At 40.1% G+C, this 53,547-nt stretch overlaps 2 protein-coding genes across 6 annotated transcripts; one reads left to right on the top strand and one right to left on the bottom strand.

The window, feature by feature from the left end:
* Positions 1-27,676: 27,676 nt before the first annotated feature.
* On the top strand, positions 27,677-32,885 carry LOC114323925 (sulfite exporter TauE/SafE family protein 3). 5 transcript variants are annotated; one of them, XM_082909120.1, is made up of 13 exons: positions 27,677-27,943; positions 28,128-28,458; positions 28,831-28,990; positions 29,574-29,774; positions 29,852-29,916; positions 29,993-30,020; positions 30,132-30,223; positions 30,294-30,380; positions 30,493-30,543; positions 30,654-30,872; positions 31,203-31,296; positions 32,374-32,514; positions 32,658-32,885. In XM_082909120.1, exons 2-13 carry the CDS (start codon positions 28,234-28,236, stop codon positions 32,738-32,740), a joined length of 1,446 nt encoding a protein of 481 aa, XP_082765246.1. In that variant the 5' UTR covers positions 27,677-27,943; positions 28,128-28,233; the 3' UTR covers positions 32,741-32,885. The 5 variants fall into 5 exon arrangements, with proteins under 5 accessions (XP_082765246.1, XP_082765250.1, XP_082765249.1 ...); XM_082909123.1 differs by having other exon boundaries at positions 27,811-27,943; positions 28,188-28,458; XM_082909122.1 differs by having other exon boundaries at positions 27,815-28,015.
* A 1,719-nt stretch (positions 32,886-34,604) lies between these two features.
* On the bottom strand, positions 34,605-38,063 carry LOC114323922 (uncharacterized). The gene is made up of 3 exons (XM_028271616.2): positions 36,596-38,063; positions 35,394-35,579; positions 34,605-35,195 (listed from the first exon to the last, which is right to left on the bottom strand). Exons 1-3 carry the CDS (start codon positions 37,058-37,060, stop codon positions 34,914-34,916), a joined length of 933 nt encoding a protein of 310 aa, XP_028127417.1. The 5' UTR covers positions 37,061-38,063; the 3' UTR covers positions 34,605-34,913.
* Positions 38,064-53,547: the final 15,484 nt, after the last annotated feature.

Raw genomic sequence — 53,547 nt, 5'->3', positions numbered from 1 at the left:
AAGGAGAAAAGGTTACAATCACAAGCATGTACCTTACTGGTGATGCTAAACTTTGGTGGCGTACACGTGTCGAAGATGATGCTCGGCCAGAGATCTTAGCTTGGGAGACTCTTGAAAAGGAAATGAAGGAAAAATTCTTTTCTTGCAACACATCTTGGGTTGCAAGAGACGCCTTGAAATGGTTGAAGCATTCCGGATCGGTGAGGGACTATATGAAAGAATTCAGTTCTTTGATACTGGACATGAAGAACATGTTGGAGGAAGATAAACTCTTCAACTTTATGTCTGAGTTGCAGAATTGGGCCCAGTTAGAACTTCGAAGACTCGGTGTCAAAGACTTACCCTCTGCCATAGCTGCGGCAGATAGGTTGCTTGACTACAAGTTAAGCAAGGAACCCACGAATGAAACCAACAAACGGGAGAGAAGAAGTCTGGTTTCAAGAAGGAAAAGGAGGGTTCGAAGTATAAGCAAAAAGGGGATTCTTCTCAGACCAATGATGGGAAATCTAACAAAGGGTGTTTCATCTGTGATGGACCCCATAGAGTGAAAGACTGTTCCATGCGTGAGAAACTTAACGCTATGGTCGTGGAAGATGGCAAAGGGGAGTCAGATTCTGAGGGGCCGACTAAGGTAAACTCCTTACAATTACTCAATGCAATTCATGCGGACAAAGCCCCTACTACTGGTCTAATGTACATCAATGTGAAATTAGTAGGTACTGACATTGCGGCAATGGTAGACACCGATGCCACGCACAACTTCCTGTTAGAAAAAGTTGTACAGAACCTCGGATTACAAGTTACCCAAAGCACCAGTCGAGTCAAGGCAATGAACTTAGTGGCTCAATTGATGCAAGGAATGGCTTCCAAAGTATCGATCACAGTTGGAGATTGGACTGGACGGGTTAACTTGATGGTGGTTCCTTTGGATGATTTCAATGTCATCTTAGGAAATGATTTCTTTGTGACTGCAAAAGTGGCTTTGATGCCATATTTGGATGGGATGTGCTGGCCATTTCGGAAAAGACATGCTAACGGATGTGCTAGCCATTTCGGATTCTTGGAAAGACAAGTTTCAGGAAGTTGTGGATGAACTATCCCTTCTGAAGAAGGTTGTTTGTGGGCATATGATTTCGGAAAAGACTCCTTCGAAAATCAAAGTTCCAGACCCTAAAGCTTTTAGCAGAAATTGGAGTGCGAAGGAACTTGAGAATTTTCTGTGGGACATGGAACAGTACTTCAAGGCTGCTCATGTGCCAGAAGGAGAAAATGTTACAATCACAAGCATGTACCTTACTGGTGATGCTAAACTTTGGTGGCGTACACGTGTTGGAGATGATGCTCGGCCAGAGATCTTAACTTAGGAGACTCTTAAGAAGGAAATGAAGGAAAAATTCCTTCCTTGCAACACATCTTGGGTTGCAAGAGACGCCTTGAAACGGTTGAAGCATTCCGGATCGGTGAGGGACTATGTGAAAGAATTCAGTTCTTTGTTGCTGGACATGAAGAACATGTCGGAGGAAGATAAACTCTTCAATTTTATGTCTGAGTTGCAGAATTGGGCCCAGTTAGAACTTCGAAGACTCGGTGTCAAAGACTTACCCTCTGCCATGGCTGCGGCAGATGGGTTGCTTGACTACAAGTTAAGCAAGGAACCCACGAATGAAACCAGCAAACGGGAGAGAAGAAGTCTGGTTTCAAGAAGGAAAAGGAGGGTTCCAAGTATAAGCAAAAAGGGGATTCTTCTCAAACCAATGATGGGAAATCTAACAAAGGGTGTTTCATCTGTGATGGACCCCATAGAGTGAAAGACTGTGCCAAGCGTGAGAAACTTAACGCTATGGTCGCGGAAGATGGCAAAGGGGAGTCAGATTCTGAGGGGCCGACTAGGGTAAACTCCTTACACTTACTCAATGCAATTCATGCGGACAAAACCCCTACTACTGGTCTAATGTACATCAATATGAAATTGGTAGGTACTGACATTGCGGCAATGGTAGACACCGATGCCACTTACAACTTCCTGTTAGAAAAAGTTTTACATACCCTCGAATTGCAAGTTACCCAAAGCACCAGTCGAATCAAGGCAATGAACTTAGTGGCTCAATCGGTGCAAGGAATGGCTTCCAAAGTATCGATCATAGTTGGAGATTGGACTGGGCGGGTTAACTTGATGGTGGTTCCTTTGGATGATTTCAATGTCATCTTAGGAAATGATTTCTTTCTGACTGCAAAAGTGGCTTTGATGCCATATTTGGGTGGGATATTTATTTCGGATGAAGACAAGCCTTGCTTTGTCGCTGGTTGCAGTAAATCAGACAAAGGCAAGGACGCAAAGAGGAAGACGGAGACCCTCTCAGCCATTCAAGTGCACAACGGTTTGAAAAAAGGCGTAGAGACTTTTCTTGTTGCCTTGGTGGAAATCAAACCTGATCTATTAGTAGAAGTGCCGGATGAAGTGGCAGAAGTGTTAAGGGAATTTGAGGATGTGATGCCTTCGGAGTTGCCAAAGTCCCTTCCTCCTCGGCGTGCCACTGATCACAAAATAGAGTTGATTCCGGGTGCTAAGCCTCTAGCAAAGGCACCTTACAGAATGTCCCCAATGGAACTTACAGAGTTGTGGAGACAATTGACGGACTTATTGGATGCTGGACTGGTTCAGCCATCCAAGGCCCCTTACGGTGCCCCAGTGCTTTTTCAAAAGAAGCAAGATGGAAGTTTGCGCATGTGTGTGGATTATCGGGCTCTCAACAAAGTGATTATAAAGAACAAGTACCCAGTCCCTTTGGTGGCAGACCTATTCGATCAATTGTGCAAGGCCACTTACTTCACAAAATTGGATTTACGTGCTGGCTATTGGCAAGTCTGAGTGGCTGAAGGGGATAAGTCAAAGACCACATGTGTTACGAGGTATGGGTCTTTTGAGTTCCTAGTAATGTTGTTTGGGTTAACTAATGCCCCGGCTACATTCTGTAATCTTATGAATGATGTATTCAATGATTATGTCGATCAGTTTGTTGTTGTTTATTTGGATGATATTGTAATATATAGTGAGTCCCTAGAGGATCACTTGTCTCACCTTCGGATGGTGTTCACTCAGTTACGAGAACAACAGTTGTATGTCAAGAAGGAAAAATGTGAGTTTTCCCAGCGGGAGATTAAGTTCTTAGGGCATGTAATCTGCAAAGGCCACGTAAAGATGGACAATAAAAAAGTGCAAGCAATCATAGATTGGCAAGCACCAAGCAAAGTGACTGAGTTGCGCTCCTTTTTGGGTTTGGCCAACTATTATAGAAAATTCATTGAGGGATACTCAAAGAAGGCAGCACCTCTCACAGATTTGCTCAAGAAAGACAGACCCTGGAAGTGGGATGAAAATTGTCAGGCGGCCTTTGACAAATTGAAAGTGGCAGTTGCAAGTGAACTTGTTTTGCAGCTACCTGATTTTGAACTTCCATTTGAATTACATACTGATGCCTCTGATAAGGCTATTGGCGGTGTTTTGGTGCAAGAGGGGCACCCGGTTGCGTTCGAAAGTCGGAAGTTGAATGATGCGGAGAAGAAGTATTCTGCCCATGAAAAGGAAATGACAGCGGTTGTGCATTGTCTTCAGATTTGGAGAGTCTACCCTATTGGGAACAAAATTCATGGAATTGACGAACAATGTGGCAAATACTTTCTTCAAAACACAAAAGAAGTTGTCTCCAAGACAGGCCAGATGGCAGGAATTCCTTAAGGATTATAACTTCGAATGGTGACACAAACCTGGGCTCCACAACTAGGTTGCTGATGCTTTGAGTCGGAAGGAAATTGGGGACTATGTTGCTGTGATATCAAACATTGAAACTCAATTGTTGGAAAGGATTCGAGTAAGTGCTGCAATTGATTCCAAATATCAAAGGCTAGTTCAGCAAGTGAAAGATGGCACTGTGCGTCGCTATTGGTTGGAAAACGATCTACTCCACAGCAAAGGAGATAGATTATATGTCCGTAGTGTTGGTGAGCTAAGGCTAGAGTTGCTCAGAGAAACTCATGATCCGCAATGGGCGGGTCACCCCGAACAACAACGCAAGATGGCTTTACTGTCTCGTTCCTATTGTTGGCCAAAAATGGAGGAAGTTGTAGAAGCCTATGTCAAAACTTGCCTAATGTGCCAACTGAACAAGACAGAGAAAGAAAGCAGCTGGACTGCTGCAACCGTTACCTATTCCAACAAAGCCATGGGTGTCTGTTTCCATGGACTTCATATCCGGGTTTCCAAAGGTGAACGGTATGCGTTCTGTTATGGTTGTTGTTGATTGTTTCTCTAAATATGCTATGTTTATCCCTGCCCCTCATGCTTGTCCCGCTGATGTTGCAACAGACCTATTTTATAAGTATGTGGTGAAATACTTTGGTTTGCCCGAGGATATTATTAGTGACAGGGATACCTGATTTACGGGACGGTTTTGGACGGTGTTATTTAACTTGATGGGATCCGAATTAAAGTTTTCTACAGCAAATCATTCTCAGACAGATGGACAGACCGAGAGAATAAATGCTTTGCTAGAAGAATACCTTCAACATAATGTGACTGCAAGTAAGAGGAATTGGATTGAACTGTTGGATAGTGCCCAGTTTTGTTATAATCTGCATTGGTCATCTGCCACAAGCATGAGTCCATTTGAATTAGCCACGGGGCAACAACCCCTCACTCCGCATGAAGTGGCACGGACTGGCTCAGGGGGTAGATGTCCTGCAACATACTGGTTTACAAGAGCTAAACAAGACATGCTGGATGAAGCACAAGACAGTTTGGCTAAGGCAAGCAAGCGGATGAAAAAGTATGCTGACAAAGGGCGAAGACCCTTGGAATTCAAAGTGGGAGACAAGATGCTGCTAAAGCTTACTCCACAAATTTGGAAGAAGATAAGTAGTAAGACAGCGCACCGAGGCTTAATTCCGAAGTATGATGGACCCTTTGAAATTCTAAAACGTGTGGGAAATGTTGCTTACAGGCTGAAATTGCCTGACCGGCTGAAGATACACCCAACAATCCATGTTAGTTTCCTGAAACCTTATCATGAGGATCAGGCTAACTTAACACGGACGCAAGCTCGACGTTCCGCTCCGGTGATCAGAAAACAGTTTGACAAAGAAGTGGAACGGATTCTGGACCACAAGACAGAGGGACAGAGTAAGAAAAATCAAAGAACTCATTACTTGGTTAAGTGGAAGGGTTCTCCTGATGCGGATGCGAGTTGGGAAAAGGATGTAACTCTATGGTAGTTTGAGAAGCAAATTTTAGACTACTTAAAGGCCTTACCGACGAGGACGTCGGCTTCTTCTGGTGGGGGTGGTTTGTTAGCACCTTAAGACTTAGACACACAGCTTGGCATGGGGTGACACCTTGCACCTATGTCAAGGTCCAAGTCAGGCATGAGGGAGGCATGCCTAAGTCAAGGTAACAATGTGGCAATGGCAATGCCACTAGACCCAAAGGCGAGTAATGTTTCATGTGGGCAAATGAACGACTATACTTAACCTGAATGCTGCTGGCAGCATAGACTTGTTGGGTCAAACAGATTAGTGGGCAAGACATGGCAGACCAAGACTTACAATTTCATGGATTAAACTCAGGAGGGTTCAAAAGGCTGAAATGGATAGGCAGTTCATAGTAGTTCCTTGGCATGATGCAAAGCTGACAAACAGGCAATTTATAGCAGTTATGCTTGCAGAAAGTCAAGACAAAGGCTGCTAGAATTAAGGGACTGGTCCAAGACAGTTCCAGGCAGTTTCCAGCAGTTACAATCTGCAGCAGCCTTGTTGGTTTGAATTTGCCCTAGCAGTTAGGGGTGTCAACTGCTCATAATTGATTTGTAAAATGCCTATAAATGTTAAGGCATAGTGGGATTTAGACAGATCATGTTATCTGTACGAATACTCATGTATCCTTGTATTATTTGGTGATAATAAAGGTTGGGAACGGTTCCTGTAATCTATTTGTGTATGCTTGCTTGCTTACAAAACTTATAGTGGGTAATTCGTGCATGCTTGGCTTAGACTAAGTGCTGCAACTTAGTGTCATTACAGGCTAGAAATTGAAAACGAAAATTGACCCTGTAACAATTGGTTAAGGAAATTTATAAGTGGATTATACAACCGGATTAACAAAGCTGGAGAAGGATAGGGATTGAAAAAATAGTGAGGGGATTAAGTGCTATTTTATTATTATTATTTTTTTTTACCCAAGTGCAATCTGTTATTTGTAAAAAAAAATTATATTTGTTTTGAAAAAATTTGAATATAGAATTTTTTTAAAATTTTATATAAAAATAATTTAACAATCCCATCACTAATCATCACTACTGCTATCATCAAAATAAACGCACTTTTACGTAATCCCCTCACTAACAATCTCTACATTAACAATTTTTTCATTAACCATCACTTCACTAACAATTTTATGCAACCTAATCTGCTAAACAAACGTGACTTAATCTCCTCACTCAATCTCACCATACTCTTAATTCCCTCCATCCTATGGAGCCAAACAAGCGTGGCCTAAAGACTATATCTAATCCTTTACATTTTTTTTCATCAAATTTAAATTTAATGACAAAGTATCATTCTTTTTATTAAATGTTCAAAATCAAGGGAGTCTTTTTTATTATTATTATTATTATTTTTTTATCAAATAGAGAACTCATCAAATACTTCATCAAAGTTGAATTTGATGAAAGATTAAAAAAAATAATAAAGTATTGGAGAAGGAAAATTTGGGGATAAAATAAATGGTTTAATGTCATATCAAATTAAATTAAAAAAGTTGGTGAGGAAATGAACGTTACAAAATCGCACTTTAACAATTGATGTGAAACAATAACCAATCAAAAAGCATTGAATGATTTTAGATAAATTATAAATACATTTTTTTTAGATTTATTTAAAATATAATTTGTCTCTTAATTTTGAAATTATATAACATTCTTTTAAATTTCTAATTTCATCACGAATGACCGATTTTATTAATAAATTATCAAATCAATTAACAGTTTTAATAATATCATAAATCTATTTCAATAATAATTGAAAAAATTACATTTCAACGGAGCAGTAGCAAAAAAATTATATTTTTATGATGGCGTAACTCTCCTGTGTGCATGGTGCGAATTTATTCCTATGTTTGGTGCAACTCTTCCTGTGTGTCAGAGTTGCACCAACTTTTTTTCCCCATTTATAGTGTAATTATTTTGTGATCGTCTCATGTATTTGCAATTTCTCCTTAATAATTCAGATAATTTTATTATTGTATAGAAAAATAGTTAGAAATTTTATTTTTCAGTTAATGCTGTTAAATAAAATTTTTTGACAAGGAAATATTTGTAATTTTTCAACTTGTAAAGGATAATCCGTATCTTAAATAAATCTCAAAAGGCGTATTTGTAATTACCCAATGATTTTTTACTTTGTACAGAACATTTGTTGATTTTAGATTGTGTACCATATGCATCTTATTAAGTATTTTTGTGGGAAATATTATATATTTTTGTAGTAAATGTTACATATTTTTTTGGTATGAGTTACATATTTTTTTTGGTAGAAGTTAAAATAATTTGTGATTCAGAAATAAAGTTATGAATTTTATGGTAATGTAGCACATTTTTTTAATAATATTACATATTTTTTTATTCAAATATTTTCTAACATATAAAATATCACAGAATACATAACATTATTACAAAAATGCATAATTTCATTTCTGAATTACAAATTATCATAATTACTTTAAAAAAAATATGGATGAAGCACCAATAAATCCCAAGTAATGATCTTATGAACTGTTTGGTCCTTCTTTTTTTTCTTATAGATCCAAAGGTCTCATTCTAGTGTGAATTACATAAAGGGTCAAGTATAAACGCGCATGTGTTTTGTGTTGAAGAACAAATGTGAGTTTTCTCATAATGTTAAAATTACTAAACGTAACACTTCAAAAAAAAAAAACTCTTCAGTGTACTTTTTCCAAACGTAACATTTCAATGTAACACTCCAAAAACGTAATACTCAAATGTAACGCACTAAAAAACTCATTATTGTACTTTTCTCAAACCTAACCACGTAACATTTCAAAAAAAATCTCCTTAGTGTACTTTTCTCAAACGTAACATTCCAATATAACACACTAAAAAAATATTTAATGTACTTTTCTCAAATGTAACAGTGTAACATTCCAAAAAAAACTCCTCAATATAATTTTTTTTTTTAAACATAACACTCCAATCAATGCAACACACAAAAACTCTTTAATGTGTTTTTTTTCAAATGTAACACTCCAATGTTATACATTAAAAAACTCCTTAGTGTACTTTTGTCAAACGTAACAACGTAATATTCCAAAAAAACTCGTTGGTGTATTTTTTTTTTCAAATGTAACACTTCAATTAATGTAACACACAAAAACTCCTTAGTATATTTTTTTTCTAAACGTAACACTTTAATGTTACACTCTAATATAACACCAGAAAATCACATTAATAGAAATGTAGATTTTTACACTCAACAACTAACATTTTAGTCACCAATCCCTCTCAAAAAGAACCTTTCATGCCTCACATTTCCATTCTCCTCTCAAAAACGAATCAAAAAATTGAAAAAATGAATTACAAAAGGATATTCACTTAAATTCAGATGACACCAAATTAAATAAATATAACTTTTCAAAACAAAAAGGACTAATTAGTTCATTAGAAAACTCTAAAGAGTAAATGAATCAATATTTCCTCATACAAAATTCATGGATAAATTTTTTAAAAAAATATAGCATTTATCATAAAAATATACTAACATACATAAAAAAAAAACTAAAAAACAAAAGTATACAACTAGTTGCATGGTACACCTTTGTAGGGTAGGGACCAAGCGGTACTGCTGGCCTATTTTGGAGGTAAGAAAAAACATAAGCAGTGTTGGGTAGAGTTTTAAAATTATGATTTGAGAATAAAGTTATATTTTGAATTTGTAAGTTTTAAAATTATGATTTGAGTGTGAAAAATTTGTTTGGTTATGAATTTTGAAAAAAGTTTTGAAAAAAGTTTTAAATTAAGTTTGAATTGAGTGATGTGACATATGATATTTGATACAAAAACTTACAACTCGTAACCAAACACACAGCTGTTGGCTACATATTTTGTATAAAGCCAATCACAGTTCAACACGTAGTAGGTTGAGGGTAATACAGGAAGACAATTCAAACCTTCGATCATGATCGTCTACGTGGTAGTTAGTATTGGTTCTTACCAGATCTGCGTCACACTGGATCAGCAAAGAGGTGCGAAGTGATGTGGCTTCAACGGTTACTCACATTCAAATTCAAAATCAGGAAGGAAGCCTAACTGCAAGTAATGGCATAGTGGAGCTAACTATAAGGCAACATGATCAGTGATCATGGAGGAGTGATTCGATGGTTAGAAGTGCAGTTCGATGGTCATCCTTGACAAGTATAAATAGCAGAGAAGGCCCCAGAAAAAGACCCAGACTCAGATCCAAAAAACCAGCTTTATCTACTTTATTTCCTTTTCAGTTTTACATTTCTTGTTCTTTGTATTTCTGTACTTTAAAATTCCTGCACTGCACTTTGTTCATACGAGTAGTTTCAAGTAAATTGTTACTGTAAACTTCTACGAGGCTGAATTGGATCATTGTAAGTCTTTCGTTTTACTTAATGAAATACTGCAATTGTTCTTCATTTAATCATTGTCAGTTTATTCCTCCTAAGTAAAGCCACCAGTAAAAGTCCTCTTCATTGAGGCTAAAAAAACTAAAACACAATTGTTTGATAATTGGTTGGCAATTAAATTTCTGTAAGGACTGATTGATCCTTACTGGAACGCTCACAATTACAAAAATAACCTTCGAAAGCCAAAAAAGCCAACATATATTTTTGGCACGCCCGGTGGGACAAATTCAAATGGCTAAACGTAGGAGACAAGAAGAAAATGAACGCTTAGAAGAAGGCGTCGAAGGAAAGGTAGAAATACCTAATCCAGAAGATAATGTGATAACAAATCCTGTGGAAACACCCATTTTATTAGAGCCTATGGTTGAACAGACCAGCACTTCAGAACAAGTACCACATGTTCATAATATTGGACGAGGCCAAGGAATTGGACTATCCACTGTTCCATCTACTCAGCCAATGAATCCATGGGGTGGTCTAGTACATGCCATGGGATAGCAGTTAATGAATACAATAGAAAGGTGGGCAACATCCTTTTTGGATCGAATGAATACCCACCAACCAACAAACACAAGACACATGGAGGAAATTTCAAATGTTCCTCAGCAAAGATTGGCTAGAGATAAACAGCCTATGCAAATTAATGGACATTCTAATGGTCAAACTAGTAATCAAAACTATGAAAGACCATCACCTCAGTCTTGGTATGAACCTATTTTGAGGCCTATAGCAAGTCAAAATGTCTCATTACTTAACAGTGAAGCCGTGCAAATTGGTGGATCTGGCCCAGTACAAGAAAATGGCATAAGGATGGTTTCAAATCCCATGTTCGAAGTCATACCTGGCATGAGGGGATTCACTAACCCTTTATTCGAATTTATACTCGGGGGGTTGGAAGGTTTTCCTGCAACTAGAAGAGACACAACACCTGTTCCAGCACCTTTCGCAGGTCCTTTTGCAGGACAGGCTCAAAGAGGTTATCCATACCCTCAACAGCAGCCAGCACCACAGGGACAACCAGTCCCAAACATACCACCCTATGGACCAAGAGGACCCTAGGCACAAGGTTGTCCACTAAATCCTGTGTTTGTTCCTCCAGTAGTGGTTCAACAGACACAAAATATGGTCCCTAGGGACCATATTGTTGACATTGTTAGAGAGATGTGTGGACCAATGGCTCGGGGGGTTCAAACTCCTGTGTACAGGAAGCCATATCCAGAAAGGGTAGATAGGGTACATGAATACCCAAGGGGGTTTAGGATACCCGACTTCTCCTTTTTTATGGGAATGGAAAGCAGTCAACGATTGAACATATTGCTAGGTTCGCTGCTCAATGTGGTGAATTCACTAACAATGACTATATGAAGTTAAGATTGTTCCCAAACTCTCTAACTGGGATAGCATTTGTATGGTATATTAACCTTACACCTGGCTCTCTCCAAACTTGGCAACAAATGGAAGAGGCATTTCATGCCCAATTCTTCCAAACAGAGCCAGAGGTTTCCATAGCAGACTTGGCAAGATTGAGTCAAAGGCCTAATGAGAAAGCTACTCAGTTTATTGCCAGATTTAAAAGAGCACGAAATAAATGTAGGATTATCTTACCAGAGCCTGAATTTGTAAGATTGGCTCAAAATGGTCTAGAGTTTAGGCTTTGAAAGAAGTTTGACTCAACTGAGTTTAGAGACTTAGTGGAATTAACTTATAAGGTGTCTAGGTATGAAGCATTATTAGAAGAAGAACAAGATCGAAGTAATGCATCATACAAGACGTATTATAGAGATCCTAATTATGAGATCGATGTAGCAGAGATTGTAGAAAAAGAACTTGTGATCTGTGAAGAATTAATTCATAAAGACACAACAATTGACCAGCAGTTTAAAAAGAAAGACATTCATAAGAAATACTCTTTTGACTTAACAAAGGCAGATGACATTTTTGATCGTTTGCTTGCTGCAGATTTCCTAAAGTTACCAAAATGAGTCAAAATTCCATCTCCAGAGGTACTTAAAGGAAAAGTGTATTGTAAATGGCATAATTCTTGGTCTCACTCAACTAAAAACTGCAATATTTTTCGAGACAAGATCCAAGAGCAAGTTCGAAATGGGAGTTTAAAATTCCCAACTAAAGCAGAAAAGGCCATGGGGATTGATACTAATCCATTCCCAGAAATTGGAAAGGTGGCAGCCAATGTTATCACGATAGACTTCCAGAACTTGTCTTTGAAAGAATTGGAAGAAGTCAATGTGCAGATACATGTTGCCAGCTAGACAACTGTCAAGAAAGACACGGGAAATCTACCAGCTATTGGACAAGGTTTCTCAGACCAGAGGGAAGACTCTGATGAAGAAACATTGGATGACAATTCTTTAGAAGCAGCTGTCATGCAAAGAATGTGTCCCAGATGCAGGCTAAGCTACAAGTGGTTGAAAGGGCTTCCAATTGATGGAAAGCAATATTACAAGGATGTGCAGAGGCGTCCTAAACCAACCAACGCTTATAATAAAAGGCCATATCCAACTAGCATTAGGCAGCAACCATTAATGGTTGAGCCAACAGCCGCTAGAATGCATTCTAAAGGCAAAAGGCCTTTATATGAGTCCAGACCACCTAATTATTACAAAATGGAGAACAGTCATCCTGAAAGGAGACCAGAGAAGGGTTCGGTTTATAGGATCATAGCCAGAGATTGGTCTCATAGACCAGCCTCACGCAAGACGGAAAGTGGCCACCTTCATCAAAGGCCTGAGTTAGGTCCAAAACAGGGAGTCAGGGCCAAACAGTGGCTTTCACAGCCAGCTTCAAAAATGGTTTCGAAGGAAGAAAGAAACAGTTCAACAGCTGGGTCAGTAGGTTCGTGGATACCTGGAGTTCCAGATTGGTTTGTCATGCAGAACAAACCTAAGGAGATGTCTACCCAAAGAAATGTTGTTGGGAACCTAGGTAGGATGGTCAAACCTCCTTTGGTGGCTCCAAACAATTGGGTATTGCTTAAGCATCCGAAAACCAAAGAACCAAATATGGTCCCAGTGATTTCTAGGTCCCAAAGAAGGAAGATCCAACGAAGGTACACTTAGTACTAAAAGGATCTGAAAGAAGGTGGAGAAAGTTCTTCATTGGTTTAGTTAAAGAGCCAGGCAGAAGGAGAAGAAGATTCAAAGTTAGACCATAATCTGAAATCAACTCTTCCAGACAAAAGGAGTTATAGCGGGGAGCAGTTGGCCAAAGTTCATTCCGAACTAAAGGCCAAGGAAAAATCCATCTTGGTAGGATTGGAAAAAGCTTTGATGAAAAGTGATAGTGAGATAGAAGATGAAGTCATCCCAGGCCAAACGAAGGGGATGGTTGATGAAGAAATGTTTGAAGCCTTCATGGCTGAACATACATTTTTGGTCGAAAAACCAATAGAAACAGACCATTCGAAGGAAATTACTAATACAGAAGTGCCAGAATGCAGCATGGAAGACGCTTCTGAAGTAATTGAACAAGTTGACCAAGAGGGAAAGCATGTACAGCCAATCGTCCAATTTGGCTCGTTCCCTCCGGTGTCAGTGAATATGGTGCTTATATTACCACAGGAGTTTCAAGCTGAAAATGAAAACCAAGGTTAGAAGGTTGACCCAATTCCAGTCTCCAGTGAAGACTCACTAATAAGTACGGTGCAAGACAAATCCAAAGTAGCCACACCAATGGAAACTGAAGACGAGAGTGAGGAAGAGGTAAGTATTAACCTCTCATACCCTTTTGAGTATCCCACGACCACATCATGTCAAACCCTTGTATATCAAGGCCTTCTTCGATGGAATATAGATGAATCGGGTGCTGGTGGATAACGGGGCAGTAATAAACCTGCTTCCAAAATTTTCCTTGAACAAACTAGGAAAGAAGAACCCCAAACTAATCCCAACCAGTACAGCCATTGCTGGTTTCGCTGGAGACAAACAGATGGCCCAAGGTATTTTGCCTATCAACCTGAGTGTGGGAACTAGGGATTGCATGACAGCATTCTTCGTTATCGACAGTAATGCTAAGTATAATGCTTTAATTGGAAGAGATTGGATTCACACCAACAAATGTGTGCCTTCTTCTTTACATCTAAAAATCATGATGGCCTTGTGCAATTGAGAGACGGAGGAAATCAATGCAGATCCTCAACCCTTCATAGCTTGTGCAGATTTCGCAGAGGCCAAATTATATACTGAAGGAGTGGCACCACTCAGTATACTGAGAAAACCTGATGGATCAGTCGACGTGGCATCTGATGAAGAATTTGCACACCTAAAGCACTTAGTCCAGGAGAGTGCTGATGAAGAGTTTGTTGTTAAAGATGACAATGATGCCTGGTTGTAGGCAAAGAGATGAAACCCAAGAAGCCAGGTCTTTGGCTCTAATTAAGTTCTCGGTATTGAATGCAAAATCAATAGTCTAGAAAATGCAAGAGCAAGAGAAAGAAGCCATGATGATTGGTTGTAAGAAGGAACAGCAACAGGTCAGATGCTTGGCCTTGGATAAATACTGTGCTTTAGATATTGAAATAAAAATCCAAGAGATACAGGAGGAGGATGCCTTGTGGACAGACTTTGTCTATGATGAGGAGGGTAAGGATGTCAAACCAAAGAAACTGGGAGCAGAACAAAGGAAGAAGATTGCTTCGAAGTCAGAAGGAATCAAAGAAGGGGCATCAGTAAGTTCTCATATACAAGACCCCTTGGAAGAAGTAAATCTAGGGGAACATTCTATACAACAGCCCACCTATATAAGTGCTTGGTTGAATGCTCTTGACAGGGACCAGTTGCTGGTTATTTTGAAGAAATATAAAGATTGTTTTGCATGGTCTTATAATGAACTACCAGGATTAGATAGATCATTAGTGGAACATAGGCTTTCTATGAGGCCTAATTTCAAGCCATACAAGCAAAAACCAAAAAGAATGACTCCAGAAGTGATCCAGAAAGTTAAGGAGGAAATTTTTAGACTCCTCAAGGCAGGCTTTATTAGGACAGCCAGGTAGGTTGAATGGCTATCCAATATTGTGCCTGTAGTTAACAAGAATGGTAAAATGAGGGTATGCATCAATTTCAGAAACTTGAATCTAGCAACTCCAAAATATGAGTATCTTATGCCTATAGTGGATTTGTTGGTAAACAGTTCAGCGGGGCATCAAGTTTTATCAATGATGGATGGGTATTCTGGTTATAACCAAATCTGTATTGCAGATGAGGATATCCACAAGACAACATTAAGATGTCCTGGGAATATTGACACCTTCGAATGAGTCAAAATGCCATTTGGCCTGAAGAATGCTGGAGCTACATATCAGAGTGCTATGAACACTATCTTTCATGACCTCATTGGAGGGTATTTAGAGTGTTATATTGATGATATTGTGGTAAAATCCCAATCCATGGAGGAACATTTGTTTCACTTAGAAGCAGATTTCGAAAGAATGAGAAAGTAAGTTGAAACTCAATCTTCTTAAATGTGCTTTTGGCGTATCATCTGGAAACTTCTTGGGCTATGTAGTACACAAGAAAAGAATACAAATTGACCAGAATAAAGCCAAAGTCATCATTGAAGCCAGCCCTTCATCAAGTAAGAAAGAATTACAAAAGTTTCTTGGACAGGTTAATTTCCTTCGAAGATTCATTTCTAATACTGCAGGGAAAATTAAAGTATTTTCTTCCTTGTTAAGGCTAAAAGATGAAGAGGAGTTTGTGTGGACAGCAAAACATCAAACTGCTTTCGAAAGAATCAAAGCCTACTTGGCCAACCCTCCAATGCTGATGCCACCAAAGGGTGATAAGCTCTTGAAATTGTACATAGCTGCAGCAGAGGATTCATTGAGAGCTTTCTTAGACCAAGACAATGAAGAAGGCCAGGAGCATGCTGTTTATTACCTTAGTAGGTTTCTAAATTCTTGTGAATGTAAATACTCAGCTGTAGAAAAGTTGTGCCTTGCATTGTATTTTGCTGTAATGAAATTAAGATACTATCTTTTGCCTACAACTGTCTTGGTAATTGCAACCATAGATTTGGTTAAATATATGTTATCTGGACCCATGTTGAGGGGAAGAATTGACAAATGGATACTAGCTTTATCAGAATTTCATCTAGAATATGTTCCCCAAAAGGCAGTAAAAGGACAAGTTTTAGCTAATTTTTTGACAGACCATCCATGTCAAATAGAAAGCGAAGAGATAATGGAACTCGGTATGGCTAGTGTTGAACCATGGCAAATGTGGTTCGATGGATCAAAAGCCAATGGTCTAATTGGAATTGCTGTAGTAATTAAGTCACCATAAGGAGTAGAAACCATGCATGGTTTCAGAGTGGATGAAATTACTTGTTCCAACAATCAAGCTGAATATGAAGCCTTAATAATGGGACTGGAAATACTTATTGGATTACAAGCTCATGCAGTTGACATATTTGGAGATTCTCAATTGGTAGTTAACCAAGTGAAAGGGATTTTCAAATGTCAAAGTATAAGCATGTTGTCATACTATGTTGTTGCATTACATCTGCTTTCTCAATTTCAGATAGCAAATGTAACTCATGTCCCAAGATTCTTGAATAATAAAGCTAATGATGTGGCTTAAAAAGTTTCGAATTTCAAGAGAATGGATAATACTCAAAGGGACATAAGCCAAACAACATATCAAAAATTAATACCACCTTTAAATAAAATGAATGTGGTCCTGGAAATCAATCATAATGACTTACAAGAACAAGATTGGAGGCATCCAATAATGCAGTATCTTGCTGGCCCATCTTTGAAGGCCAGCAGAAAAATTAAATTGCAGTCTATGTAATACATGATGTATGGTAATGCTCTTTACAAAAGGGGGAGGGGGAGATGGGTTATTGTTGGAATGTTTAGGCCCAAAGGAAGCATTGACAGCTATGGTTGAGGTTTATGAAGGCATCTGTGGTGCTCATCAGCCCGGTGTGAAGATGAGATGGCTACTTTAAAGGCATTCCTACTATTGGCCAACTATCCTTAAAGACTACATAGAATATGCAAGAGGTTGCCAGGCATGCCAAAAGCATGGCACAATAAGGCACGTGCCCATAACTGACCTACATGCAGTTGTGAAACCTTGGCCATTTAGAGGATAGGCCATGGATATGATGGGAAAAATACACTCACCCTCTTCGAAACATCATTGTTTCATCTTAGTGGCCACTGATTACTTCACTAAGTGGGTCGAAGCTAAGCCATACAAGGCTGTAGACCAGACTGAAGTCAATGGATTCATTAAGGAATTAATCCATAGATTTGGTATCCCACAGACTATAACTGTTGATAATGGGACTGTATTTGATGGGAAGATGGTAAAGTCTTTTGTGGCAGAGTTTGGAATTAGCCTTGTTAATTCCACCCCCTATTATGCACAAGCCAATGGTCAAGCTGAATCATCCAATAAGTCTCTAAAAAAAAGAATACAGAAAGTTGTGGAAGACAATCCTAGGGATTGGCATAACTTATTGTTGGATGTATTGTGGGCTTATAGAACTTCTCCAAGGTCAAGCACAAGAATCACTCTTTATGCCTTAGTATATGGGCATGATGCAGTGCTACCTGTGGAAATTAATGTTAAGTCCTTGAGGGTGAGATGCTAAGACTAGTTAGATTTGAGCAATACCATCAGAGTATGTGCTTGGAGTTAGAATGTATAGATGAAACTAGAATTCTGGCATTAAATAGCATTTTTTTCCAAAAGAAGAAAGCAGCCAAAAACTATAATAAGAAAGACAAACACATTGGCTTTGATGAAAGTGATTTGGTAGGGATTAAAAGCCATAAATTTGGCAAATGGTCACCTAACTGGGAAGGACCATATCAAGTTCATAGAGTCCTGCCTTTTGGAGCATACCATTTGAGGAATTTGAATGGATATGTATATCCCAAAAAGATTAGTGGCAGATGTTTGAAGCCTTATTATCCAACCATGTGGGAAACACAAGGAATAGAATAAGTGCTAAATAAAAGAACATGAGAACACTTCAATGAAAATAAAAATTTATTTCATAAAGAGTCAAATACATGTAGCCATAGATTGGCCTAGAAGTCAGTACAGTGTTTAAATTGTTCTTTTACAATAGATGCTCTATTATTGAGGGATGGAAACAATTGAATATCTATTGTCATCTCTTGCCTTCGATCAGCTAACTCCTGATCAATGATTTGCAGCTTGGTAGTAGTTCGATACAAAGCTTGGTTAACTGCTAATAATGTTTCCTCAAGTTGAGCCTTCTTTCTCCAATAGTTGAGCTCGAAATTGGGAGACAGAGGAATGTTGTTCCTTCAATTCTGATACCTCAGTATGTACTTTGGAAACAAAGCTCTGATCCCTCACCAATTTCTCCTCCGTAACCTTGGCAGCACGGCAAATGTTGATGTAAAAATTAATGGTGGCTTGAGACAGCCATGCCGGATTGCTCAACAACCTTGCAACACTGGAGGAAGCCATCTTTAATTATAGGCCTTTGTAGACTTCAAAAGGAATCCTCGAAAAAGATGCCAGCAGCTCCAGAAAGTTGTCCAAGTCTATCGAAGGCAAGGAAGTCTTACCACTAGAGGAAGATCTCTCAAAAATTTTTAGCAGAGAATCAGCTAGAACTAATGGCTCAGTCTCATTGCTAGTTAGTGGAGAGGTGGAAGGTATGTCAAAAAGACTAGCTAGTCTAGCCTAAAAAATGTCCACCTCATCCATTGACATGGAAGGTGCAGAAAGAGCTCTAGTAGAATAATGAAATGACTGCCTAGGAATCGGGGAAGAAGATGGAGTATCCTTAGCAGTCTCTATGATTTTTGCTACCAGTTGGTCAAGAGAAGAAGGACTGGAGCTAGGCAGAGATAATGGACCATGAGTTGGAGAGCTACCAGTACCTTCTCTACAAGAATCAGCTACCATCAAAGATGAAGTGTCAGCTGGAATTTCCTTAGTAGGGAGAGGAGAAGCAAGGCTCAAAAGAGAATCAAATTGAGTAAAATCAAAAGACAAATGAGGGAGATATGGAGTTACGCCAGAAAAAAAAGGAGCAGGAATACTTGGCCTCAAGGAGGGTATGAAAAATATAGGGCAAGGAAGTGGGAGAATTATTTGAATGGGCTCCACATCTTGAGGTTGTTCAACTTCGACTGAAACTAATGGAGTCTTTATTGAAAGAATAGGCAAAGTAGTGGTTGCTGCAAAAGAAGAAATACAAAACAATGTCAAGCCTCAGCATTGAGAACTTGAGAAAGATGAATAGAAGTACGAAGGAGCTTACTGGTTTCAGAAGTAATGGCTATGATTGGGAAGTTGCGAAGAGTATAGTGTCCAGCAGCTTGCTGTTTTCTAGTAACCTCTTTCTGGAGTGCATCGGCGGCGGCGGCTTCATCCCTGAGCATTTGTTGTTGTTTCCTCTTCTTAGCCCTTTGGAATACAATAAGCTCTTTGGAATGCTCTGCTTGCACTGTTTTAGTAGATGCTTCGTGGATAGGATCTCCAGTGAAGTCAGCAAGATAAACAGCCATCTTCTTTCTTCTTTTTAAGGGTGTTTCTTGCTCTTGTTCTGCCTCTTCTTCTTCTGCTACCTTAACCCCAAGTGTTTCTTCTTCAGGATCAAGTAAAAGCTTCTTTTTCTTTTGTTGTTGTTTACTCCTGAGAAGGTTTAAAGCTTGGACCTTTTGAGGAGAATCTCCCTGTGAGGCACCCGCACCACCTTCAAAAAGAAGAACTAGAGGTAAGGCTAAAAGCATTATAAGAAGAAGAGAAAAGAAACAAGGATATATACCTTTCTTCGAGGCAGCTCGAGCAACTAAGGTAGTAGGAATAGACTGTGTGGTGACAGCCACAGGAACTGAAGTGGTAAGAGCAGTGGAAGAGGTGACAACTCCAGCTCCTTTGGGCTTGGCTTGGGGCACATCCAGCGCCATTAATAGGTCTTGAGGAGGAATGACCAAGTATACCTCCATATTTGTCACCCACCAGTTTTGGTACCTTTTCAATAGGTTACCTTGAGGAATGAAAGGGATATACTCAAACTCAATCAAGTCTTGTATAAATTTAGAAGTTGCTTCTTCTAGTCTGGATCTTCGAACCTTTAAATCCCTGCTGGTAAGACTTAAATTAGTCTGGCTGCAGAGAGGTATTGGGACCCCTTGTGATAGGCCAAATTGCCTAGCAAATTGAGCAGGACAATAAGGCTCAGCAATGCACTTGTAAGCTCTGGGGTTTATAGTCCCAATGAATAACTCTCTGGAGATCAGAATAGAGGCCCATATGTTCTTGTGATGAGGTGAAGAACCTATCACTTAGAAAGTTTTTCAACCAAGATGGGCCAATGGTAGTAGGTTCGAAGGGACGAAAGCTGTAAAAAGGAAGGAAAGCTGGAAGTTGGTGGAAGAAAGAGAAATAAAAAAGCAAAGGTAGAAGGATAGAGTGAAGCGTTGGCTAGCCTCATGCCATGAGTAGTAGGGTTTGGCTCAAAAAAATTAAGGCATTTAGATTGTAGCTCAATAAAATAAGCAAAAAGTCAAAGCTGAAATATCCAAAATGGACCCCCTTGATTGGCATCCAAGGGTTTCTCACAAAAAATAGAACATGCTCTATATACGTGACTTAGAATGTATGGAGCTAAGGTCACCTTTTTCTGTAAAACAAGGGCTTTGGCAAGAGGGGCGAATTCAGGCATGATTATTTGAGAAGAGGTGCAGAAAACGAATTTGTAAAGCCAATATAGTATGAAAGAAAAGAATTCCCTATCAGTCACAGGGCCCTCCCTTGTATTCTCAGCCTTGACAAAATAACTATAGGATGAGTTAAGAGAGGAAAGGGAAAAAGGGGTTGGTAGGTCAGGATAATCTGGTCCAAAGGGGGTTCCAATGGGGGATAATCCTAATAGATGACAGATATCAAGAACAGTAGGGGCCATCATCCCACATCTGAATTGAAAAAAATTAAAGGCAGAATTCCAAAAGCAAAGGGCAGCAGATATTAAGAAAGGGTCATCTAAGATAGTGAACTTGGATAATTGGAGGGCATCGAAAAGGCAGGGCTCTTGGAGGTCCAGAGTCCTATCAGGGACAACCTGATCATACCATTCTTGCCACTCTGGTCTCACCGTGGGCTAGCAGTGATGTGGGCGGTTCATCCTCCAGTTTCCCCAGTCAAGACCACCTTCGTAAAGAAGACAATGGTCCTCTAGACGTGGATATAGAGCTGGGAGTTCAATAAGAATCACTTTGAAGATGTGCCCAAGCACATACTCTTGCTGCTCATGACGGCGGGGAATAAAGATGCGTCCGTCGATGGCGTTTTTCTCACCGACCTTATACTTCTCACACTCTTCGGCAATAATCCTTTACAAGGTTACAGACGGGCTCGCACGCTCTACGACTGGTATTTTCAACGAAGAAGAAGCCATTGATAGAAAGCTTTCTCAGAGGATGAAGTTGGAAAGAGAGTAAAGAGAAATGGAAGGTTGGTAGAGATAAAGGGTTTGTGCGATAGAAAAATAGGTGAATTCCGAGCACAAAATAAAAGGGTTTTAAAACTTTTTGTGTCTGAAAATATACCCGGTCGTGTGACACGGACGGAATTCACAAAAAGTACTAGAAATACGAATGCGAATGGTTTTCCTCAATGTTGATAGTTTTGGTGGGAAACATATCTCAAATACTGATATCAGTTTCGAAATACAGTATTTGCCTTTGAAGCCAAATTTTGGAACCGAGATCCGATAACAAATAGCTTCGAAGGCAAGGAACCGACTTCGAAGCACATCCCACACCTAAGGATGCAAGAAAGCTCAAGTATTTGTGTACCTCAACAGGATTGAAAGCCTGTTTTAGGGTTTCTTAGTGAGAATAAATCCTTCGAAGCAAAACTTAAGATCCCTTAAGGATGAAAATTGTTGTTCGAAGTATCAAAACCAATAGTTGGTTTGATAAGAAGAGATTGCTTTTCGGATTAAAACAATGCAGCCCTTGAGAGGGGCTTCCATATTTTTGAAAGTATGGATTGTTGTTCGAAACAAAAATGATCAATTTAAAACTGATTGATCGTACTAACCATATGACCATATGTTGGATATGATTAAAGCAAGCTTTAAGGGGTAAGATTGTTAAATTCGAAGCACTGATTCTAAGTGGAAACTAGCAAAAGTTGTCAACTGTATTCCATGAATTGGAGAAGTTCTTGTTGGTTTTTCAATGTTTCATTTGAGATGACTGAATCTAGATTCGAAGGATGAGAATTTGCTTGTAAAGACAAACAGAGATAAAGTCAAACCATGCCAAACAAAGAGAAAAGTCTTAGTTGTATTGAAACAAAAGCAATTACATCAAAGGGCCCTTTTTGGGTACAAATTCGAGTTCATAAAAGTAAGGAATAGAATAAATAACAAGATCATGGAATTTGGTCCAGCTATGGTCAATAAATTTATGTTCTTTTTTTATTCTATCTTCTATTTTCTCCAAGCTTGGTTGTTGAAGTTGATGTGCTCTCATTTGATAAAAGAGTTCCTAAGCCTTTATTTCAAACGCTGTTTCTTTTAACCCTTGTTCCAGCTCATCCATATCCAAGTCATCCCAGTACGCAATGTTTTAAAAACCGGACCAGTAAGTAAACCGGAAAAATGATCGGGTGGACGGGTCACCGGTTCAACCGTCGGGTTGCACCGGAATCGAACCGTGACGTCATAAATATATTAAAATTATATTTAAATAAAAATATAAGTAATAAAATTATAAATTAAAATTTTAATAATCTTAAATATTTCTCTTAATACTTTTTTTATTAAAAAATATAAAAATATATTTAAAAATATTATTAATTTTAATTTTGGAAGAAGAAATCAAATATTTAATATTCCTTCCATATGATTTTAATTCAAACACTTTGATTGAAAAAAGAGCAAAATTTTTGGAGGGATATCAAAATTTTAAGTTTCCCTCCAATGAGTTTGATTGAATCCCACATAGATTTCTTGAGTTTTTTTGGGAGAATTTTTTTCTTATAAATAGATGGAAGCTTTCACAATAATTTCAAACTCTCAATGGGATTCTTCACAAGAGGAGACTCTTACAAGAGAGTTTCCAATTAAATTTTTATTATATATATATATATATATATAAAATAAGAAAGAAAGAAGGCAAAGAAAGAAAGAAAATAAAAAATAGAAAAAAAGGGCCGGACCGGTTCGATCAACCCGTGACCGGGTCGACCGGTTCACCGGTTTAATCGGTGGGTTCACCGGTTTTCAAAAAATAGCCCAGTTTTTTCAATTGGCCGGTTTAAGAGGGTTGACCGGACCGGAACCCCATCCGGTCACCGGTTCCCCATCCGGTCACCGGTTCAACCAGGCCGGTCCGGTCCGGTTTTTAAAACCATGCCAGTACGTAGAGTCTTTATTCTTGAAGTCATTATATTCTTCAATGAGGTTCTCTGCTTCGTACTGAGTATGAACTCGAAGGGATGAAAGTTGGTCCAAAGATTGGGTGGTGGCCACAGAAGTCCGGTGCTAATGAAGAAGCAATGGGAGTTGGTCCAAAAACATTTGGAGTTCTGCTTGGGCAATGGGGTTGAGGACGTGACCCCGAGTCATAACATCACAAGCCCATCTAAGGTTCATGAGAGGAACATCGTCTTCAAGAACATTGAAAGGCAAGTGAGAAAAGGCCGCAAGCAGAAGTTGGGCTTGCTTTCGTTGAGCTGGAATAGGGGGAGGTAGAGGCTTATAGGGGAGAAAAACCTTTTCCGCAGAGAGGGTAAACCTCAGTCTCTCTATCCAGCGGGGATTTTGCGGAGGAGGATGTATAGCTTCCATTTCGAAAGAAGGAGGAAACTGGGGGGTATTAACACAATCAAGCTAGTCAGAAGAGCAAAGCCTCACCTTCTGGGCTAAGAACGATGGGTTATACCTTTGTGCCTCTTCTGGGCGTCGGGTAGCTTGTACTATCTTTGTAAGCATGGAGAACGTGTACCATGCTACAAGCAAATTGTCCTCTAAACTGCGTCGGCGGTCGATGGGCACGTAAGGATAAACCACCGAACTTCGAGCATCAGAAGGGAATTCTAAAGGATCAGTGAACTCAACAAAGTAATGATTAACTCGTTTCCTTAACTTCCGTGCCTCAGGTTCTGACCAGCTTCTCCAACCAGAAGCCCTAGAGGAAGAAGAAGCCACAATCTCATCCCATGCAGAAGATTGTGAATTAGAAAAAGAGCTTCCAATGTCCATTTTTACAAAATTTTGGGTTAGAGAATTATGAGTAGCAAGTTCGTAATCCAAACGTTGATAGTTTGCAAAAGCTTCCATGACTTGAATATAGAAAGGTGGGTAAAGATGGCGGATCAATGCATGAAGGTTCTTTCGAGGAAGAACACCATCATCAAATGACTCCTCGTATACTCGATCAATGGAAGGAAGATTGGCTTGGCCATAAAAGATGTATCAGTCTTTTCGAATACTGAGATAGTGGGAGTGTTCAAGGGTTAGATGAGAATTTAATGCAAATGATGAATGACAGTTGCATTTCTGAGAAATGCAAAAGCCTATGTACGTTTTAAGACATGGAAAAATACCTTGATCCACTAATATCACCAAGTATTGGGTATATTAGTGCGGGGGGTAATGTTGGCTACATATTTTGTATAAAGCCAATCATAGTTCAACACGTAGTAGGTTGAGGGTTATACGGGAAGACAATTCAAACCTTCGATCGTGATCGTCCACGTGACAGTTAGTATTGGTTCTTACCAGATCTGCGTCACACTGGATCAACAAAGAGGTGCGAAGTGATGTGGCTTCAACGGTTACTCACATTCAAATTCAAAATTAGGAGAGAAGCCTAACTGCAAGTAATGGCATAGTAGAAGTAACTATAAGGCAACATGATCACCGATTATGGAGGAGCGATTCGACGGTTAGAAATGCAGTTCGATGGTCATCATTGAGAAGTATAAATAGCAGAGAAGGCCCCAGAAAAAGGACCAGACTCAGATCCAAAAAATCAGTTTTATCTATTTTATTTCCTTTCCAGTTTTACATTTCCTGTTCTTTGTATTTCTGTACTTTAAAATTCCTGCACTACACTTCGTTCATAGGAGTAGTTTCAAGTAAATTATTGCAGTAAATCTCTACGAGGCTGAATTGGATTATTGTAAGTCTTTCGTTTTACTTAATGAAATACTACAATTGTTCTTCATTTAATCATTGTCAGTTTATTCCTTCTAAGTAAAGCAACCAGTAAAAGTCCTCTTCATTGAGGCTGAAAGAACTAAAACACAATGGTTGGCAATTAAATTTCTGTAAGGATTGATTAATCCTTGCTGGCATGCTCACAATTACAAAAATAACCTTCGAAAGCCAAAAAAGCCAACAACAACCCAAAATTCTATTCAAAACTCATAAAAAAATTTAAAAAAAATTCACAAATATTTTTTTTGTAATATAAAAATAAATAAAAAAATAAAAAAAAAAACGAACACTATTCCGGTCAACCGGCCAGATGACGGGTGGGACAACCGGTTAACCCAAATTTTCTAGCCTTGGAAAAAGTTTTCAAAAGTGAGTGTGAAATTAATTTTTTAAAACGCTAAACAAACACCACACTCAAAAATGAGTGTGGAACTATATTAATTTTTGTTTTTTTTTTAAAAAAAATATGTAAAAAAAACAATAAAGAAGTGATGTGATGTGAAAAAATTAATAAATTAAATTTTGAGAAAACTACCAATAAGTCTTAATAGTTTGACTTAATTTCCATCAAGTCCTATTGAAAATAAGTCTTGATAAAATTGTAGTTAAAAATAATTTTTTTGTGACAATTTTTTATATATGTCGCTAAAAATTGACAATTAGTGACTTTTTTTGTCATGATTTTTATAAATTGTCGCTAAAACTTACAATTAGTGACTTTTTTATAACAAATTTTTCTCATAGGACTTATTAGACAATAAGTTCACTCACTAAAACCTACACGTAAGTACCCCATTAATTTTTTATCTATTTTGAGAAGTATTTTTTTTTTTTTAACTTATTAACTTATTATGAAAAACGCATAAAAAAAAAGTAGAAGTGATGTGACTTAAATAAGTCAATACGTTAATAAACTGATTTTTTTCATCTACTCAAAAGAGGCCTAAGTGCAGCATGTTGTGGTGCTCCAGTGAGAGGTTTTTTTCGGAGTCTTTTTTGACAATTTAAACTATTAATTCAAACTTTTTTGAGTAGATCATACAAAAAATTAAATTGATTGAATATCTATAATTTAATAATAAAAATAAATTTATTTTTCGAAAAATAAACTATTAACATAATCTTAATACTCCCTCCGTTCTAAAACAATAATCCCCTTTGGGAAATCTAATTTTTTTTATAGTACAATTATTGCACTTTAAAAAAAATTAAAATTTCAAAATTACCCTTTGATAGTACATTTTTTTGAGAAATATCAATTGTCATAATTGTATTTTTTGTGTTATTAATAATTTAAAAGAATGGAAAAATAGAAAATTCGTATTATTTTAATTCTTAATTTTTGAAAAGGGAATAATATTTTAGAACAATAAAAAATATAATAAAAGATTAATATTTTAGGACGGAAGGAATAATGTTTTTAAAACATTTACAATTTAATCATAAAATTATAAATTTTTGATTAACTTAATTTTTTACATAAATAATATATTAAAAAAATCCAACAATATCCATAATACTATTTCTTTTCTTTTTTTTTTATAGATACATCGGAATTAAATAGCATCCAACAGCTTGTCTCATGTTGAGCGCAAGATTGGACTGTCCAGTTTGGTCCATGGGCTCATTTTTGGATCCTATTTTGATAATCCGAACATTGAATGTGTAAAACTCGTCGAGTACTATATTCCTGTAAAAAATCACGTTAATTGGGTATCGATAGCTATTTGATCGGATTAGATTTATATTTAAAAAAATAAACGGTTGACAGAATTTTGATCCGATCAAATAGTTATCGATATCCGATCAACATAATTTTTTACAAGAATATAGTACTCGACAAGTACTATACATTAAACGGTTCGAATTATTAAAATGAGATCCAAAAATAAGTCCATGAGCCGAACTGGACGAATCTAATCTTCATCTATATAAGATAAACTGGGTTGTTTGGAGTGTTCTAAATAAGTGCACTTTTTGACCTTTTTGACTAAAAAGTTGAAGAAAAAAAGATAGTTGTTTGGGTTAACTTTTTGACTTTTTACGAAAAAATGTATATTAAAAAATTGTATAAATTAGTGTGTAGGAGAAGATAAGGACAGTAGGCAGTACAGCCGTACTGTCTGAGCAGAGTGAATCGATGATAAGAAATGGTTGCCTACTTTTCGGGCATTGCATTGAACGGTGTTGTGCAGCCCGTAGGGGTCATCACGGGTCTCGTTTTGATAATTTGAACCGTTCAATGTGTAGAACTCGTCGAGTACTATATGTCTGTAAAAAATCACGTTGATCGGATATCAATAGCTATCTGATCGAATTAGTTTTTTTTTCAACCGTTAATTATAACACCATCTATTTTTTTATATACAAAACTGATTTAATCATGTACTTAGCGATATTTGATCAACATGATTTTTTACAAACATATAGTACTCGACGAGTTTTACAAATTGAACCGCTTATATTATCAAAACGAGACCATTGATGGGCTCCTATGGGCCGAACAACACAGTATTATTTGTGCATCCCGCCTGTGCAATTTTTCCAAAAAGCTCAACTATGTGTTTGTGGACGTCAGAGTTGTTGGTTATATTGTTTGTGTAAAATTAATTTTTTTATATTTATTTTTTTGATGAATAATAATAATTTTTTTACTCTTTTTAATAATTTTTTAATTTTATTTATTTATTTATTTATTTTTTTTGAATATCCTCTCAACCACGCCTAAAGAATACTATTTCACCTCTGCCTAACATCCTCCTTTAAATTACTGATCAAAAAAAAAAAAAAAATCCTCCTTTAAATTCTATTATACACAAATTTCTAACCTTTACCGTTACTGTTACACTGGGTTTGATTGGATGACCTAAAAATATATATATATATATATTTATAATAATTTCACATATGTTTTTTCGTTCCTTTCACTTTCTAAATCATTGCTTAAATTCCCAAACTAAACACACCAGAGGAGAGAGAGAGAGACAGACGTAGAAGGAAGGACAGAGAGAGAGAGAAACCTTGCAATCGTTTTGGGTAAGCTGCATTTTTCATTACTTTTGGCGTCTCTGCAAACTCACTGTCAACATTTAAGTCTCGTCGCGCTCAGTAATCTTTGCATATCTTTCTTTTGGCTTTTTTTGGTTTGGTTTCAATTTCAACTTGCGATTCACTTTCAAGAAATTAGTAATAATGCTTGGTACTTACATTATATTCACAGAAACAATTTGTTGAAAACGAATTTTGAAGAAATATTTTATTCTTACGGAGTAACAGAGAGAGAGAGAGAGAGAGAAAGAGGGAAGCAGTGGAGATCGCGCAGTCTGATGGCTGGGATTGGATCAAAAAGTACAGTGGTTGTTCTGGTTCTGTTTGTTGCTCTTGTTCTAGCTTCTTCTGTGTTGGTTTCTGCAGAAAGAAGTTTGAAACAGGTCTTTTCAAGTGATGAAAATGGGACTATTCAAGAGGTTGACTCCAATTACTTCAACAAAGTACTTAATTTCTTAAGGCAAAAGGGTCAATCTCAATTGGGTTACCACCATGCTTGGCCGGTAAGTCCAATTTTTTTTTTTACAATAAATAGTTTTGAATATTTTACTAATTCTGGTACTGGATGAGTGATATAAACTAGATTTTATGGTTCTTATATTTTTATTAGGAATCTTCTAGTTTAATGTATAATGTTAGAATTTCTTAGATTGTGTTAATTTAGCTAGTTTTGTTAGTTAGGTTTATTATAATAATGGTTTTAAGCTTTAAGGCAAGAGAAGTTTTGAGAATTAATAATCTTGGATGTTCGTTTTGAATCAACCATAGTTAAAAGAATATTCCTTGTGAATCAACGAGTCTAGAGAAAGATCTTGCTTTCAATAGTAATTCTTCAAAGTACTCATAACTTTGTGAATTTGATTCACACTTCACAGGAAATGAAATTTGGGTGGAGGATAATTGTGGGTACGATAATTGGGTTCTTTGGAGCTGCATTTGGGAGTGTTGGAGGTGTCGGTGGGGGTGGTATTTTTGTTCCCATGCTTACGCTGATAATTGGGTTTGATGCAAAATCATCAACTGCAATTTCAAAATGTAAGTGTTGTATCTCCCTTTTCAGTTTAGGAATGGTTAAAACTGCTTTTCCCTCTCTTTTTTTATTTTTTATTTTTTATTCTTATGGATGCTAAAATGTCCTCCAGAGATTTCGCATCTATGAAGAGTACTTTTCCAGTAGCTTTTCAGTTGGATGTGAGAAGCTAGAAGGTTAAAACCAGACCTTTCATTACAGAGGCAAATACTAGTTAATTCAAAATATTGATTATCATCCCAAAATAATGTCTCAATTTTTGACCGGTTAGAAGTTTTTGCACTGAAATTTCCCAGGCACTATGTCACTCGAACTATTTTGACATGATGCAGTTGTTTGTTCCGTTGTTTTTCTCTCATTGCACTTTGTTTGCCTGTTTTGGTTAATTTTTAATATAGGGCTGTATTCTAATTGGAAGTTGATACCCATAATCTGAAATTTTGGTTTCACTAGGTTTCATTTTTGTATAGATCATTTTTCAATCTATCACACACTGAAAATTAGGAATATTTCTCTGCAGAATTACAATGCACTATGTTAGTGAAACACACAAGCAAATGTATGTGCTCTTGTTTGTTTGTTTGGTAGGTATGATCACGGGAGCAGCTGCTGCAACTGTTTACTACAACCTCAAGTTAAGGCATCCTACACTTGACCTACCTATCATTGACTATGACCTGGCACTTCTTTTCCAACCAATGTTGGTCCTGGGGATTAGCATTGGAGTTACTTTCAATGTGATTTTTGCTGAGTGGATGGTTACAATCTTACTCATAATTCTTTTTTTAGGTAATAATGCTTTCGATTGCAATTTTGCCTATTTCTTTTATTGGAAAATTTTCTTGATTGGTCACAATTATCTGTAGGCTCGTCTACCAAGGCATTCTTCAAGGGTGTTGAAACATGGAAGAAAGAAACCATAATAAAAAAGGTTGTACCCTCTAGTGTTTCTTAAAATATAATACAACTTAGAACCATCCCTTGTCTCACTTATTTCTGATTTTCAGGAGGTTGCTAGACTTTTGGCATCTAATGGTGAGTTGGCTTGGCATCTTTTCAATTTTAGAAATTCCGAAGGATTCCTAGGTAGGGTAATTTTGTGTAAAATTTTGAATTGACCCATATCATCCTTTGCTATCTAATCAGGTAGCGGTAATGTGGAAGTGGAATACAAACCTCTCCTTGGAGGCCCCGTCAATGGCACCCAAATGGAATCCAAGGAATCTCAAAAATCAGTGGTACAATATATCCACAAGATTTTTATTTGTGACTTGTTGTTACTAAGGCTGACTTATGTAATGTTCACAGGTTTCTATTGTTGAGAATGTCCGCTGGAAGGAACTTGGCATGCTTGTTGCTGTCTGGGTTATCATCCTTGCCCTGCAGATTGCCAAGGTTTCTATTGGTCGTATGCATATCTTTCTTTGAATGCGTTACTTTAGGATTTCTCTGTGTATGTGCATTTATTAGCTAACATAATATTGGAACTTTTGCATGTTGGATACAGAATCACACGACAACTTGTTCTGTAGCATATTGGGTGGTAAATCTGTTGCAGGTACTTTCTGTGACTAATCTAATAGTTAGAAGGTCTTTACATGCAGTCATAATTCATCAAGATGAATGTCTGAATAGTATCATTCCCTTAACCACCCCCCCCGATGACAGATCCCTGTGACTGTTGGAGTATCTGCATATGAAGCGATCAGCTTATACAAAGGGTGGAGAGTAATAGCATCCAATGGAGCAGAAACAAACTGGCGAGTGCACCAGTTGATTCTTTACTGTTGCTGTGGCATTCTCGCTGGTATAGTAGGTGGGCTGCTAGGTCTTGGTGGAGGATTCATTTTGGGTCCTTTGTTTCTTGATCTGGGAATCCCTCCTCAGGTGCGTTTTGTGCTTTCCAATAACATGAAGAGATGCTGAGTAGTTTACATTTGATTTTGGATGTCAGATTTTATATCTTCAAGCATAGCTAATAGTTCAAGCAATATCAATCTAATAAATCCTCAGAGTTGAATTCAGTGAGTTGAAAAACATGTCATTTAGTGGTTGAAAGAGATATATTCCTATGTTAAAATATGCCCTCAAAAAATCTGTTCTGTATGTATGAAAGTTTTTTCAAAATTGCTATTTACAAACCTCCTAATTAGCTAGGGTTATCTTATCCTTGACAATCATGGCTGAACTGACTGGTTGAGCATTTTTTGTATGTAGGTGTCAAGCGCCACAGCTTCCTTTGCCATGATGTTTTCTGCATCCATGTCTGTTGCAGAATACTACCTTCTGAGCCGTTTACCAGTTCCTTATGGTAAGTTTTGTTTTTTTTATATTTTTATAATAAATATTTTCACTGATATATGAGGCAATATGTACAGAATCATTGAAGGGAGATGAGGACCCCTTAAACTAAAAAACACAGCTTCAGTTGCTAGCTCTATAACTAGCAGCCACAATAGGAACACAACCAAAGCCTAAAATTCCAATAATCAATTTACTAAACCATGACACAAAGAAGCATCACAGCGGAAATTATCAAATCAACTGAGAAAACAGAGAAACAGCGCAAAACTATTGTGGTTACCTTGTTTGGTGTCTTTTTCCAAAGCCATATCTCTCGAGCCTTTATTTGGCTAGGTTGGTTTTGTGTCTCTGTTTGAGAATTGGTTGCCTTCGGGCATGTCTTGAGCTTCATTATATGTTCTCTTTTTTTGGTAATAAAATGCATGCTTACCCAAAAAAACTATTGTTTCAGAATTTTAGCAGAAATAAATGTTTCAGGCAATAATTGCCAGTTAGCTTGATTGTTTTCTATTTTCCTCCATGAACAAAGTCTGGCTCTGAAATCTTCCTCTGGTAACTTGAGAGGAGTGGTATTATCTTTTTCACGGTTATCATGAAGTAGGTTATTTCTCTCCCTCCAAATGTTATAAGACTGTTATTCCTAAACAGAGTTTATATGCTTCATTTCTAAAACTCTTTCTGTGAAAATTCTGGTTAGCTCATTTGAGTTCACCTTCCCAATTCAAGGGAATCTTGAATTCTTCTTACTTAATTTATTTGCAAAATCTTTTCCGAAATAAAATTTGAGCAAGGACAATCAAAGAAGAGATGATTATGAGACTTGGTGGCTAGATTGCAGAGCAATCAAATGGCCTCAACTTTCATCCCCTAATCTCTCAATCTGTCTTTAATAGCCAGTCTGCCCGAACACAAAAGCCACATGAAGGCACACCCGAGAATATTTTCTTTTGCGGTAAGTTTTCCGGTCAAGTTCTTGGTTTTGGAAGGCTAAGCAATATTAAGCAAAACCCACTTGGCCATAGACTTGTGTATGATTGTCTTGTTTAGATATATTAAACTGTATATTTTGTTTTTCTTATGGTAGCTCTCTACTTCGTTGCTGTGGCTACCATTGCTGCGTTGGTAGGGCAACATGTGGTGAGAAGACTAATCGCTATATTAGGGAGAGCATCTTTGATCATCTTTATCCTGGCCTTCACAATCTTTCTGAGTGCAATCTTATTAGGCAAGTATAATTTAAATATTAATGTTTTGTTTGTGGGGCAAGATTCTTACATTCTGAATGTCTGTTTTGTTGTGTTTTTAGCCCAAAATGGTTTTCTTTTGTCTGTTTCTTGGTTGTAAATTCTATTGTTTATCTTCTAACAGGTGGTGTTGGCATATCGGATATGATTAAAAAGATACCAGAGGATCACAGTGGTTTTGAAAACATCTGTGCATATGAAATATAGATTGTATGTAGTCTTCAACCCCGCCATCCTTGTTGAATGAAAAATCCTGTGTGTAATGTTCCCCCAAGCATCAAAGATGTCTATTCAATGACACGTCACTCTCAAATGAAGCTTTTTTAATTCAAGCTCCATGTTCTGCATTAAATTTGTCCATTGATAGCTTGTTGAGTTGCACCCTTTGAAATGACTATGAAAATGACATCTGTGGTGTATAAAATGAGTCGAGCAAGGGTGATTGGCGCCTTTCTGTGACTCTTTTGCATCAAATGTCTTTGTTAGGAGAAGGTATTTTGGGTAACAGGTACAGCAGTGTGGTATACTGGTTGCCCTCACAGCACATGAAAAGGTTAGAACTAAAACCAGCAAATGCAAGATATGAGGAAATGAGTTCAAATCTTAATTTCAAGACAACATGCATTTTTAATATTGTATTTTATAGATTCAACTATGGCACATTAGGCATAAATCTTGGTCAGGAACACCAAAAAACTATTTGCACTATTTGAACACCCCATATTCTTTTGAGTTAACACACAATTTTTATTTTATTTTGTCTCAATTCACACAACTTATTAGTTCCTATAAAACTTTCAACTTTCTAACCCTAACTCTAACCCATCAGTCACCACCCAGTCACCCCTTCCCCTCTCTTTTTCTTTCGAAAATACTCATCCTCATCCTCATCCTCATCCTCATCCTCATCCTCTTCCTTTTCTTTTTTTTTTTTTTTTTTTTGTCCTCCTAAATGTTGGAGAAAGGGGGTCACAGTTATAATTCAAACGTGATAATTTGCCATAAATGGTAATTTGTTTGGGGACACAATCATGATTCAAAAATTCAAAAAATAGTGTGAGCTGAAAGAATGTGAGGTGCAAATTGAAACTTCTCTAAAATAATGAAAGGAGATTTTGGATAAACACGCTATCTCATTCACATTTGGGTAAGTGTCATTAGTTTCCATCTTTTATCATTTGGACTCCCACTTCCTTAAATCCCTACCGATCAAAATTGCTTCTACATTTTTTCCTTTGAATCCTCACCATGATTCCCATTATACCCTTTCTTTGGACCCCCAACCCAACCTGTACCCAAGCCCCTTTCCTAGCACGCAAGCCCCCACCTCTGCCTCTGTGGATGCCGTTGTTGCCACCTTCAGCGACCCCCTCCCCACATCCCCACTAGCGATTCTCCTCCCCCCTCTGGCAGCCCCCTTCATTCTTCTTCCACACCATATTGAACTCATCATTACCTAACGGCCCCCACTCCATTCCCTCTCCATGCCAGCAACCGTTGCACCTCCCCTTCCTAAGCCACCGCCTCTACAAAAACCTAGTGTTATCACCTCACCACCACCCAACTCATCCTGACACCCACCCATGCGAAAGAGGTGATCACAATCATGAAGAGAGAGAGAGAGGGGAGGAAGGGTGGTGGCAGCAGGGAGGGGTGGGGCAGGATGGCCAAAACTGGTGGTGGTTGTGGTGGGTGAGGTAGGATTAGGATTAGGATTAGGATTAGGATTAGAGTTGGGATTTGGGAAATTAAGATATAACTGAAATTTTATGACAAGGTAAAATTATAATAAAAAAAAACAAAGGTGGTGGGGGCTCCAGACAAAATTGTGGAGGTATTAGTAGCACTCCATTTGGATTGAGTACACCTCAGTCACAAAACCTAACTTTATTTGTTACAGAAGGTGGTGGGAATCCAAGAGTAAAGTTGAGGGCCATTACCACAAGGAAAACTCCACTGCTCATGACCCCCAATGCATTCAAAACATTAAAAAAATTATAATAATCTGTACCCAATATTTTTTTTCCCCCAATGATAGAACAAGAGAGAGCTAGAGTTTCAAATCCTCAAATGGGCAAAAGATACAACACGTTATTCACTTAAATTTCATCTGTAGTTGCACAAATTCATAACAGATCTTAATTAATCACATTATTCTTTGCATACACAAACATCAAAATCAATTGTAAATACACGTAAACATACAAGAGAACCTTTGTAAACAAACCTTTTACAGTTTTTTTTCCACCCTTTCCCCACACAACTAGATTACCTGAATGTCTCAAAACTGAAACTTCTTTCTTTGTGATGGACAGAGATGGAGGACAGGCAACTTTCCAGGACACAGAAGGGTGTCAAAGTTCAAGTAATCGAGCGAACATCAGCCATAAAAGCAGGAATCCTTCTTGAAACTTATGGGTTTGGTGCTCGTAGAGTCAATGACCAAGGGACAAGAAATTTGAACTCGATTCTTTGTTGTCACCAATTTTCCTACCACATTGCCTCTCGACCTGATTTCAAATTGTAATTTCAACGGAACTTGAACACCATTGTTGATGGAAGGTACTAAACTTGATCCGGCACCATACAAAGGAACCTTAGTTCCTTCTAAAATCACCACCGTGATCCGGTGACTCTTTCTTGGCTGATAATATTTCTTCAACTACAAGTCATAATGTTCAAAACAGAGTATGCTTTGTTATAATTTAGAGGACGGAGAAACCATGGAGGAAAAAAAGAAAAGAAAGATCAAGAACAAAAAAAAAAAAAAAAAAAAGAACAAAAAAAAACTCAATGCAGAATCATTCTAGTGAACCAAATTCAACAAAAAGAGAGAATGTGACTAGAGATTGATTATCACCTGACCAGTTGCAACACTAATCTGTGAATAGACCAGATTGATAGGCATTGAGCTCACATGAATTCCAAAAAATGTAGCCGGGTTGTATACTCCAATCCTTAGTGAACCGTTCAATGTCAACATCTTCGTTGGGACGCCAGTGGAGTCAGAACCCTCGCCGACATAGATGTTATTTACTGTCAAGCTCTGAAAATACCGGATTATCCATCAGGAAGTGAAGATTTAATGCAAAAAAAAAAAAAACAATTTGTAAGCATGTGAGTGATTATTATATAAGAAAGAAAGAGACATCAAAGAAAAACATGTTCCAGACTTGATGAATCCATTTCCAGGATGGTGAACTATATGAGAGAATGAAGTGAAAATTGAAAATAGAATTAGAATCTTGAAACCAAATTGAGATGAAAACAGTGTGCTCTGTTTTGTAGCTGTTTTCTTTGTTCCCATGTCATGTCATTACATTTGTCATCTCATACGTGTTTCTATATTTCTTGATGGGAATTTCATTTTCTTTGTAAAGATAAATAAAGATCAACCATTATTAATGTTAGATCACAACAATGTATATCAAATTGAAGCAGTTAAGAAATAGACCAATAATGTATATCAATAATTAGCAATACTTTGTGTGCAACCCCGTTCACATGAAGAGGGGCACGATCACAAGCAAAATAAAATGCATAATGACAGAGATAACACGGTGACAAAACTAGTTACCCCTTGTTTGAAAAAAAATAACCATTTACACCAACCAGCCTATGTGGAACAAATCACACACACGAACAACAAGAAGAAGAATCAATTACACACGCGCACACAAAAAAAAAAAAGGAAATAGATTTACGTGATTCAATAAAATTGTTTATGTTCACGGCTCACACCAGTTCACTAGAGAATAGTATAATGCGACTACTTGTGTAGAAAACAATATATATGTTAGAATTTACATCATTAAATTACCATATTAAAATCCTTAATACAATTAGACCTTGAGGGCACCGCCCCACTTCTAGGCTGGGGGGCACATGGTGAAATATAAAGTACTAATCAAACTCCACAAATTGAATAATAACTTAGTGAAACCGATAAAATATGGCAAATGGAATTAGATGGGCACAATAATATTGTAATTCCTACTGCAACGCGAGATTGGTCATGGTGATCCCATAAATCCAACACCAAAACAGAGTAATTAGGCATACCTTGACAGAGACCTCAGTTTTGTAAGGCCTGGCAGCACCCCAAATAATCAAACAAAACACAGTGAACAGAACAACAAAACTCAACAGAGCCAACAAAGCCTGAAACCTCCTAGTAAATCTTTTATCATCATCATACTCCTCATATTTCCCCTCTTCCAGAATCACATTACACTCCGGCCACCCCTTATCGTTCCTTTTCCGGCCACCTTTCCCCCCCGACGAAGATCGAAAAATCCCCGAAAACCGACTCGCCGACGAATTCCTAGAGTGCCTGCCAAATGAAGGGTGAGAAGGAGACTCCATTGGACTGTTGTAATTCGGAGTTGGCTGCATCGTCGAGGACTTGTCGCCATCTTGCGAGTCTCTGGAAGGGCTCTGTACATAGTACACTGGCCGTTTTGGAGACCTTGATGGTGATGATGGGGCTAGACTAGTTATGTCGGATTCAGACTTTGTGTGCAACATTTTTCAAGAAACAGATTGATCGACAACACTCAAATCGTCAAATTTCCTAGAGATTTAAGATACCCAGAAAGTTTTGGAGCCGAATAGTGAAATTTCAGAAAGAAGAGAATGAATTGATAAAATTCTCAAGGTACAAGATGGGATTAACAGTGAAACACTCTGTTTTTCGAGAATTAGTTGTAATAATTGATTGACAACACTAGAATATCCCAAAATCACAAATTTCCCAGAGATTTGTGATACCCAGAAAGTTTTAGGGCTGAATTTTGAAATTATAGAGAGTAAAGAGAGTGAATTGATGGAGAAACAAGATGGAGTAGCAGTCTAACACTCTGTTTTGGGAGAACTGGTTGTGATAATTGACTGATAAGACTCAAATCTTCACCAAGTTAACAAATTTTGAAAAGATTTATGATACCCAGAAAGTTTTAAACTGAATATTGAAATTTTAGAGAGTGAAGAGAATAAATTGGCAGTGAAATTGGGCAAAGAGGGAGAGATACAAAATAACAGTCTAACACTGTTTTTTTTTTTTTTTTTTGCAGAATCAGAGACAGAATTGAAGCAACTAACTAAATCCAGTTGATGAAGAACGTAATGAACAAACTATCAAAGAAACTATAAAACCCACTACTTGAATTACATATAAAATGACAGAAACATGTAATACAATCCAAATTTTTAGAAAAGAAAACAGAATTCAGAACTGGGCTTGAATAAACCTGGAACCAAAACAACAATTCACCCCTATCCCTCTCTAGCATGTGCAATGGGCAAGAAAGAGAAAGGGGTTTATGGGTTACTTTCGAACGGGCTGTGAGTGAAGCTTTGTACAGAATAGAGAGAGAGAAACCATAAGCAATCTGTAAAGGGCAGAGGCTTGGGTAACAAGGCTGTAAACAGAGCTGGTTCCGAGCCTACGAAGACCGTAGGTTGGGGAATAAGTGTCGGCAGCCCAAGAGTGATGGTGTTAGTTGTACACTACTACTGTCTTGTTTGGTTGGACTTTAAAAAAGTTATCCTTTTTTTGTTTTTGTTCTTGTTTTATTATTAATTTTTAATTATAGTTCTTTTATTTATTTGCTTATTTATAAGAATGATTGGGTTTTGATTTTTTGTTTTTCTTCGTACCAAAATCTAATTCACGTCTGGAAATATATTCCCTTTCTTTTTACTTAGTTTTAGTTTTAGTTTTAGTTTTAAATAAAACTCATCCTATAATCTCTTTAAAAGGAGGGTTAGTTATTTAAAAGTCCTACTTACATATTTGGTGGTAGTTTAGATTCTATCAAAAAGTTTTTGAACCAATAAGTCCCATTTAGAGGTAAAAAGATGTTTTGCCCTTTAATTCCAAAACTGAGAATATTCTCAATTTCAAAACTGAGAATGTTCTCAATTTATAATTATCAAAATCAAGAAATTTCTCAATTTTTTTCTAGTATGAACTGAAAATATTATCAAAATTAAAAAATTTATAATCATCAATTTTGAGAAATTTCTCAATTTTTTTCATGATTAAAATTGAAAATATTATAAACTAAGAAGGTTTTCAATTTCAAAAAACTATGGATCACACCCATAAACAGAGCACCTTGTTGTTCTGTCTCTTAAAAGCCAAACGTTGAGAAAAGTTTCTTCTATGTCAGAGTTTCCTCTCTCCATGATTCTCTCTCTTCTTTTTCCAAATTCGAACGAAATTTACTATCCTCAGTTCATTCTCTTACCATCACCTCCACCGTCACCCTCCTTTCTCTTCCCTGATTCTACATTCATCCAATTGTCTCTTGAGAGGGTAATTTGTATGAATAAATTGGGCCGAGATTGGGTGATGGGCCGTAGTAAGAAAGGCGGAGTAAAATGATTTTTTTTATTAGCTCGGTCCAAGAAGGCCTTGTTGTTATCTCGGTCGCCATGGCCAAATTGGTTAGTTCGGTCATGGCATGTAAAGCCGAGGTGGACGTGAGGAAGTATACTGAGCCCTCTTCAGGATTTGGTTTTGGGTTAGTTTGGCGTAGGCTCTTCTCTGGATAGCTCGGTTTTGGCATGTGAAGCCGAGGTAGGGGAAAAGCAAAGAATAGCTGAACTAACAGTTAGATTGGTTACGCCAGTCAGTCTAGCATGGCAATATTATTTCGGTTGTATGGTAGCCCGGCCATGATATAACCATCTCACTTAGTTTAAGTAGTGAGGGGGGTGTTGAAGGATAAGCATTATCCTTCAGGAGTATGAATCCTAGGAGGACTCTACATGGAGGAGTAAGAGTCCTACTTGGATTGTGCCACACGAAACCTATAAAAGCTCACAAACATCACCTTTGGAGAGGTAACACAACTTTGATTCTCGAATTCACAGAGCTTCTTGTCTACTTGTCTGTTTTTCTGACTTAGGCATTGGAGGGGTTTCCGGCACACACTCGTCGGCTAGCTCACGTTTGTGTTTTCAGGGAGTAAAACGACGTCGTACGAAGGAGCGCAGACTTGATCAACAGGATTATACGAGAAGGTTTATTTCTTTCCCGTACAATTGGCGCCGTCTGTGGGAATTCAGACAAGAACAAAACCTCTTGATCAAGCTTTACCTCTTTAGGAACAATGGCGCACAATGAAGATTTGCCACAATCTGCCACAGACGGACAAACACCAGATGGGGGTGCAAGGCATGAAGGACTACCTTCTATCCCTCCCATGGCAGACTTGGAGCCCCAACGACATAGCCCCAGGAGGGATACTAGGGGAAGGCGGACTAACAGCCCCCGTCACTCTCGTTCACAAAGTCCTGACAGGCAAAGGCAGAGGATTGATCCTCAAGTTCTGGAGGACTGCGTGAAGGAGCAAGACGAATTAATAAGGAAGATGGCGGCGGACATGGAGGCCTTGAAGCGCCAGATGAAGGGAAGGCGACAGGAGAGGAGCGCAAAAACAAGATGCCCCCTCGCTGCTCAGAAGACCATGGAAGGCATTCTACACCATCACAAGCAGAGAGTAGAAGCCTCAGAACAGGCGATACTCAGTCTAGAACCTCCAGAACTCGTTACTCCAGGTCTGAGAGAACGAGATCATTGAGGTCTTACACAGAGGGAAGTACCTACCGACCCTCACATTCGCACCAAACATCATCTAAACAGACGGAGTTGCCAAGATCATCCGATTTACAGATCATGCTGGAAGAAAAAGCACGATGGAAGGAGGACACCAGGGCGCGCGACCCTCGCAGAGTTTCTACCCTTCAACGATTGGCTCCTCGATCGCATGGAAGCGTCGAGGTTGGAATGCCATTACCACGCCCTGCCTACGAACCGACAGACAAAGCATTAGCAAGGCTGCAGACCTTGCCGTTCGTTCCGGCAATTGAAAGTGCGCCCCTACCTACAGGCTTCCTTCAGCCCAAATTCACTACGTACGAGGGGAAGACGGACCCCTACATTCACCTAAGCCACTTCCGCCAGGTTATGGCGGTATATCGGCGAAACGAGGCTCTAATGTGCATCCTCTTCCCGTCAAGCCTTGGCGATCTAAGCTTGACTTGGTTTGAAAAACTTCCAGAATGCAGTATAGCCTCCTGGGCGCAATTGGCGGAGGCGTTTGTCACAAGGTTCAGAACAAACACCAAAATCCCAGTGGAGATTGACCAGCTACTCTCCATCGACATGGGCGAAAAAGAGACATTAAGGTCCTACAATAGTCGCTACTGGGAGACATTCAACCAGATTGGGAACTGTCCCACCAATCTCGCCATTGCACAACACAAGAGAGGCCTTCCGGTCGGGAACAGATTAAGGGACTCAATCACCATGACACCACCCCTCACTATGGAAGCCTTGATGGAAAGAGTACATCAGCACATCAGGGTAGAAGAGGATGGCGCACGTGCCAAAACAAAATCTGGCACGACCACAATACCAGAGAAGAAGGCCTCAGCAAAGGTCAACGCGGTAGACCGTCCAAGCAAAAACGGACGAGGCAGACGAGACAACGACGAGGACCAGGATAAAAGATGGTTGAGAGTCCACACTGCCATAACCACGGTCTTCAAGAAACCGATCTACCGAATTCTAAGTGAAATACGGGATGAGCCTTTCGTCAGATGGCCAGCTAAGCTTGGGGAAGCTCAGAAGGACTATGACAAAAGATCACGGTGCACCTTCCACAAAGAAAAGGGGCACCACACTGAAAATTGCACGCCATTGAGACAGCACCTGGAGGAGTTAGTGGCAGCAGGTCACCTGGATAAATACATTGAAGGAGGGGCCCAACCAGCCCCCCAGGACCATAACAACCCCAACGGGATGCCAATCGACGCCCCACCTCAAGGCGTTATCAATGTGATACATGGAGTTTTCGAACCCGAGCGTGTATGCAAGCTCAGAGGATCAATCAAAAAGGCTGAGCATTTAAGAGAGGTACAAAGTGCCAAACCTGCCATCAAGAAGGGGAAGACAGAGGCCACGAACGTCATGTCTTTTTCGGATAAGGACTTGGCAAGGATATACTGCCCTCACAATGATGACTTGGTTGTCACTCTCCGAGTCAAGGATTTTGACGTCAAGCGGATTTTGATAGATCAAGGCAGTTCATGTGAAATAATGTACTACGACACCTTTAAACAGTTGAAGTTACAAGATAAAGACTTGGCACCTGCCGTATCTCCCCTGATTGGATTCAACTCCATGCCAGAATGGCCCGTTGGCAAAATAATCCTCCCAGTCAAGGCAGGAAGCGTGACGAAACAAGTGGAGTTCTGGGTATTAAAGGTCCCCTCCACTTATAACATCATCTTGGGCAGAACATGACTGCATGCCATGCAATCGGTAGCGTCATCCTACCACCAAGTAATGCGGTTCCCCAACGACACCGGTGTAATTGAAGAGGTCTATGGAGATCAGATTATGTCCAAGCAATGCTTTATCACGGTGAATGGCAGCCGCGCTGCCAAAGGATATGTTCATTCGGTGGAAGAACCTGAGAGCAATGAACTGTTCGCAGATGTAGGCAAAGTAGCTAATCAGAAAGCGGTAGAAGACTTGGTAGAGGTAAGAATAGATAAAAAGAACCCGGATAAGTTCTTTTTGCTCGATTCATCGTTGTCCAGCACTGAGAGATTAGAGGTCTTGAAATTTTTAACCTCTAATATCGAAGTGTTTGCCTGGACACCATACGACATGCCAAGCATTGATCCCAACTTCATCTGTCACCAACTCAATGTCCACCCATCCGCCAGACCAATCTTTCAACGCACCCGTAGATCGGCACTCCACCATGCCGAGATAGTGGCTGAAGAAGTAGGAAACCTGCTGGAGGCAAGAGCAATCAGAGAGGTGCACTACCCAAGATGGATCTCCAACACAGTCGTGGTGCCAAAGAAGAATGGCAAGTGGCGTGTCTGTGTCGACTACAAAACAGTCAACAAGGCATGTCCGAAAGACAGCTTTCCTCTACCACAGATAGATCAACTGGTCGACCGAACGGCGGGGCACAACCGACTTAGCTTTCTGGATGCATACAGAGGCTACCATCAAATCGCCATGCATGAACCAGACCAGGAGGTCACATCCTTTACAACTCCAAGAGGACTATACTGTTACAAGGTCATGCCCTTTGGCCTAAAGAATGCAGTGGCAACATTCCAACGGATGGTCACCAAGATGTTTGAACCATTTTAGGCAAAACAATGGAGGCTTACATCGACGACATGGTGGTCAAGAGCAATGATGAGAATGACCATCTCAAGGACCTAGGCGAGATGTTTGAGATCCTGAAGAAACACAAGTTGCGCCTCAATGCATCCAAGTGTGCGTTCGGACTAGGATCTGGCAAATTCCTGGGCTTCCTTGTGACCAACCGGGGTATAAAAGCAGACCCCTCCCAGATCAAAGCAATCCAGGATTTGGAGAGACCAAACTCAGTAAAAGAAGTGCAGCATCTCACCGGCATGGCAGCTGCGCTTAGTCGGTTCATAAGCCGGTCATCGGACAGACTACGACCATTCTTCCGTGCACTAAAAGCCAAGTTCGAATGGGACGAAAAATGCGACCAAGCTCTAGAAAGCTTGAAAGAATACATGTCTTCTCCACCATTGCTGGTCACCCCAATACCTGGAGAAGAACTCTTCCTGTACCTGGCAGTCTCTCAGTACGCAATTAGCGCAGTGTTAGTCCGTGCGGAAGGAATTCAACATCTGCCCATCTATTATGTCAGCAAGACATTGCTGGGAGCCGAAACAAGGTATTTGCCACTGGAAAAACTGGCATTGGCCTCGATGATGGCCTCATGGAAGTTGTCGCACTACTTTCACGCCCACACCATAGTTGTCCTCACAGCTTTCCCATTAAAAGCTCTGTTTGAGAGGGTAAACTTTTCTGGGCGAATCTTGAAATGGGCAGTTGAGTTGGGACAATTCAACATCAAGTTCCAACCCAGGACCGCGATAAAGGCCCAAGCTTTGGCAGACTTTGTCGCAGAATTCACCCCAGGAAGTCATCATATCTGCCCAGTCGACCTGACTGATACAACCAAACCAAGAATAGAAATTGACGCCGGAATAACGCAACCCCTGGTGCAGGATATTCAGTCAGACCTCATGACAAACTAGAGTAAAGACAGCAAGGAAGAAGCAAACCATGCTACACCAAGCCAAGACTCACCAACAAATAAAGACTTGGTACAATCAGATAGCGAGGAGCAAACAGCAAGCATGGACCTTGAAGAAAACACCAGCAACATTCTTGACCCCACGACATCATCTGACCCCTCCACTTGCTGGAAGTTGTTCGTTGGTGAGATGTGGAAGCTCTTTGTGGATGGAGCATCCAACCGGCATGGTGCAGGACTTGGCATAGTCCTCATCTCACCAGACGGCCTGGTTGTGGAGTAAGCAATCAACCTTGGCTTCCCAACATCAAACAATGAAACAGAGTATGAAACACTTTTTGCAGGACTCAAATCAGTGTTCTACATGAAGGCCACCGAATTAATGGTCTACAGTGACTCACAGCTGGTAGTAAACCAAATTTCTGGCGACTATGAAGCAAAGGATGACAAGATGGCCAAATACCAAGAATTGGTCAGAACAGAGATCAAGAAATTTGAAGTAGTAAGGATAGAACAGATTGGCAGGGAGGAAAACAGCAGAGCAGACGAACTAGCAGGCTTTGCGTCAATGGCAGATACATCCATCCCTCACCCACTACTAATTGACTACCTACCAAGACCAAGCATTGAAGACCCCGAAGTAGAAGAGGTATGTTGCGCCGAATTAGGCCCCTCATGGATGGATCCCATTATACTGTTCTTAAAAGACGGCATCTTACTGGAAGACAAGAAAGAAGCCAACAAAATTAGAGCAATGTCACAGCGATTTTGGCTCTCCCCATCCATGGCGTTGTACAAAAAGTCATTCTCTGGACCTTATCTAAAGTGTGTTCACTCCAGCAAGGTGGAAGCGTTCTTGTTCGAAATACATGAAGGGGTGTGCGGATGCCACCAAGGAGGAAGATCGTTAGCTTACAGAGCCATTTCGCAAGGATACTGGTGGCCATACATGCAAGCTGACTCAGAGAAGTATGTGAAGAAGTGCAAGAAATGTCAGAAATTCGCACATGAAATACATCAGCCGGTCAGAGAACTCCTACCATTGACCAGCCAATGGCCCTTTACAATGTGGGGCTTGGACATAGTGGGACCACTTCCAACAGCACCCAGAAACAGAAAGTTCTTTCTCGTAGCAATAGACTACTTCACAAAGTGGGTGGAAGCAGAAGCATTAGTATCAATCAAAGAAAAAGATGTGAAGAAGTTCGTTTGGCAGAATATCATTACTCGATTCGGCATACCTAAAGCTCTAATATCAGACAACGGCACCCAGTTTGATGGCAGAATCTTTAGAGGCTTTTGTGAAGAATACAAGATCGAATTCTACAATTCTACACCAGCATATCCTCAAGCAAATAGCCAAGCAGAAGCATCAAACAAGGTTGTCTTGGATGGATTGAAGAAAAGGTTAGAGAAGGCAAAAGGCAAATGGGCGGAGGAACTTCCTCATGTTTTATGGGCTTACCGCACCACACCTCGACGATCGACAGGAGAAACACCATTCTCCTTAGCCTACGGCATGGAAGCAGTAATCCCACTAGAAGTTGGCCTCCCCACAATTCGAAGCGAAAATTTTGATCCAAACCTGAATAGAGAAGCCATAGCATTGGAGCTCGACCTCGCCAAAGAAAGAAGAGAAAAAGCACTAGTCCACATTGCCTCATATCAACAAGAGTTATCCAGGAAATACAACAAAATAGTGCACCCAAGGCAATTCAAAATCGGAGATTGGGTGCTGCGCAAAGTAATGGGAAACACCCTGGTGCCAGGAGATGGCAAGCTAGGGCCTAGTTGGGAAGGCCCTTACAAAGTGGTTGGGTTAGCAAGCAAAGGGGCATACCACCTAGAAGACAAAGACGGAAAAGCAATCCCCAGGCCATGGAACACCGCCAATCTCAAATTATTTTATTTTTAGCTTTCCCCTTACAAACATGTGTAATTTTCTCTTTCCTCAATAAAACAAGTCGATTCTTTTCAGCGCATAGTTGTTTTCTGTAAAAGTTAGTTTTAGTGAAGCTAGGAACATTGCAAACATTTTATTCTAAGCTGGCTGAAAAAACCAACTTAGAGGTTGGCTAGATTAAACCAATACCTTTCCTAAGCCCAGGATAAGGATCCAGGCTGCAGGACGTTTGGTCAGAATAACTAAACACTTTACTTTAGGTTGGCTGAAAAAACCAACTTAGAGGTTGGCTGGATTAAACCAACACCTTTCCTAAGCCTAGGATAAGGATCCAGGCTGCATGACGTTTGGTCGGAATAACCAAACATTTTATTCTAAGTTGGCTGGAAAAACTAACTTAGAGGTTAGCTGGATTAAACCAACACCCCTCCTAAGCCCAGGATAAGGATCCAGGCCGCAAGACGTTTGGTCGAAATAACCAAACATTTTATTCTAAGTTGGCTGGAAAAACTAACTTAGAGGTTGGCTGGATTAAACCAACTTTTGTTACTCTTCAGCCAAAGTAAGGGCATGGCTGAAGACGTGGTTGGCTGGATTAAACCAACTTTTGTTACTCATCAGCCGAAGTAAGGTTATGGGCTGAAGAAGTGGTTGACTGGATTAAACCAACTCTTATTACTCTTCAGCCGAAGTAAGGTTATGGGCTGAAGAAGTGGTTGGTTGGATTAAACCAACTTTTATTACTCTTCAGCCGAAGTAAGGATATGGCTAAAGAGTGGTTGGCTGGATTAAACCAACTCTTATTACTCTTCAGCAGAAGTAAGGGTTTGGGCTGAAGAATGGTTAGCGAGATTAAACCAACTCTTTGTACTCTTCAGCCGCAGTATTTATATCAGCTAAAGAGTGGTTGGCAAGTCAGCCTAGTCAGATTGATAAACTAGGACCGGAATAAAGTATTTAAACAGGAATAATAGTTAGTGCAAAAGAAGATGATTCTCATTAATCAAGTTCAAAGCGACTACAAGGGAGGGGCTCCCAGCCTAGTTACAAGTCGACGCAAAAAGAAGAAAAAGAAAAAATACAAAATCAGCTAAAAAGGTCATCTATTTCGACATCCAGCTCAACATCAACCCGAAGTCCGGTTTCAGACGGAATTACAGTCAGAGTTGGGAGCTCGGTCTCGGCCTGGAGCTCGGTTTTAGCAGATTGCTCAATGGTCAGATCTTCTACCGCAGGCTCCGCCCGAACTGATTGGTTAGTTGGAACATTGTCAACCAGAGTGTCAGTTGGTTCATTCTCCTCATCGTCGTCATCAGATGCTTCAAGGAATTGCTTCTGAAGATCGGCTGCATACTCCGCCAGTGAGGCCGGAATAAAATACTGAGGAGCATTGTAGACCTCGGTGTCGGGACTGCAACCGAGCTACTCCACGGCACCCCTCCAGCCGCACTTGAAGAACAAGTCCTTCGCAGCTTCACACTGCTGGATGTATGCAGCTTCGCCTTCCTTGAAGCCCTTCAGCTCGGCATCTTCAGCTTTCTTCTTCAAAACTTTTATTTCGGCGTCCTTAACACCCTCAAGTTTCGCCAGTTCCCGCAAATACTTGTCTTTCATCTCGGTTAGCGCTCTTTGTTTGTCAGTATTAGCCGAGGTAACTAGTCCGGTTAGACGAGTTATCTCGGCCTCCAGCTCGGCCGTCCTTTGTTGGGATTGATTTAGTTCGGCAGTCTTGGCTTCGGCTTCCGCCATGGCTTGCCTAGTTGTTTTCCTTAGCTCCAACACTCGCTTGTGAGTGATTGTTTTTCTGAATAGCCTACAAAAGAATTGTTTCTTTTTAACCGAGCTAAAACTTGGAAAAATTAGAAAGATCAAAAAAACCTACTTACCAGAGTCATTGATTTCGTTGAAGACCGGATGGACTTCAGTTCGGTGTTCAGTTGATTGTGGTGGTGTTCCATGTCTTTTGGAAGACACACACTCTTGGCCAGATTGAAGGCCAGTACGTGATCCTTCTCTGCGACCACCGAGTCGATGTCCTGGATATCTCGGTTCTAGAAAGTGAGCTTAGGTACCCACTTGGAAGAGCTAGATTGGTCGGATCGCTCTGGCTGAGGGCTCGGTAGAAGGCTTGGTGGCGGAAGAATGGTCTCATCTTCGTCCACAAGGCGCTGCTCGGTTTGGCTAGTCCGGGCACGCTTGTTCACCCGAGATGCTGAAGGCTGTTGAGATGGTAAGGCCACCACGGCTTCTTGTGTTTGGCTTGGTGGTGGTACCCCGGCCCTGTTTGTCTCGGTCAAGAGGGCCCTGACTCTATTTCTCTTGGCCATTTCTTCTTCAGCAGTCAGTGGGATTAGTCTAATTTGTGGCAAGGTTGGGTCTGGTTCGGGGGCGTCCTCCAACAGAAAGTCAGTTACTCTGGCTTTTCGGCGACCGTTGTAACGGTATGTCGGCTCAAAATTAAGAAGTTTGGCCCAACTTCTTTCTGGAAAACGAAGTGCGGCGCGGATAGTGTTCAGATTGGGATAACTGTACAAGGATTGAAGATGGACTGAATCTGCATAAAGAAGACAAACTGTTAGTTCGGTTCAAGAATAGGTAACCGAAATAAAACAAAGCATGCCAACAAACCGAAGTAAATTATACCAGGTTCACCTTTATTCTAGTTTATACTTCGGCCAGGGATCTGGGCTTGCTGGTCTTCAAAATTGCCAGACACCCAGAAAAAGTCATCATTATTCAAGTCTTTGTCCGGTGTGTTTTTTATTATTTTTTCTCGACGGTGGCGTATTCTAAGATAGTAAACCCAGCCGTCTTCTTTTGACCCTATGGAGTACTGGTGGAAGATTTCGGCTAAGCCAAGGTTAATGCCAGCTCAGCGGTTTAGCTCGGCTATGCCCATTATAATGCGGTATGAGTTGGTGGAAAGCTGGGTTGGGCATATTCTCGTTTGCCTAAGGAATTCACAAATTAAGGGTTGGACTGAAAATCTTAGTCCGGTTTCTATTATTGATAAAAGGGTAAAGGGTACAAAGCCCTGGTTTCCCCAAGGTATAACATCTTTTTCGGCTAAGGTTAGGTGGACATCGTCAGGGATGTTATAATCCCTTCGGAATTCAGCCAAGTCACCCGGAGTGTTTACTAAAAACCTATACTTCCCCATTTATTTTATATGTTATGAATAAATTAAAAGTTGTGTTAGCCCGGTCGAAGACTAGTGCTGTGTAGCTCGGTTGAGCGCTCAAAGGAGTATCTGGGCATCCTAAGTCTGCAAAGTGAAAAACAAAGGTGTTAAGCACAGTTTGCTGGACCGTGCTACAAAATAAGAAGCAAGAAAAAAGAAGTCCTACTTCGGCTATGTAGGATGTTACAGGTTCTATCTCGGTTTCAACAAGGTGCTTGGTAGCTCGGATGGATTAGTAGGTAATGTTAGACCGGTTGAGCGCCTAGGGGCAGCTTTCTGAGTTCGGTCTAAAAACTAAGAAAGCTGGTTTAGCCCTAAAGACCTAGATCGGTGGAAATTAAGATTTCCCAGTATGCTAAGTGCAGACTTAGTTCGGTTGGATACCTCGGCTAAGGTCTATCAAGAAGTGGTTTGACTTATTGAAACTACTGGTACCAACATGGAGTGCTAGTTCGGTTAAGTAGTCTGATAGAATGACATCGACTACAAACTACTTTTTAGTTCGGTTATATTGTAATTTTGGATTAAACTAAGTGTTCTACAGACAGCTTCATGAAGTTCATGGGGTTCTTATGAAGTTTTTCCCAGAAAACGCAAGGTAGAGCAAGAAAATATGTTTTGCAAAACAGAAACAGTGTGCCAAAAGTGAAAGAAAGCAAATACAAAGACCACAAAAACAAAACAAGTTTGAAAAACTTACCAGGTGAAGAGAAGGAAATGGAAGTAGAAAATAGCAGCGAGCACGAGCTTCACAGTTGTAAAGGATGGAGAACAATGAAGGCAAAAGGAGAGAAGAAAGAGTGAATGGTGTAAGTGATTCAGAAACAAAGGGTTGTTTTGTGGAAAGAGAAGGGGCAAAAGGCGGGAACTGTTCAAATTATGCGAAGTACGAGGACGGTGTGACAGCTGCAATAAACCAATAAGGGCATGCCACGTGTCATGGGAAGGAGAAACGATTCAGTTGCTGTGATTGAAGAGACGTTTAAACTGGACAGGTACAGACCGGTGTGAGCCTAGCTCGGCTGGAAAGGCTAAGAGGCTTAGCTCGGTAGTAAGGTTAAAATTTTTTAGCTCGGCTGGAAGACAAGGTAATCCCATCATGCTGCGCAGATGGAATTAAGGGGCAATTGAGAGGGTAATTTGTATGAATAAATTGGGCCGAGATTGGGTGATGGGCCGTAGTAAGAAAGGCGGAGTAAAATGATTTTTTTTATTAGCTCGGTCCAAGAAGGCCTTGTTGTTATCTCGGTCGCCATGGCCAAATTGGTTAGTTCGGTCATGGCATGTAAAGCCGAGGTGGACGTGAGGAAGTATACTGAGCCCTCTTCAGGATTTGGTTTTGGGTTAGTTTGGCGTAGGCTCTTCTCTGGATAGCTCGGTTTTGGCATGTGAAGCCGAGGTAGGGGAAAAGCAAAGAATAGCTGAACTAACAGTTAGATCGGTTACGCCAGTCAGTCTAGCATGGCAATATTATTTCGGTTGTATGGTAGCCCGGCCATGATATAACCATCTCACTTAGTTTAAGTAGTGAGGGGGGTGTTGAAGGATAAGCATTATCCTTCAGGAGTATGAATCCTAGGAGGACTCTACATGGAGGAGTAAGAGTCCTACTTGGATTGTGCCACACGAAACCTATAAAAGCTCACAAATATCACCTTTGGAGAGGTAACACAACTTTGATTCTCGAATTCACAGAGCTTCTTGTCTACTTGTCTGTTTTTCTGACTTAGGCATCGGACGGGTTTCCGGCACACACTTGCCGGCTAGCTCACGTTTGTGTTTTCAGGGAGTAAAGCGACGTTGTACGGAGGAGTGCAGACTTGATCAACAGGATTATACGAGAAGATTTAACCCGGTTTGGACATCCCAAGGCCTTGAAGGATTTTTTGTACAATGCTAATGATCGGGAGAGCCAAAATATCTGACAACGGCACGGCCTTGAAGGTTTGGACATCCCAACGGCCTTAGTTACCTTTATTAGGATGTCAGGACGAGGGCGTGGTAGGCGTGGCAGGCATGGTAGGCAGGAAGTACCTTTACCGGATGATATTCCGGCAGTGCAGGAGGGAGTTGGTCAGGCCAACGTGGCCGAGCCAGTGGGTCAGCAGGCTATGGGTGCCTTGGCCCGAGAGATAGCGGGAGCTTTGGGTATTCTCAGAGCTGAGAATCAGGTTGCTGAGGCAGGGCCTTCTTTCTTGAAGAGGGAATTCTTCCGATCTAATCCGGACGAGTTTGTTAGGGATCCAAAGGAGCCGCTTAAGGCTGACGAATGGTTGGAACAAATGGAGAAGACGTTCGAGATGCTTGGCATCGAGGACGGGGCTTTAAAGGTGACCTTGGCATCCTTCCAGCTGAAGGGAGATGCGGGTCAATGGTGGAAGTACGAGAAGGGCAGTGTTGGTGGTGCATGGGAGGCGTTTGTGAATGCTTTCCAGGAGAAGTTTTTATCTTCAGCTGCTAGGGAGAAGCTGAGGGAACAGTTTTGCCAGCTTAAACAGCAGGGCTTATCAGTGGCCGAGTTTGAGACTACTTTTACTAGTCTCTCCAGGTTTGCACCTAAATTGGTAGCGTCCGAGGAACGCCGTTGCTTTGAGTTTGAGCGGAAGTTGAGGCGTGGGCTCAAGCTGAGGGTTGGAGGGTCGTTTATCTGAGAGTATAGACGTTTGGTGGATGCTGCAGCTCATATGGAGCTCATGATGCAGGAGGAGGATGAAGGGCAGAGAGGCTCCAAGAGGAGCCAAGACGGTCAGGGTGACGGTAGGAGACAGAGGGGTTCTAACCCTCATCAGTCCCAGGGTGGTTTGGCTAGATCAACCTTTCCAGTGCCGAGTACGGGCTCTGGAAGAGGTAGTCAGGGAGGCTTGACTTGTTTTGCGTGTGGCTAGCTGGGTCACAAGTCTTCAGTTTGCCCGCAGAAGGGAGGGGGTCAGCGAGCTGCTTCTTCTTCAGCTAGACCTCAGGGCCAGAGTCAGGGCAGGGGCCAGCCTTTGTCTTGCTATCAGTGTGGTCAGCCTAGGCACCTGAAGGGGTATTGCCCACAGTTGAGTGCTACTTCAGGAGCGTCTGGTTTTAGGCAGACCCAGAGTTATCAGTCAGCTCAGTCTGTGCAGGCCTCGAGGGCCAATCCGGGAGCTTCGTCATCCCAGTCAGTGCAGCAGTCTTTTGCTTCTAGAGGTGAGCAGGTAGGTCAGGGGCCTACAGGGCGCGTGTATGCAGTTACCGCGCAGGACCTAGTACCGGCGCCATCAGTAGTGAGAGGTACCTTTCTCTTTTGCAACTCGGTTGCTAGTGTATTGATTGATACGGGTGCATCTCATTCTTTTGTATCTGCTGCATTTGCATCTGTTTTGGAATTGGAGTTAGCACAGTTAGCATCTCCTATATGTGTGGTATCGCCTATTGGTGGTGAGTTAATCTTGAAACAAGGTGTTAGAGGTTGTGATATAGAGGTCGCCGACCATAGGCTTCCTTTTCCTTTTGTTGTCATGCCCATGAAGGGTTTTGATGTTATTTTGGGTATGGACTGGCTATTGTCATACCGGGCTGTTATTGATTGCTACCGCCAGAGGGTCACGGTTTGCACCTTGAGCGGGGAGTGTTTCCATTTCTTGGGGGATCGGGTTGGTAGTGTGTTGCCACCGATGTATGATCCGCGAGGGCAGAGTGAGCTTAGTGGTCTACTTGCTAGCTTTTTGAGTGGTGAGTGTAATGAGACTCAGATTGTATTGCCGAGGGTGGTTTGTGAGTATTCAGATGTTTTTCCTGAGGATCTCGTTAGTTTTCCACCTCACCGAGAGATAGAGTTCTCTATTGATTTAATGTCCAGCACGGCGCCGATTTCTATGGCACCTTATCGTTTTGCTCCAGCAGAGTTGGTTGAGTTGAAAGTTCAGCTCCAGGAATTGCTAGATAAGGGTTTTGTTCGCCTTAGTGTTTCGCTGTGGGGAGCACCGGCCCTCTTTGCTAAAAAGAAAGATGGTGCCTTGAGATTGTATATAAACTACCGGAAGTTGAATCGGGCTACGGTCAAGAATAAGTACCATATGTCCCGTATAGATGATCTGTTTGACCAATTGAAAGGTTCCCGTTGTTTCTCTAAGATAGACTTGAGATCGGGTTACCACCAGTTGAGGGTCAGGGAGGAGGATATTCCTAGGACGGCATTCCGTATGCAGTATGGCCATTATGAGTTTCTGGTGATGCCGTTTGGGCTCACCAATGCACCGGCAGTCTTTATGGACTTGATGAACCGGATCTTCTGGGAATTTTTGGATCGATTCATAGTCGTTTTCGTGGACGACATTCTTATCTATTCGCCTTCTGAGGAGGAGCACGAAGAACACTTGAGAGTGGTACTTGAGTTGCTTAGAGCCCATAGGCTGTATGCCAAGTTTGAGAAGTGTGAGTTCTGGCTAGGAGAGGTTAAATTCTTAGGCCATGTGGTATCCAGGGAAGGGGTGTCTGTTGATGCATCCAAGATTGAGGCAGTGCAAGATTGGGCACAGCCTAAGAGTGTGTTTGAGATCCGTAGTTTTCTGGGATTAGCTGGGTATTACCGTCGGTTTGTGAAAGATTTCTTCAGGCTAGCTTCGCCGTTGACTAGGTTGACACAAAAAGGGGTCAAGTTTGTGTGGAGTGAGACTTGCGAAAAGTCGTTCCAAGAGTTGAAAGTTAGATTGACCACCGCTCCGGTTTTTATTATTCCAGAGAGAGGGTTGGGTTATGCGGTTTACTGTGATGCCTCACGAGAGGGTTTGGGTTGTGTGTCGATGCAAGAGGGGAAAGTGCTAGCTTACGGCTCACGTCAGTTGAAAAT

Source organism: Camellia sinensis, chromosome 15, assembly GCF_055761805.1.
Source record: "Camellia sinensis isolate YWXY chromosome 15, ASM5576180v1, whole genome shotgun sequence".
NCBI lineage: Eukaryota > Viridiplantae > Streptophyta > Magnoliopsida > Ericales > Theaceae > Camellia > Camellia sinensis.
Note: the sequence above shows the minus strand (reverse complement) of the source record. Positions and strands in the feature narration are given on the sequence as shown.

Excerpts from the sequence above, each read along its gene's own strand:
- LOC114323922 (XM_028271616.2), bottom strand. The coding sequence starts at position 37,060 with ATGTTGCACACAAAGTCTGAATCCGACATAACTAGTCTAGCCCCATCA. Across the intron at positions 35,580-36,595 it reads AAACTGAGGTCTCTGTCAAG|AGCTTGACAGTAAATAACAT; the intron begins GTATGCCTAATT and ends CGGTATTTTCAG. Across the intron at positions 35,196-35,393 it reads TTAGTGTTGCAACTGGTCAG|TTGAAGAAATATTATCAGCC; the intron begins GTGATAATCAAT and ends TATGACTTGTAG.
- LOC114323925 (XM_082909120.1), top strand. The coding sequence starts at position 28,234 with ATGGCTGGGATTGGATCAAAAAGTACAGTGGTTGTTCTGGTTCTGTTT. Across the intron at positions 28,459-28,830 it reads GTTACCACCATGCTTGGCCG|GAAATGAAATTTGGGTGGAG; the intron begins GTAAGTCCAATT and ends CACACTTCACAG. Across the intron at positions 30,544-30,653 it reads GGGTGGTAAATCTGTTGCAG|ATCCCTGTGACTGTTGGAGT; the intron begins GTACTTTCTGTG and ends CCCCGATGACAG.